General features: G+C 46.5%; 1 protein-coding gene across 1 annotated transcript; it reads right to left on the reverse strand.

The window, feature by feature from the left end:
• Positions 1-8749: 8749 nt before the first annotated feature.
• Positions 8750-45174, reverse strand: CTH (cystathionine gamma-lyase). The gene is made up of 13 exons (XM_055138695.1): positions 44900-45174; positions 44145-44318; positions 41139-41220; positions 37812-37907; positions 33607-33716; positions 28356-28487; positions 23050-23107; positions 21362-21439; positions 19056-19208; positions 16715-16836; positions 14105-14157; positions 9809-9947; positions 8750-9332 (listed from the first exon to the last, which is right to left on the reverse strand). Exons 2-13 carry the CDS (start codon positions 44310-44312, stop codon positions 9324-9326), a joined length of 1200 nt encoding a protein of 399 aa, XP_054994670.1. The 5' UTR covers positions 44313-44318; positions 44900-45174; the 3' UTR covers positions 8750-9323.
• Positions 45175-72089: the final 26915 nt, after the last annotated feature.

Here is a 72089-nt window from a genome sequence, read left to right on the forward strand (position 1 = left end):
GTTGCTCAAGTGGGCACCAGTATCATCTCCATTGTGAGACTTGCTACTGTTTTTGGCATATCGAATATGCCACCGGTAGCTTGCCAGGCTCTGCCATGTGGGCAATATACTCTTGGTAGTTTGCCCGGCTCTCCGAGAGGGGTGGAGGAATCGAACCCAAGTTGGGGGCATGCAAGGCAAACACCCTACCTGCTGTACTATTGCTCCAGCCCCATATATATGTGTATATCACTGTCATTGTCATCCCACTGCTCATCGATTTGCTCAAGCGGGCATCAGTAATGTCTCCATTGTAAGACTTGTTACTGTTTTTTGTTTTGTTTTGGTTTTTTGGGTCACACTCAGTGAAGCTCAGAGGTTACTCCTGGCTCTGCACTCAGGAATTACCCCTGGCAGTGCTCAGGGGACCATATGGGATGCTGGGAATCGAACCTGGGTCGGCCGCATGCAAGGCAAACGCCCTACCTGCTGTGCTATCTTTTCAGCCCCTTGTTAATGTTTTTGGCATATAGAATACACCACGGGGAGCTTGCCAGGCTCTGCCGTGCAGGCAGGATACTCTTGGTAGCTTGCTGGGCTCTCCGAGAGGGACAGAGGAATCGAACCTGGGTAGGCCGCATGCAAGCCAAACGCCCTACCTGCTGTAATATCACTCCAACACTTTCTTATAATGAAATATTTTTATAATTTGTAAAAAATATAGACGTGCACGTGGAAGGGTGATGTGTTGTTCATGGGCTCTTCGGGCGGCTCTCTTGGCTGACCGCATTTGGTGCTCTTAAGCTGCTGTGTATAGATGGGATCGGGATGGCTGCTGGCAATGGGCAGGCAAAGGAAGCATGAGGACCAAGCTGGTTGCTGATTAGTTGCCGTTCATCAATCTCTCGTCTCTCCCATCTCACACACTCTTCCTTCATAGCCCCTCATCCCTAGATCCAGATCCTCGGATCCTGACTCTGACTCTCTCTGACTTTCTGGATTCTGACTCTGGATTCTGACTCTTCTTCTTCCCATTCTCTGCTTCTTTTTTTTCCCCCCTTTTTTTTGGGTCTCACCCGGCAATGCACAGGGGTCACTCCTGGCTCATGCACTCCTGACGGTGCTCGGGGGACCATATAGGATGCTGGGAATCGAACCCGGGTCAACCACGTGCAAGGCAAACACCCTACCTGCTGTGCTATCGCTCCGCGCCTCTGCTTCTTTTTCTGTTCTCTGCATCTTCTTCCCTGGATCCTGACTCTGACCCCCTGGATTCAGACTCTGACAACTCCCTGACTCTCTTTTTCTGCCTCCTCCTTTATGTGCTACTTCTGTGTGTGCCGCTGTGCTCTCTTCTATCTGTCCCTCTATCTCTGACTCTGTCTCTGTAGTTTCTCCTCTGGTCTCTTCTGATCTCTGTCTCTTTCGTCTCTCCTATGTATAAGCAATAAAAATATTTTATGTCATTCTTAACTAGTGTCTGGAGTGCCCATGACTGGTTAAGACAGATGTACATTTATAGAATACTATTCCACTGTTCTTTTAAAAGATGAAAATTTGCCCTTTGTAGCAACTTGGAAAGAGTTTGAGGAAATCATACAAAAAGAAAACCATAAGGAAAACAGAAAAATAAGTGATGATCACTGATTCCCTTGCAAGATCAGAGTAGAAATTCTTTTGCTTCTTCTAATTTGGTTGTCTGCATAGTTTTCATACCTTCAAGTTCCTGAGACAACAAGGTTTAGCAAGAACCATGACTGGGTATGACCTGCTATAAAACATTGCCTGAAAGACTTTTGAGATTCTCCTCATATAACTTGGAATGTGACAACACATAAGATGTATATAATTATTTAGTTCAAGGGAGGGGGAACAAATGGTGATAGCAAGCAAATTACTAGACATTTCTGTATAAAATTTTTAAAATCTAATTATTTACAAAAATCTATACAACAGTGATGTATAATAAGAATGCTTACCAAGTTTCAGCACTCATTTATGATTAAAAATACTCAGCAAAGTATTTTTAATACAGCCAGAGAGAAAGTACAGTAAGCAAGGCTCTTGCCTTGCATGTGGCTGATTCAGGTTCAACCCCTGGCACCTTGTTCCCTGAGTCCCATCAAGGAATGATCCCTTAGCACAGAGCCAGGAGTGTAACCCTTCTACAATAAACAAACAAACAAACAAACGAAATACCCCAAAGACCAGAAACTGTCCCTCAAATTAGGAAAGAAAGACATCTCAACAGGATAAAGGCTACATACCATAATGCCAGTTAATATCTCACTCAGTGGTAAAAAATGAAAGTATTTTTCCTTAAAATCAGGATTAAGACAAGGTTATACATTCTCACAAAACCTATTTAATTTAGTATTACAGGTGTTAGAGCAAGTTGATAAGAAAGAAAAGAAATCCAGATGGATACCCCCGCCAAAAAGAGAGGAACTATGATTATTCAAAGATGAAATGAGACTGTATCTAGTGAATGTATTTAGTGAACCCTAACAAGCTTAAGAAACAGTGAATAGAGCAGTATCTGGTTTCAAATAAACATACAAAAATTTGTTACATTCCTATATGTAAACAATAAATGAGCAGAAAGAAGGAATTAAGAAAACAATCTCATGTAAAGAATGAAATACGTAGGAATAAATTTAAAGAAGGGGTGAAAATCCTTGTGCTTGGACAGAACGCAGCAAGCAGGGCACTTGTCTTGCAGACAACCAACTCCCATTCAATCCTTGGAACCCCACATGGTCCCCTGAACTCTGCCAGGAGTGATCCCTGAGTGCAGAGTCAGGATTAAGCTCTGAGCACTGATGGGTGAGGCCCCATAACCAAAAAGATTAAAAAAAAATCTTTCTGACAAAAGTATAAGAAGCTTTTAGAAGACAGAACAGGGGGGCTGGAGCGATAGCACAGCAGGTAGGGCATTTGCCTTGCACGAGGCTGACCCAGGTTTTATTCCCAGCAACCCATATGGTCCCCTGAGCACCACCAGGAGTAATTCCTGAGTACAAAGCCAGAAGCCAGGAGTAACCCCCTGTGCATCACCATGTGTGACTCAAAAAGAAAAAAAAAAGACGGAACAGGGTTTTGTGAGATGGAAGATATTTCATGTACATGGATGAGTAGAATTAATGTAATTAATATGTAAGATGTATATATGCAATATACAGATTTAACACAATACCAATTTGAAAAACTGTTTGACATTCTTAAAGAAAATAGAATAAAACATACTTAGGTTTCCATAGAACCATAAAAGATCTCAAATACTGGGGCTGGAGAGACAGTACAGCGGGTAGGGCGCTTGCCTTGCACGCGGCCCACCTGGGTTCAATTCCCAGCATCCCATATGGTCCACCGAACACCACCAGGAGTAATTCCTGGGTGCAGAGCCAGGAATAACCCCTGTGCATTGAAGGGTATGACCCAAAAATAAAATAAGAAAAAGACCTTAAATACCTACCATAACCCTGAGGAAGAAAGCATCATGTCCCTCACTTCAAACTACACAACAAAAAATAGTAATTAGTGTTGTATGATATTGGGGGTAAAAATATACACTTGGATTAATGGGAAAGAGTTCCAAATCGAGAAATTGGCTCATATGTTGATCAATGTTTTGTTGATAGCAAAGCGTCCAAGACCGTACAGTAGAAGAGAAGTCCTTCAACAGATGGTGCTGGGAAAATTGGAAAGTCACATTCAGAAGAACAAAACTGCATCACTTTCTAACCCCATACACTAAGAGAGAGATGTATGGAGGGACCTGACGACAACAGGAAGGACAATGAAAGTAAAGATGAACACTTGGAACCACATCAAATTAAAACAGTTTCATACAGCAAAATACAAAAACCAGACAGCCTTGTGAATAGAGATATTTACATCCTGTACGGTGGGTTCACAAAGCAGCAAGTGGGTGCTGTGACGACGCGTGTGCATTGGGTGGTCGAGAGCCACCTCCCACTGGCCCCAGACCTCCCGAGCAGAGAGACAGAGAGACGGGGACCACAGCCTGATGGTGAAAATGGCCCGTCCACTGCAGAGCTGCTAGCATCCTTCTAGAACATCCGAAGGGGTCAGAGGTGTAGGACTGCAGGTCCGTGTGATTTGCAGAGGGAAGACATCCCCACAGGTGCAGTTCTCAGGGGTGACAGACTCGAGGAGACGCTGTCTCCCAGGGATATCTATATTGCTCTTCTCTTTCCTTCTAGTCCTATATAATCAAACAATTAAGTCTAACAGTTAGTCAAACAATTAATTCTACTTCTTTTAAAAAAATTTTTTTATTAGTGAATCACTGTGAGGTACAGTTACAAACTTAGGAATTTTCGCGTTTGCATTTCAATCATACAGTGATCATTTACCCATCCCTCCACCAGTGCCCATTCTCCTCCACCAATGATCCCAGCATCCCTTCCACCATCCCTACCCCATCCCCCACCACCCCACCCAGCCTCTGCAGCAGGGTCAATACCTGCAGTTGTTTGGATAAACACAGTAAGAGATAAAGATCCCAAAACTTAGTTCTCTGGGCTCTGAGAGAAAGCGAGGCTTTTACCGTAAATCCCAGACTAAGTCCTCAGGCCACTTCAGCTGGTTCTTCCTCATGGGGGTTCCCTCTCTTAAGTCATAACAGCTTGTATCAAGATCATGCATTTATGCTTTCTAGAATGTCCCATTTTGATGCCAGAGTAGCTTTGCCTCTCGCCCCAGGTCCATCCCAGTCCCACGGTTAGACCTCCCTTTTGGGGTGCTAGGAATGATAGCAACTGAAGCCTGAGTCACATAATTATGACTAAGTAATTATGCCAGAAGTAGATATATTGTAGAGTCAATCAACTCACAAATATTAGGAGCATAGCATTAAGGTCTTTCTGTGTTTAGGCAAAGAACATTGCTCTATAGTAAAATATGAAAAGGCTATAGAGAAGGGGCTGGAGTAATAGCACAGCGGGTAGGGAGTTTGCCTTGCACTCGGCCGACCCGGGTTCGATTCCCAGCATCCCATATGGCCCCCTGAGCACCGCCAGGGGTGATTCCTGAGTGCATGAGCCAGAAGTGACCCCTGTGCATTGCTGGGTGTGACCCCCCACCAAAAAAAAAGAAAGAAAAGGCTATAGAGAAAATAGAAAAGCAAGTAATTCGCCACAAATGCAAAATCCAGAAAGTCTTGGCTTGTAAGTAAGCAAGATTGACTTGGGGAACTGTGACAATGAGAGGTAAAACACCAAGGAAAGGTTAAAGATAAACTCAGGGGACTAGGGATGCTCACAAGAGCACTGTGAGCTTCGCTGGGAGGAGGAAAAGGGGCAATTCACTGATGAAGCCTAAAACAGGGTTAGTACCCAACACTGTACAAATTATAAGAGTTACCATCCAAGACTATGCAAAGAACTCATACAATTTTATTTTTTATTTTATTTTGCTTTTTGGGTCACATCTGGTGATGCACAGGGGTTACTCCTGGCTCTGCACTCAGGAATTACCACTGGTGGTGCTCGGGGGACCCTATGGGATGCTGGGAATCGAACCTGGGTCAGCCGCGTGCAAGGCAAATGCCCTACTCACTGTATTACAGCTCCAGCCTGAAGAACTCACACAATTTAACAAGAAAGCAAACAACTCAACTTTCATTTTTAACGAGCATATTTGAAAAGACACTTCTCCAAAATAGGACATATGGATGACAGATGCATGAAAAGATTCTCATCTTCACTCATGGTCAGAGAAATGCAAATTAGAACCACAGTGAGTTCTACCTTGAATTGTGAACAAGTCTGAAAAAAGCAGGGCTAACAATATGTGTTAAAGAGTGTCCCGTCCCGTGGGACTTGGTCAACGGGGTAGCCAGGAGAGGGTGTGCGAGTAAAAAGGAGACGGACACAAGAAGAAAGAGACAGACACAAGAAGAATAGGAGCAAGCTCCAATTTTATTTCTCCTAAGCTAGTCTTTTATAATTGATTATGTGAGGAAGTGGGCAGAATGGGAGAATAGCAAAGAATGCAAACATTTAACGAAACTGGATGTGGGCCCTGGTGGCAGTTCCCCTGGGCATTGTTCTGCAACCTTCAAAAGGTACTTTGATATTTTCCCCAAGAAGCGGTTGTTCCTTAGTTACAGGTCAGTTTGTACTGACATGTAGGGAGCCATTTTACAAGCCCGGCTCTTATCCTCTAGTCAAGCGGAGGCTTACTTGGGATTCCTGTAACAAGGTGACTGCTGACCTTACTGATCTTATCAGTTCGCCATTCATCTCTCACTAGCCAACACCCATGCTTGATTTGCATTTTACTATTGTTTCTATGGGGGTCCAAGCATGCATACCACCCCCTCCTACCAAGAGGTATAAGTATTGTAACTGCAGTTATTCTACTTTTATTCTAACTCTCTCTCTCTCTCTCTCTCTCTCTCTCTCTCTCTCTCTCTCTCTCTCTCTCTCTCCTCCTCCTCCTTCTGGCTCTGCATCTGTTCATTCAGCTGCGTCCCCTCCTTAGCCCCACGAAGGGTCCTCCCTGCTGGACAGGACGGGACCCCACACTGACATATTGGTTCCCAGGCATTGGCTCCCAGCAAAGAGGGTTAAGAACCTTCGTGCCTTGTTGGTAGGGATGCGAGAGGGGTGAGCCACTTCAGAAAATGCTATGGGCTTCTTCATGAACCTAAATACAGAGCCGCCGTCTGATCCGCCAAGGCTCTAGACATCTGTCTGAAGAGCATGAAAGCATTAACACAAATGCTTTCATCACATTTGTTGCAGTTTATTTGCTGTCACAAAAATTGTGGAAGCAAAAAATGCACTATCAATAGATGACTGGATAAAGCTGTGGTACAATTACATAACAGAATATCAGACACCATTTTTTAGAAAAGGATACAATTTGGCACCAAAATGGAAGGTTCTCTATGAGATCATGTGAAGCAAAACAAATCAGAAAGGAAAAAGACAACTATTTGATGACTTCAGGTATGTGTACAATATAATATAAAGTGAAGGAATGACCTCTGTCCCAGAATAATGATGAACTAATGGACATTGACAACAGAAATAAGGCTTCCTAAGGAGAGAAGTTGGGGAAAGGAGAATTGTAAAAAAGTTTTATTTGGGAGGCTGGAGTGATAGCACAGCAGGTAGGGCATTTGCCTTGCAAGCAGCCGACCCGGGTTTGATTCCCAGCATCCCATATGGTCCCCCCGAGCACCACCAGGGGTTTCTCCTAAGTGCAGAGCCAGGAGTAACCCCTGAGCATCGCTGGGTGTGACCCCCCCCCCAAAAGTTTTGTTTGTAAAAAAATAAAAACCTAAAGTCACAAGGCGTCTTAAGGAATTATTAGTTTAATGAAGGCGATATGGTTTTAGAGAGCACAGAAGGTCCCCGAGGCCTCAATATATGAGGGTCGTTGGTTTCCAGACAAGAGTTTCCGTGTCACTGCCTGTGGGCTCGGGGCCCTGGACGGTTTCAGGTTGCAGAGGGAAATCCTAGAATTCCCGGGCATGGCTCTTAGGAATTAGATACCAAATCATGGGAGGACCCAGCGCCTCTCCAGGCAGCTTGGAAGGCAGAAGTGAAGACAAACTTCCCCCTTGCTGGTCACGCTGGGGACAGTTCATTTTGTGTTTTTTTGTATGTTGGGTCACACCCAGAAGGGCTCAGGACTGGCTCTTCCTTGGGGATCATTCCTGGTGTGCTCAGGGGGCCATGTGGCGTCCCGGGGATCCTAACCAGGCGAGCGCCCTACCCGCAGCCCTATCTCAGCCTCGACTGCTTTTTCAGCACCCATCACAGCATAGGACAGTCTCTCGTGCAGCATCTAAGAGTTACACACAGAAGTCCAGGAGAAACAAAACCAGTTGACAGTGTGGAGAGGAGTAATGCAAAAATAAAGAAAATCTCATCATTTGACTTAGGATTTGACAGGAACTTCCTAGGTCCTTCGAGATCTTTAGTCTAGGGGCACTGTGATGGCAGAGGTGGTAGATTACAAGCCCTATATGTGTGTGAGGTCCTGGCTGTGAGGACTCAGACCCCAGCACTAACTGGACCCCCCCCCACACACTGCTGGGAGTGACCCCCCTGCGCCGTCCTCGTTCTGTTTTCAGCACTTCTCCTTTAGCGCCAACAAAGGTAGTTACAGCTGCAGACAAAAATAGACAAAAATGTTTACACAATAATGCTTTTCTCTATAAAAATGGCTTCATTTTATTTGTTTTCATCTTGGGTCGACAACCTACTGTGTTTGGGGCTTACTCCTAGCACTGTGCTCAGGGATCATTCCTGATGGGACTTGGGGGACCAGCAATTGAACCTGGGTAGGCCACATGCAAGGGAAACACTCTGCCTGCCGGACTATCTCTCCAGTTCTCCATGCAAGTGTCTTAAAATCTGCCGTACAGGGGCTGGAAAGCACAGTGGGTAGGGCACTTGCTTTGCATGTGGTCAACCCGGGTTCGATCCCCAGCATCCATTATGGTCCTGCCATCACCGCCTAGGAGTGATTCCAGAATGCAGCGCCAGGAATAACCCTTGAGCATTACCAGGTGTGGCCTAAAATCTGGGGGAAATAAATAAAATAAAATTTGCTGTGTTGGGAGTTTATAACTACTCTACAAACATTAAGATTTGGGCATGAGTTTCATAATTTAACTTTATGAAAGTAATTTATTTGTATACATGGCTTAGATTACTAAGAGAAGGTAATCAAAAGACCCAGGAAAACCAGTGAATGCCACATCATTAACAGGAATATCACCAGGGGATGCGTGATAATCACCTTTATTCTTAATTTTTTTTTTTTACATACAACCTTAAATCGGTACAATTTTACAATAGACTTCTCAAGTATTTGATTTTTTGGTTTGCAAGTGTAAACCACAGTTTTGAGTCCTGTTTTAAAAACCTTTTAAAAACAGTCCTGATTTCAAAACATTCATTGAATAATTTACATTTTTCAGAAAAAAGAAGACTGCCATTACATCATCAACACGATCATTACAAATCTTCAGCAGTGAAAAAAACAAACATTGCCCCCCCCCCCACCTCTCTGAGTGGCACAAATCTCGCCTCTTCAGAGGGAAATAGACTGCAAGAGTAAGAAAAGGTATCAACACAATTGACCTATTAATCACAAGACGGGAAAGGGGAAACATTATTTTTTTTTAAACAAGAAATGATCCCTGGAAGATGACAGTTGTGAAAGGTTATGTAAGGCCTTAAAATTTCCTTTCGAAAATTCTTCGACGGCTCCTGAGTGGCCGAATTATTCCGAAGATTTGCCCATCTCAGGAAGCAGCTGCTACTCCTGGTGCTGGAATGTTGGCTGGGACGTGCAGTTTAAGAGTGCTGTGGTAAGACAGAAGAAGGTCAAACTGGTGGTCCTGACTGTGTCTCCTCCCAGTGCCCTTTTCTCAAGATTACCATCTCCGAAATCTGCATTCTGAGTTCCCTGCCTGGTTCTAGACCCCGTCTTCAGAAAACCCTTCGGCATTCACAGGAAGGTCACTCTCTATCAACAGCCCCCCCCCCCCCAAGTTGAGCTCAATGACAAAAGAAAACTCACTGTTTGGGCAGGGAGTTAGCGCAGGGGCCTGGGGTACAAGCATTGCAGGCAGGTTCACAGACCCAAGTTCAATCCCCAGCCCTGCCTCCCACGACCTAAAACAAACCCGGAGCACCTCTGGGATGGCCCTGAGCACCTCTGGGCCCACTCGATGAACCTGGCTGGCCAAATATTGCCAGGAGTGACCCCTGGGTTCCCTGAGCACTGCTTGGGAGACCCTCATCCTTCCCCCTCCACACACACCAAAAAATTAACTTACCGCTTTCTTCAAAGCTTGATCTATATCTTCCAGGAGGTCGACTTGATCTTCTAAGCCCACGGAGAGTCGAATCAGCGTGTCGCTAATGCCCAGGACCTCTCTGTCGCTCTTAGGGACTGAGGCATGGGTCATGATGGCCCTGGAAGAGAGGGGGACACCGCACTAGGGAAGCAGGTTTCTGTCTCACAAACTGCCATTATCTTGGATTCTTTTTTTCGACCGTTGGGATGGCAACTGTTGGGAACCCCGGGTTTAGACAGATTGAAGAGGAAGGGCAGAAGCGGGGCTGGAGTGATAGTCCAGTGGGGAGGGCGTCTGCCTTGCATGTTCAATCCCAGGCATCCCAGATGGTCCCCTGAGCACCGCCAGAGGTAATTCCTGAGTGTAGGGCCAGGAGTAACCCCTGAGCATTGCCAGGTGGACCCAAAAAAAGCAAAGAAAGTTTGAAAAAAAAAAGGAGAAAGAGTTGGGCAGAAGGGACAGCTTGCAGGACCTTGAAATCCCAAACCCAGGAGTCAAGGTGGAAGGCTCCTGGTGCCTTATCTCTGCTCTTTCTCCCTGAAGAATCTCCCCTGAGATAAGCCCAGTGGGAAGATGCTTCTCCAGATAGGCTGAGGCCCAAGGACTGTCAAAGTTTCATCAGATGGGGCCAGGGAGACAGCACAGCAGATCAAGTGCTCGCCTTGCATGCAGCCAACCCAGGTTGAATCCCCAGCATCCCATTTGGTCCCCCTATGGTCCCCATCCTCCGGCACCGCCTGTAACCTTTGTATGAGCCAAGGTATCTCCCCGGGAACATTTTCCCTTGTTCTCACAATCACCGCCAGAGCTGGTTGCAGGGCACCGTACAGGCACAGCAGCTGAGAGGAGAGAGCAGAGCCTTCCCGGAGCCCCCGGCCCCCGGTGCTGGCCCCGCCTCCTCCCTCCTCTCTGCCAGGCAGTGCTGCACAGCACTCTAGGGCCCGGAGAAGGTCACGAGGAACAAGGGCCTGTTCCCTGTCCACACACCCTGACGGGGCCGCAGCCTCTCAGAGTCGAGCATTTTCAGATCCCGATATCCACCCCCAGAGCTCTATTTCTGAGACAGCCTCAGAGTAATACAAATTTTGTTGTGATAAAAAAAAAATGTGGGCATTTGCCTTGCATGCAGCTGATATCCCCAGCATCTTATGTGGTCCCCTGAGCACCGCCAGGAGTTAATTCCTGAGTGCAGAGACAGGAGGAACCCCTGAGCATCTCCAAGTGGGACCCGAAAGCCAAAATAAATAAATAAATAAATAAAGGAAAAATAAATTTCACAAGGCTGAGCATGCCATCTTGTGCATCTAGTTTTACTGGCAGATGCCTTCAAAGCCAAACCCAAACTCACATGGGTGACTTTCATTATTTGGAAGATAATTTCAGCACCAGTAACTGCCCTAGCTCCACCCATAAGTGGCTAGCTACCATGAGGAAAGGAAATATGCCTAATTTTGACAGCCCTTAATACACCTCAGCACTATACCTCCAAGATATAGTTATTCCAGAAAAGACTGTAGCATTGTAGCACTATAGCACGGTTGTCCCATTGTTCATTGATTTGCTCGAGCAGGCACCAGTAACATCTCCATTGTGAGACTTGTTACTGTTTTTGGCATATTGAGTACGCCACGGGTAGCTTGCCAGGTTCTGCCATGCGGGTGGGATACTCTCAGTAGCTTGTCAAGAGGGACGGAGGAATCAAACCCTGGTCGGCTGCGTGCAAGGTAAACTCCCTACCCACTGTGCTATCACTCCAGTCCAAGAAACTAATATAGCCTTGGTACGGGTCCAAGAGACAACTCAGTGGCTTAGAGTGCAAGCATATGGTTTTGAGTTGAATCCCTGGCGCCACCATGTGCGTCACAGCATGATCCTGGCAGTTCTGCTCTCTGTGACCTCCAGGTGCCACAAGTAATTTCTGGCCACAACTGCAGTCAGGTGCACGCAATCACAATCACTAAAGGTGTGCAATTCCCCACAAGTATAACTAAGTGATGAACAGCCGTGATGGGCAGGAAGTGTGACCTCCCCTCAGCTCCCTGGTGAGAAATATGGGAGCACCATGGCCAGCCCTGGTGAGCTCCACAACCTGATGTGTGATCACTGGTGAGTATCACAATCAGGGGTGGTGGATGATGTCCCAGTCATTGCCAGAATAATAATGAAGAGGAGAGGAGAGGGGAGGGGAGGGGAGGGGAGGGGAGGGGAGGGGAGGAGAGGGGAGGAGAGGGGAGGAGAGGGGTACCCGAGTGGGGAGGGAAGGGGAGGGGAGAGGAAGGGAGGGGTGGGGAGGGGAGGGAAGGGGAGGGGAGGGGAGGGGAGAAGAGGGGAGGGGAGGGGAGAGGAGAGGAGAGGGGAGAGAAGAAAAAGAGAAAAGAGAAGAAAAGGAGAAAAGAGAAGAGAAAAGAAAGGAAAAGAGAAGAAAAGAAAAGAAAAGAATGCTTAGTGGGGGGCTGGAGAGATAGCACAGCGGGTAGGGCGTTTGCCTTGCACGAGGCCGACCCGGGTTCAAATCCCAGCATCCCATAGGGTCCCCTGAGCATCGCCAGGGGTAATTCCTGAGTGCAAAGCCAGGAGTAACCCCTGTGCATCACCGGGTGTGACCCAAAAAGCAAAAAAAAAAAGAATTCTTGATGGGGCCAGAGTGATAGTACAACAGGTAGGGCATTGGCCGTGCACGCAGCCAACCCAGGTTTGATCCCCAGCATCCCATAGGGTCCCCTGAGCACTGCCAGGAGTGGCTCCTGAGTGCAGAGCCATAATTAACCCCTGAGCATCGCTGTGTGCTACCCAAAAAGCAAAAAAAAAAAAAAAAAGCTTGGTGGCCTGGGTGATGAACACGTGACAGGCAATGTGTAAATGCTTGGTCCATCGCACAGGTGGGAAGCTGAGGCTCACAGGATAAACGGCTCAGGGTGCAGCCAGGCCCGCCTGGCAGACCCACCTTCCTCCTGCCACCATTGCTCACACAAAGCACTGGAGCCAAGTGGCTGAACTGCTCCTCTGTGACATCGAGCAACCAGCAGTTTCCGGAACCCGTGACCTACTCTGAAAACTCAGCTGCAGGACACCTGACCGCAGGTTCTAATCTGTGTGGGTGGGAAAATGCCAAGAACTGGACGGGTCAGTATCAGGGGCGGAGCTTTGGTCTTGGAGACCCCCTGCAGCGCCTCCAGGTTCATGAGAAGAAACTTGGTGGGAGGCTGTGGGGTGGGCTTCTGCCCAAACCAGGGCAGGAAGGGGCTTCATCACAGACATGTTCTCCATCGCCCAGGGGGTTGGAACTCAACGTGGCCACGTTCTCAAGTCCCCCCCACCCCCCTCCCAGGGCAGAGCAGCGGCAGGCGCGTAGCCTGGGTCGGTGGTCAAAATTCCTGTCCTAGCATCACTTCCGGGGTAACGCTTCCGGGAACATTCCCTAAAACAGTGCAAAAATGCCACCTGCACTTCTGGGCTCACTGCGGTGCTGTTCGCAAGAGCCAGAAGCTGGAAACAACCCGAGTGCCCAACAGCAGACGGCTGGATAAAGGAACCGTGGTGCATCTACACGGTGGGATACTATGCAACCGCCGGGAAAAATGAATTCATGAAAGTCGCTTATAAATGGATGGACACGGGGAGTATCCTGCTGAGTGACATGAGTCAGTAGCAGAGGGATGGACACAGAATGACTGAACTCATCTGTGAGAAATGAAAGAGACTATTACAGTAGGAACATGGGCCAGGAGGACTGGTCCATGGCTGGAAGCTTGCAGGGAGGGCAGTTAGGACAGAGAAGGCGCCACTAGGAAGATGACAGTTGGAAATGATGGCTCTGGACAAGAGCTGAGTGCTGAAAGGAGGTAAAGGGACCTTTCAGTACCGTATTGCAAACCATAATGCCCAAAATGGGAGGGGGGAGAGAGAGGGGTGGGGTACCTGTCTAGAGGCAGGCAGGGGGAATGGGGACTGGGTGGGTGGGGGGAGGGTGTTGGACCAGTGTATGTGAAATCCAATCACGAACAACCAACTTTGTAACTGTGTATCTCACAGTGATTCAATTAAAAAAGAAAAAAAAAATCACCCCAGGGCAGAAGAAGAAATAAAATTTTGGAAAACAAAGCCCATTGCACCCTAGTGAGACTCTATCAAGTTCTCCGTCCCCCTGAGCTTATTCTGCCGGGACCGTCCGCTGTCTCACGCCGTTCCTGACGGTATGAGACGCCTTTCCCCAGACAGCTCATAACGCTGGCAGCCAAGGGAAAATCCAAGAGAGGGAAACAGATGAATACTTACGGAAGCTCAGCAAGACTCTCGTATCCTCCCAAGCTCTCCGCCAGAGTAAATAACTAGGACAAAGCAAACGTTTGTTTAGATATTGCACTCAAATCAATACAATGACATCGCAAAAATAACGTTCTGGGCAAATGATTCCTGGGACAGGGTACCGGAATCTGCAGCGATCATGAAACAACTATACATCAGGCCAGAAAATCAGAGGGGTAAAAAGAGAAAAGAAAAGCACCAATGAGACGGCTTTTACTTTCTTTTTTCCTTTTTTTTTTTTTTTGCTTTTTGGGTCACACCTGGCAAAGCACAGGGGTTACTCCTGGCTCTGCACTCAGGAATTACTCCTGGGGTGCTTGGGGGACCATATGGGATGCTGGGAATCGAACCTGGGTAGGCTGCGTGCAAGGCAAACACCCCCCCCCCCCGCCCCCCCCCCCCCCCCCCCGCTGTGCTATTGCTCCAGCCCCTGCTTTCACTTTCACGGGCTGGAGCTGAGGCAGGTGACGGCGGGTACTGGACTCAGGACTCCGAGCATATGCGTTTCCCCCCCACCCTGATAGTTTCATTCTTACTTTTATGGGGGAGGGGCTGTGATGCTTGGACCACACCAGGTGTGTTCAGGCCTTACTCCTGGCTCTGTACTCAGAGATCACCCGGGCAGGGCTCAGGGAACCATATGGGGGGCTGGGGATCAAAATGGGTCAGCCGCGTGCAAGGCAAGCACCTGTACTATGCAGCCCCCAATTTTTCTATTTTTATAATCCTGCCATGGGGGTGCCACACATCTGCTAGTGCTCAAGGGGGTCTTGTGGTGCCAGGGATGGAATGCAGGCTCTCACATAGGTAAGGCATCTAAAATGTGACCTTTTCCTTTTTTTTTTTTTCTTAGTCCACTCTCAAGTGTTTTTAAAACTGGAAAAGTTGATCAGAATCGATCTCTTCTGCCCCTCAGCAATTTGACTTTATATATAAACAAAACCGAGTGTTAAATCTAAAGCCTCAGCATCTAGATTTGATACTTAGTTCTGTGATTATCCCCTTGATAGCACCTAATAATGCACTAATATACAATCCTTATTAAATGGATACATCCTTTTCCTGCAGGAAAAGGAAATCGAGGAAATAAATTTCAGCTTGGGGACTTAGTGTTCTGGTGTCATCAATTTTTACAAAAGTTCTAGAAATCACTCTTCACCCTGGTATGAAACCTACCCCATTACCTGATTTTAGTTGTTTTTATTTTGGTTTTGGTTTGGGAGCCACAGGCAGCAGTGCTCAGGGCTCACTCCTGCAGTGCTCAGAGGACTATATGGGTTGCCAGGAATTGAACCCGTTTGGCTGTGTGCAAGGCAAATGCCCAACCCACTGTACTTTATCTCTCTAGCCCCTATTATCTGATTTTAGAGTTGGAGAGATTCTTATTTATTTATTTATTTAGGCATTTTTGGCCATACCTGGTGATGCCTAGGGGATACTCCTGGCTCTGCACTCCGGGATCATTCCTGGCAGTGCTCACAGGACCAGATGGGAGGCTGGGGATCGAACCCTGGTCAGCTGTGTGCAAAGCAAATGCCCTCCCCGCTGTACTATCACTCCAGCCCCAAGGTGGAGAGATTTTAGACACTATTAAGGCTTGGACAGATGGAAACCACAGTGCATACATGAGCGCTGTCACGCTGAGAAGCCAGAGTCGGCTGCACAACCCGCACCCCGGAGAAGTTGCTGCCACTGTGAAAACAAAACAGAAGACTCCGGAGGCCTACCAGCCTGCCCGGGGTTTCCAGGCTTTGCCGGGCCGGCCGTCAGGACAGCCTCTGGGCGGTACTGTGTGCTGCACGGTGACGAAGCCATCGCATCGAAGCGGGCAAAGGGCTTGGCTTTGGCATCACCACATGAGCTCGGGGAGTGGGGGAGAGTCCTGTGACCCCGGGGAGGGGCAAGCTATATGCCTGAAATATTATACTAGTAGAAGACAAGGGGAATCAGTACGATTGGTATACATACACGGGAAGGTAAAGGAAAAAGGTAAAATGGGAGTCCGGGGGGATGGCCCAAAGGGCTGGAGCACATGCTTGGCACGTGAGTGCCCTGGTTGGATGCCCGGCACCACACGGTCCCCTGAACACAACCTGAGTAGCCTCTAAGCCAAGAGTGAACGGATCCAACCATCTGTCCAAACAGAAGAGCGAGGGCTGGAAATGTTCAAGACAGCAGGTACTGGAGAGCGCGCTTGCCTTGCTCCTTGCCACCTGGGTTTGATCCCCGAAACCGCCTGTGCATCCTGGGAGCACTGCCATGAGTGGTCCCTGATCACCTGGAGTAAGCCCTGAGCACCGTCGGGTGTGATCCCGCCAAAACCAAAACCTACCGATGATGTCTGGTTGCATCAGACTAGTTATGTCTAGTTCTTTTCCAGACATAAATATTTTGGATATGGGGGTCCCTCTTAAAGGACTTTAAAGGCCAAGGGCACGGGAAGACACCGTCTCTCTGACTGATGGCAGCATCTGGGCAATGACACACAGATCACTCATCTGAGCAGGGGGTGGGAGAGAGGAGCTGCCGTCGGTGGTGGTTGGGGGGGAGGGGGGTGAAACCCCGGTGCGCAGAGATTACCTTCAGGTTCTTGAGGAAGTTCTCGGCGTGCTGCAGGGCGCCCTTGATGTAGAAGGTGATCATCCCCGGGCACCCCGTGCACTGGCGCTTGGCCAGCTCGTGCTGCGGATGCGAGGGCAGCGCTGGGAGGAGGCAGAACGCGGGAGTGTCAGTGCAGAGCCAAGCGCTGAAGGAAACCGCAGCAACGCCTACCAGAGCTTCGGGCCCTGCTCGTATCTGACGGCGGGTCTGGCCCCTTCGGACCCCACGCGCCTTCCTGGCCTCTTTTCCACCACCCCCAGGCACCTCATTCTGCGGGGGTTGGGGTGGGGGGGCCACTCCTAGAATGCCCAGTGATCACTCCTGGAAGTCCTGTGTGGACCACACACAGTGGCCGGGATCCAATCAGGGTGGGCCGCCTGCAAGGCAAGTACCCCTGAGCTATCCTTCCAGTCCCGCCATGAACTTTTCTGTCTGTTTCTGGCTTGGGGGCCACAGCCAGCAGTGCTCAGGGCTTAATCCTGGCTCTGCACTCAGGGATCACTCCTGAGGGGTTTCAGGGGGACGATATGGAATATCGGGGATGGAACCCAGGTTGGTCACGTTCAGGGATTTCCCCTCTGTACTATCTCTCCGGCCCATTCATGTGCCTTTTCACCTCAGAAGTGCTACATTCTCTTCTTGGCCTCAGGACCTTTGCACATGCTGTTTGTTTGACCTGAGACATGCTCCCTGCTGGCTGCTCCCCGGCCCTATTCAGATGCTGCCTTTTCTCACTTGATATTTGTCTTGTCTACCAGACAATCTCCATGAGAGACATGTTTCTTTTGTTAATAACTGGATATCAGGGCCAATGAGAGAGTTCCAAAAGCTAACTCTGTGCTCTGCAAGCAGGGTCCTGGCCAGGGCCCGGTCCCCAGCACCATCTGGTCCTCTCAGCACTACCGCGAGGGAACCCAGAACTCCGAGCAAGCTAGAGCTCAAAAATGAACTAAATAAATACAGCTGCGTTCCTAACGCCAACTGTCGATGGTAACTATAAACGCCTCAAATCAATCTGAAATGCCTTGATCTGAGCCCTTGAATTTAGGGCTCAGCTCCAAAGCCCCTTTCCCTGGTTCAAAATATCCACCAAATCATCAGCTGTTTAGCATGGGCACTTACACTTAAAAAAGAAAAAATTATATATATATATATATATATACATATATATAAACATATACAACATATACACCACTGGCACTGTCATCTTGTTGTTCATCAATTTGCTCGAGCGGGCACCAGTAATGTCTCCACTGTGAGACTTGTTGTTACTATTTTTGGCATATTGAATATGCCAGGGGTAGCTCGCCAGGCTCTGTTGTATGGGTGAGATACTCTCGGTAGCTTGCCGAGCTCTCCGAGAGGGGTGGAGGAATCGAACCGGGGTCGGCCACATGTAAGCGCCCTACCCACTGCGCTATCACTCCAGCCAACACACACATATATATATATATATTTTGGGGCCGCACCTAACTGTTTTCAAGGTTTACTCCTGGCTCTGCACTCAGGAATCAGGAATCTCTCCTGGTGAGGCTCACAGAACCATATGGGGTGCTGGGGGTTGAACCCAGGCCAGCAGCACGCAAGGCAAATGCCCTGCCCGCTCCAGCCCCTATAGCAGGCAGTTCATCTTGCACGTTTTCCTGCCCTGCTTGATCTAAATTCCTGAGGACGGGAACCAGATCTCAGTGTCCTGTCCACCTTAGGCCACGTGGCTGGACACCTGGAAGGGAGTTAAGATAAACGACTGAAACTGCTTCCGTCCAGCTGAAAAGATGGGTCAAAGAAATCCAAAGAGTAACAGGTAAGGGTGCTCAGGCTGTGTGGGGTGAAGGAACTCAAGGAAAGAAATCCTTTTTGGAAAGGACCAGCACAGCCTCCTGGGGCATGTGGGGGCTCAAGTAGCAAGTCTCGATGTGATGGTTTCATGTGTCCATCAGGTAACAGAGTTGGGGCGGCCGGCAGGCCCAGGAGGTTAGAAGCGAATGAAGTGGTTCTTGAACGAGATACACACTAGCCAGCGATTTCTCCTGGCTACACAGGGCCAGAAGTCACGTGCTTCGTCTTGACTACCAGCCTTGGCACAGCTGGCCGGTCACTGAGTAACAGACACCGAAACTGAACGATGTAAAGTACTTGAAAACACCTAACTAACTTACAACGGCGCTTTGGATGACCCTTAACGTTCTAGTACTGGGCTCAGGGAACCGTAGATGGTGTCAGGGCTCAAAGCCAGGTTGGTCACAGGCCAGGCAAGTGCCGGGCCCGCTGTCCTATCTCTCCAGCCCCTGGACGCGTGCACAGACTGAGAGGAACGTACCGGGATAGATAACCTTCTCCACCAGAGGGTGCGACTCCAGGAACTGGGCGACTGCCATTCCGTTTTCAAAATGCTTCTCCATGCGAACCTGAAGAGTCTTCAGACCCCGATTGCAGAGGAAACAGTCCATGGGGGACGGGACAGCGCCGATGGCTGCCAAGGTAACAGACCTGGGGTCAGGATGAACCGGGAACGGACCCAGAGAATTCCCTGAGCCTCTTTGGCGAGTTGACCCCTAGAAGCCCAGCGTCCGACTAGCTTGGTTTGTCCGTTTGAGGAAGGAGGCCGGGGGTGGGGGGTGGGGGGGTGGGGGTGGGATTATTGATTTATCAACTCTCCAGCAGCGACTGAAGCACAAATAGGATCAGAGATGTGGCTTTTAAAAAGGAGAGAGCCGGGGGGATGGCTCTTAGGGCGGGAGCTTCTGCCCTGCAGTTGGACGGGCGGGATCACACCCGTCCCTGCCGGGCGTGTCCCTGGTATCTGGCAGCAGTGACGGCCACAGAACAATGAGGACCACTTGGCTGGACCAATTATGGCTAAAAATGGCCACTGGACACTGCTGGGGCGCCACGCCCTTTTAGAAAGAAAAAAGATGAGAGGAGGTGTGGGGAGGAACATAAATGAAAAGTGAGGGGCAACGGGTCTCTTGAAAACAGAGCAAGAACACGGGCACGAACGTTTCAAAGGGAAGATAAATAGTCCTTTCTGTGACTCTCATGAAATGACATTCTGCACATAGTTTAACCCTGTTTTTCTGGGAAAATCATTACAACACACAGAGAAAGAGTCGTTCAGACCCTACTGTTACGGAATGTTCTAGCAACATTCTCTTCAGCTTTTGGCAGATGCAGCTTCTGATTTTATATTATCTCCGGGGTACACGCCCCACTCCTCCTGGCTTGAACAAAAAGAATTTGTCCAGCAGCAAGTTCGGCTTTCTCGCTCCTCAGGGGCCCTCTGGTGCCTTTTATCCTTATTTCCCAGAAAAGCGACTTTATTCCTCATTTTTTTTTTTTTCAAATCTGTCTAATTACAATGCCTGAATCAAATAAATCCTCCATCACGGAGATAACCCAGCAATCCAAACAGGAAGTGGCTTTTTAACATCTGCTGAAACATAGTTATCTCTTCAATGCTTGAGAAAATTAATAGCCCTTCCAGAGTTAAAAGGATGAATATAAAAAAGGCATTACTCCTAATCTTCTTCATTCTTGGGGTTTGTTTTTAAGAGAACAAACTCATTAAATCGTAAAGTTGAGGACAATAACTTCCTCTGAGGTCTAAGGAGCTTAAGCAAAATGAAGCCTCACACCGGGTTAGTGCTGGAATAGGCTGGGCCTGGTCTGAGAAAAAAAAACCCACAAAAACATCTATCAACCCCAAAGAGAGAAGCCAATGGGCTGAGGGCAGACTTTGTTTACCGAAGGTCCAGCTTCACGTTGCAGTATGGCATGGACCCCTGAGCTAGAGTAGGAGCAAACCAGAGCACCACGAGATTTGGGCCCCCAAACCAAAGACACAAAAAGCCCAGTGGCCTGGGAGAATTCAATTTCCCATACCAGCATGAGCCTGACAGGACCCAGTGACAGGATGGTTGAGGGAAGAGTCCTCAGAATACCCCACCGAGAATCTCTGTCAGAACCCTCTGTTGGGTTTCCTGTGGTGAACCCGCATTTTTTCAGTCAGAATGAGCGGGAAAGATTGATCCTTTGCGCCCAACCGACAAGCGAGTGGTGGTGGTCCGGTCAGCACAGCACTCGCCTCCTCAGACCATGTTCCTGGTGGCCAGGACAGGACGGACATAGGGAACGTCGGTCTCTCCTGAGGCCTAGCGCCACTTCCAAGCCAGTGCCCGGCCAGCAGCTCACAGAGGAAACCCAACAGGCTGCTTGTTCCTGGGTTCAAAGCCTGACTTGGATATGCTTATTAAATTTATGCCTCACTTTCAGGGACAGCCTTGACCTCATGAGTAAAATACAAGATCCACTTGGGCTACATGAAATTATGACAGAGACCGAACTAAAAATAATGTCACAAAATTCTTCCTGTCTTAAATCCTGTTGAGCTCTCACTAGACTTTTATAACACATTTTTTAAAAACTTTCTACACACACACACACACACACACACACACACACACACACACACCAGAATTCCCCCCACCCGTCTTTGTTCTTATTTCTTCTTTTGTAAAGTAGGACCAGACTCATACTGCACAAAACTTAGTGTAAATACAGATATCAAATGCAGTCATTCCTTTATAACAAGGACATAAAAAGAAATCCAGATTTCTTAATACTTACAATTTTGCAAAAAACGGAGCTTTTCATGGAGGGTGTCAGAATTAAGAGACACTAACCCCATGACAACATCACTGTGGCCTAAAAAAGAAAGAAAGAAAGAAAGAAAGAAAGAAAGAAAGAAAGAAAGAAAGAAAGAAAGAAAGAAAGAAAGAAAGAAAGAAAGAAAGGTTTTAAATTAAAAGTAATGTATGTTTGTTCTACATTTCTAATTTTTCTTTTTCTTTTCTTTTTTCTTTTTGCCTTTTGGGTCACACCTGGTGATGCACAGGGGTTACTCCTGGCTTTTGCACTCAGGAATTACTCCTGACGGTGCTCGGGGGACCATATGGGATGCTGGGAACTGAACCCGGGTTGGCCGCACGCAAGGCAAACGCCCTACCGGCTGTGGGATCGTTGCAGCCCCCTACTTTTCTAATTTTTCGAATGTGAACATCACGTGGAAAAACTGTGGGTGGAAAAGCCCCCACAGAAAAAGCTTAAATGAACTTTGAATTGACAACATCAATTCTATCCAGAACAATAAAAATCATATAACAATGAAATGTTCTGGGGCTACAGAGAAAGTACAGGACTAAGACGCTTCTCTGTCACGTGACCCACACTGGTTCAATCCTCATTTGGTCACAGGGGCCCGGAGTCCCACAGGGAGTGACCCCGGAGCACAAAGCCAGGAGCAGCCCCTGAGCTCCACCAGGTGTGAACCCCAAACCAAAAACTACACAATAAACACATAAAAATTAAACGCCCGTGGGCCGGAGAAGTGCCTCAGGTGGCTAGAACACCTGTCTAAGTGAAACTTCATGCATGCGCCTCAAAACTCCCCCCAAGCATCACTGAAGCCCCTATTTTATTTTACTCTTTATCTTTTTATTTATTTTTGGCTTTTTGGGTCACATCCGGCAATGCTCAGGGGTTACTCCTGGCTCTGTACACAGGAATTACCCCTCGAGGTGCTCGGCGGACCATATGGGATGCCAAGGATTGAGCCCAGGTTGGCTGTGCACGGCAAACCTTGTCTTGTACTATCGCTCTGGCCCCTCCTTTTGTTTTCTGAGAAACTGAATCACCGTGAGATACACAGCTACTAAGCTGCTCCTGACTGGGTCTCAGGCATAGAATGTCCCGACACCCGCTCCTTTACCCGTGTACACTTGCCACCACCAGTGTCCCCAGCTTCCCTCCTGCCCCATCCCCACGTGCCTCTATGGCAGGCCCTTTTCTTCTTTCTCTCTCTCTGTCTCTGTCTCTCTCTCTCTCCTTTATATATTTATTTATTTATTTTTGCTTTTTTTTTTTTTGGTCACACCCAGCGATGCACAGGGGTCACTCCTGGCTCTGCACTCAGGAATCACCCCTGGCGGTGCTCAGGGGACCATATAGGATGTTGGGAATCAAACCCGGGTCGCCTGCGTGCAAGGCAAATGCCCTACCCGCTGTGCTATCCCTCCAGCCCCTGGCCTTTATTTAAAAAATGTCTCTTTTTAAATTGTCAGCAGGGCAATGCTTTACAGGAGATTTGAATCCTGTGCTTCTAACTCATATGCACAGGTTTGCCTGCCCTAAGTGAAATTCCCAAATTAATTGAAGTCCAACTTCCTCAATGAGTCACAGAGAAACCTGAATAACAGAAGAAAAAGTTCAAACTTTTTGGAACTAACATTCAACACGTAGACACTTGTGGGCCTTACCATTCATATATTTTGTTGCTGAGTACATACAAATATCAGCTCCCAGAGCCAAAGGCCGCTAGAAAAGAACAAAAGATTTATATTTTAAATGGCAGCTCCTTTGAAAATATGCTTCATTACTTCCATGTTTGCTAGTATAAATTCTATTCCCAGTCTCCTAAGTTTTCCAAATTATACTCATCTTTAAATTTTCCAGGATCTCTGGTATTACCTTTCCCTTTTTCCCTCTGTTACTACATAAAACTGAAATATTGGACCCAGCATTCAATTCAAAGCGCAGACTTTCCAGAAACAGCAGACCGATTTAGGTAACAGGTCGCCCCCCAGAGCAGCTCTTGACTGACCCCTAAATTGATCCCTTAAGAAGGGACGCTGGCATTATGTCTCAGCATAGATGCAAAGTCAGTGACAGTAACATCAGCAAATGCTGTGTAAAGATCAAATTTGCTTTGACTTTTTAATGGTTAAAACCTTGGTCTTCCCAGTCTTCACTCTTAATTTAAGCTTTGTGAAGCAGAAGGTTCCTGGCAGACGCACAGACGAAGAGCCTCTAATGCAGCACCATGGGGAAGGATGAGTAAAGAGAGGCTGCTAGAATCTCAGGGCTGGGATAAATCTGGACTCTTCTCTCACCTAATTTTCCTGCAAATTAATCCTTTGTATCTTTAATTTACATTCTCTTTAAGATAAAGTGTGTATGTGTGTGTGTGTGTGTGTGTGTGTGTGTGTGTGTGTGTGTGTGTGTGTTAACTAGCTGTTTAACTAACATATGAGACTGAATCATTTAGGGTGCTTCAAAAAATCAGGTGTGTTAAATTGGGTATTGCTCCAAGCAATCTCTACAGTGTTTGCTAATCTCTCATCTGACAGAATCAGAGTAAATGATGTCAAACCTTTTCTTTTAACACTAACATTCCATAAAAATACGGTTAATAGGCTGGAGCAATAATACAATGGGTAAGGTTCTTGCCTTGCATGTGGCTGACCTGGGTTCAATCCTCAGCATCCCATATGGTCCCCCAAGCATCACCAGGAGTATTTCCTGGGTGCAGAAAAAAGAGTAGGTCCTGAGCACCACAGGGGGTCCAAAAGCAAAAAAAAAAAAAAAAAAAGTCAAATATCTAAATAAGTCAAAAGAAAAGCCAAAATAGGAGCCAGAGTGATAGTACAGTGGGTAGGGCATTTGCCTTGCATGCAGTCAACCCGGGTTGAATTCCCAGCATCCCATATGGTCCCCCGAGTACTGCCAGGAGTAATTCCTGAATGCAGAGCCAGGAATAACCCCTGTGCAGTGCCGGGAGTGACCCCCCCCCCAAAAAAAAATCCTGAGTGCAGAACCAGGAGCAACCCCTGAGCATCACCAAGTATGTGCCAAAATGAAAAAAAAAAAAAAAAGGAAAGAAAGAAAGAAAAGCAAAAATGTAACATTAACATTCATTGACTATTTTGTTATGTGCCAAGCACTATGTACAGCACTTACAAAACCTAATGAATGAAATGCTGTATTCTACCCATCTTAATAAAAGCAGTGCCTTTAAGACTTAATTACATAGGGAAGGTAAAGAGACTAAGAAAATTAAGAGTGTTCAAGCAGATTAAGATACTGGCCGAGAGATGGGGGATGGGGGGGGTAGTTCTACAGCAGAGCTTATGCTTTGCATTCGAGAGGCCTTAAGTCCAAATACTGGCACTGGGGGAAAAAGTAAAGCAGCAGCAGATTTGGCCGAGCCAGGGCTGACCTACACTACCGGAATCCAGAAGCTCTACTCTGAAATTTTAGGCTAGTTGGTCTCTTTTGGGAGGCTCCCAGAAAAATCCAGAAGATAACAGGCAGGGAAGCAAGAAAATATAGCCCGTTTTCCCAATGGTCAAACAATGAGAAGAACTCAGTAAAGATTTGCTCAGGACAGGGGGAGTCTGGGTTCCCGGCCTGGGGAACGTGATGAGGGCTTCAGCTAGGGAGAAAACCTCAAGCTATGTTAGTGATGGCAACGGGTCAAAGAGGGCCAGGCCTAATGAGTAACCTGGACAGGCCCAGACGGAAACAGGCCCTGCAGTCTCTGTGCAAATAAACAGGAGTCACTGTGACTCAGCAAGCGCCACTCGGGGCTATACTAAGCAGCCCACAGCCATGGCCAGTGGGCGAAGGGAACTGAAAGAGACTCCAAGAGTGGAAATCACCTGAGACGAAGAGATGATCCTGTTTGACTGATTCATTGATTGATTGGCTTTTTGGGTCACGCCCGGCAATGCTTAGGAGTGATACAGCAGTTAGGGCGTGTGCCTTGTACGTGGCCAACCTGTGTTTGGTTCCCAGCATCCCATATGCTCTGCACTCAGGAGTAATTTCTGAGTGCAGAGCCAGGAGTAACCCCTGAGCATCGCCAGGTGTGACCCAAAAAGCAAAAAATAAATAAAAATAAGGAAAGAATTTTTTAAAAGTATAGTCAAAATGACATCTGCACTTGTATGTTCATTGATGCACTCTATACAATAGCCAAAATCTGGATAAAACCCGAATGCCCAAGAACAGATAACTGGTTAAAGAAACTTTAGTACATCTACACAATGGAATACTATGCAGCTGTTAGAAAAGATGAAGTCATGAAATTTGCATGTAAGTGGATCAACATGGAAAGTATCATGTTAAGCAACATGAGTCAGAAAGAAAGGGATAGACATAGAAAGACTGCACTCATCTGTGGAATATAAAGTAACAGAATGGGAGACTAACACCCAAGAATAGTAGAGATAAGGACCAGGGGGTTTGCCCCATGGCTTGGAAGCCAACCTCACATGCTGGGGGAAAAGGCAGCTCAGATAGAGAAGAGACCACCAAGTAAAGGGTGTTTGGAGGACCCGCTCGGGTTGGGAGATGCATGCCGAATGTAGACTATAGATCAAACACAATGGCCACTCAGTGTCTCTATTGCAAACCACAACACCCAAAAGGAGAGAGAGAACAAAAGGGAATGCCCTGCCACAGAGGTGGGGTGGGGGGGGCGGGGGGTGGAGGGAGGGATACTTGGAACATTGGTGGTGGAGAATGGGCACTGGTGGAGGATAGATACTCAATCATTGTATGACTGAAACACAAACACGAAAGTTTGTAAGCCTGTAACTGTATCTCACAGTGATTCACTATATTTTTTTCCTTTTCTTTTGCTTTTTGGGTCACACCTGGTGATGCACAGGGGTTACTCCTGGCTCTGCACTCAGGAATTACCCCTGGCGGTGCTCAGGGGACCATATGGGATGTTGGGAATCGAACCCGGGTCAGCCGCATGCAAGGCAAATGCCCTACCCGCTGTGCTATTACTCCAGCTCCCGATTCACTATTAATAATAAAAAAAACAAAAACAAAAACACAAAGGCCCAGCATGCCAGCATGAGGCAGAGGGAGCTGGGTCCACGAAGCCATCTGAGTATAACACCGCCAGGAAGTGTATTCAGGAAAGGAAAAGGCAAGGGAGCGATGCTTTCTGAGCAACACAGGAAGGAGAGGAACAGGATCATGGCAAGGGCCCCGGGAGCCGGCAGGCCACAGGGAGGCCGCGGCCTGGGCGAACCTGAGGGACCCCCAACAGACGGGGGGAAACGTAGACGAATGAGTTTCCAAACACCTGTCTGACTGAAGTGTGTGTGTGGGGGGATCATCCCGGGTTTCAGGAACTCCGAAAAATGAAGAGGGGGCGACAGGAAGTGTAAGGAAGGTCACCACACAAGGAGGAACAGAAAGAAAGGGGAAGGGGGAAGGGACCCCAGACGAGGAAAGGAAACCAAGTGCCCAGGGGACCGGGGGCCGGCGGGGAGAGCAGACCCAGGCTCCGGCGAGGGAAGCAGAGCAGAAAAGAAGAATCTGGGGAAAGGGAGGAGGAGAAAGGAAAGGAGGGAGGATGAGGCGCAGGGTCTGAGGGGAGAGAGAAGCACAGAGCGAAGGAGGTAGGAAAAGAGGCGGTTTACCAGGAGCACTCCAGATACGTGCAGATCTGAGATAAAATGGGAAGCAGAAGTTCCGAATAAAACAAGGAATTAAGAGAGGAAGGGAGGAGGGGGCGAGGCATAATGCCAGGGTTGAGGGGCACTGAGGGAAGAGTAACTAGAAAAAGGGTCCAGAAATGGAAGAGGTGGGGGCCGGAGCGATAGTACAGCGAGTCGGGCGTTTGCCTTGCACACGGCCAACCCCGGTTTGATCCCGGCATCCCATTTGGTCCCCCAAGCACTGCCAGGAGTAATTTCTGAGTGCAGAGACAGGAGTAACTCCTGAGCATCACTGGGTGTGACCCAGAAAGCAAAAAAAAGAAAGAAATGGAAGAGGTGCTGGAAAGTTAATACAACGGGTAAGGCACTTTGATTGTATGCGGACAAACAGAGCTCCATCCCCGGCACCCCATGTGGGCCCCCCATGATCAGGCTATTACTGTCCCACCATGGTCCCACTCTTGATCAGGAGTGATCCCTAAGCACAGAGCCAGGAGTAAGACCTGAGCACTGTTGGGTGTGGCACCACAAACCCACCCCGCCCCCCAGAAAATAAATAAAAAGGAAAGAAAAGAAAAAGAAATGTAGAGAGAGCTTGATGAGCTGAGAGCAGGCGTTGCACGCAGAAGGCCAGGGTTCAATCTCCAGCACCACACGGTCCCCAAGCAGAGAGCCAGAAATGACACCTAGACTGTGTCAGGTATGGCCTCAAATCCAAACAAAAACAAAAATAAATTAAAAAGAGAAAGAAATGGAGAAACCTGTGCAACAGACATGTAGAGGTCATACAGTACCACCTTCCTCCTTTCATATGGAATATATAATAGTATCAATCTTCCTCTTTTACATGGGATATGTAATAGACATTTTTATTTTGTACATGTGTTCACAAGTTTGTATACAACTATAGTGTTTGAGACATGTATTATATAGATAAATACTAAGATGAATATATAAATGAACATAAAAGTTCAAGTTACAGTGACGGAACTCATTTCTAACCAGTGCAGAAACACCACAAGCCCTGCTATGTGAATGTACCATCAGACCCGTCCCAGAGCGAGGCAGAGTGTTCTGAGATTGCATCCCCTGCCATGAGAACCCCACAGCTTTAACTACGTCAGCACTCAAGGCACGCTAACTCTCGTACGAGATATTACAACCAGGGGGGGTAAGAGTGACTGATGACAGAACGGGGTCAATTTCATTTCTCTCTCTAACTATAATCCCGGTGAGATTTTATGAGTTTGACCCTGGCTTTGAGATAACCAAGTCCCGCCTCCTCGCTATAAGGGTTTGGGTCCAAAGCAACGACCTGGACTTACCTGGAAATACGCCGACATGAAAGTATTATCCACGACCATGATGACATCTTTGTGCTTGTGGACGGTCTGTGCGCAGGCTTTGATGTCGATCAGCTTCAAGTTGGGGTTGGTGGGGGTTTCGATCCAGACGAGCTAAAGGGGTTCAGAAAATGACACAAGTTGACGCAAAGGCTCTGCATGAACCGTGGGAGAGGTGGCAAGGACAGAGCGCGAAGGATGAAGGTGGAGGGTTGTCCAAATCTGAACCTCACCCGCCTCCGTTTCTGCCATGTACCCGGCTAAGGGACTGGCCTCTCGAGGGTCCTCAAACTCGCCCTCTGTTCCATGGGGTCAGCGATATTTACCTTATAGGATTCTTATAAGGATCAAGTAGGCTAAGAATGCACGTGTAAGCAAAAAAAGAAAAAGAAGCGCTAAAGTGAACTCTTGGAATGATTTTTTTAATTAAAAAAAAAAAAGTGATGCATTCAAGCAAGAAAGTTCCATATCTGGGAACTTTATTCTCAAAAAAAGAAAAATAGAGGATCTAAGGTTATAACTTAGAATTGTTATTAATGCGACTATCCCTATGAGGCTAAAATTAATTGTGAATATTCGCTTAAACAAGGCTAAGTGCACTTTGCAACATGGCTTATAGAATAAGTATCTGGGTTTCAGGAGGAGCAGAGGGAGTGCAAGATAACACTGGGTTGTCCTTTGCCCCAGCCACAAGGAGTTTAGGTTTACTGGGTTACACCCATCACAGTGCTCCTGAGGCACTCCCATTCACCTGCCCTTATCTTTAACCTCTCCTCTGTGCTCTGCTTCCCCTGTGGGTCAATCACCTAGATCTCCAAATCAGACCTTGCCACTTCTGTGGTCGGATCCTTCTAAGGACTCTGGATTTTGTATTTGTGAGTGAAATATTGCTTTTCTCTTTCCCCTATGTCCTTTGCATAGTTTACTTTCGAGCAATGTCCTTTTTGTACAGACACAGGAAGACAGTTAATGCTACGCTTTTGTAACTTGGGAGTTAATTGACTCTGAGTAATATTTACTCCTGGACATCTGTTTACTCGACTTAAGCCTCAGTTGCCCTTAGTTCCTAGCATCCCAAAAGCAGGGTCCCAATGAAGGGACTGGATGGACCCAGGACAACTTGTGAGCTAGCCTGCCATAGAAACGGGCCACGCCAAGCGCCATAATACTTAACTATAAGTTAAGAGCATGATCATGGACAAATTCTGTAATAATCTACAGAGAAACAACTGGATAAGAACCCTGCTGGGGTTAGAAAGCACTAATCTGGCCGGAGCACTGTAGTCTGGGATTTGTAGCAAGACGTCCCCATGAGAGCCATCCTATAAGCTTAATGCAGCTCTTACCGTGTTCATACAACATGGCTACTATTATTAAGAAGTAGAATTAAGAGGAATGTTTCAATGGTTGTTGGACTAAGGAAAGGAGAAACGCACCCCTTGATGGTATTTCGCCCTTAGGCGGGTCACCTTGCTGGATGAGAGTTTGTCCTAGAAGAAGCTTCCCCGAGGGAAGGACTTTACATCTGTTGATCGTATAACCACACCTATGTATAACTGCTACCCAAACCCTCGTGATCTGGGGCTGTAACTCAGGCTGTAAGAGTGGGCACAGGGAGAGGAATACGGGAGTGGGTGAGCCTGGAGAGGGAGGCGAGATTGGGATAAGCTACAACTGATCAGCAACCAGCCTGGCCCCTGTTTCTGCCTTCGTCTGTCCACTACATCGGCCGTCAGGGGTGAGGGAAGCGGCCCCAGACCACCGAACGCAGGTGGCGAGAGAGAGCGCCGCAGCTCTTATTTATTTATTGAATACACAGGGAAGGACAGTGGAGTGCAGAAGAGACACATGCAGCGCACGCCTGGCTACAGATCAGGTGTGGAAAAAATTGCTGCAAACGTGGCTGCATTTGGGCGTCCAGAGTGACAGTATGGCGGGGGAGGGCATTTGGGGGTCCAGAGTGACAGTACGGCGGGGGAGGGCATTTGGGGGTCCAGAGTGACAGTACGGCGGGGGAGGGCATTTGGGGGTCCAGAGTGACAGTACGGCGGGGGAGGGCATTTGGGGGTCCAGAGTGACAGTACGGCGGGGGAGGGCATTTGGGGGTCCAGAGTGACAATACGGCGGGGGAGGGCATTTGGGGGTCCAGAGTGACAGTATGGCGGGGGAGGGCATTTGGGGGTCCAGAGTGACAGTACGGCGGGGGAGGCATTTGCCTGCATGTGACTGACCCGAGTCTGATCTCCAGCATCCCATACATTTGGTCGCCAGGCCCACCATGAGAGATCCCTGAGTCAGCAGTAAGCCCTAAGCGTAACACCCGACTCCCTCACCCCCTCACCCCTGCAAAAGCAACTTGACTGTATTTTCCAGAGCCCAGCACAATTCGGGTACATAACTGATGCTGAGACTGCTTTCTTTTGAAAAAATGATGGGGCTGGAGCGACAGTACAGGTTAAGGTCCTTGCCTTGCAGCCTGACAACCCAGCCTTGATCTTGGCATGACACTTCCTGGGGGGCACAGAGCTAGGCATCACCCTGAGCACTGTCAGATATGGCACCAGCACCCTCCTTGCCCACTTTCCCACACCAACTTCCCCACAGATGCCTTCCAGGAGCATGACTCTTTACCTACATAAAACATCCAGCGACATGGCTGAACACTCTTCCTACTCTAGAATTGTATTTGATTTGATTTGATTGGTGGGGGAGGGAGCAGGAGGTAAGTACTGCAGGCAGTGGTGCTCAGGGTTTATTTCTGGCAGAGCTTAGAGGACTTTGCCTGATGCCAGATACTGAAGCCAGGTTCACCATGTGCTCGGCAAAAGCCCTACCCACTGCACTATGCAGGTCCAAGAATCCAATTATCAGGGCAGGAGTGATAGTACAACAGGTAGGGCGTTTGCCTTGTACGTGGCTGACCCAAGTTTGATCCCCCGCACCCCATATGGCCCTACCCCACCAACCCGAATCCAAACATTAAAACTCCCAGCTAGGCTGATCATGTATGGCTGGCTGGAAATGGCCCTATGGACCCCTGAGCCTGCTGTAAGTTCCCCTCCAAAAAAATCTAATTCAAATGAAAAGGCAGACAATTCAAGGAGGAAAAGTATACTAATTCAAGTCAATAAAGAACATAAGATTCTGTCCATAAAAAAATAGGAGTGATTCCTGACTGTAGAGCCAGGAGTAACCCCTGAGCATTGCCGGGGGTGACACAAAAAGTCAAAAAAAAAATCCCATTATCTAAGAATCTGTGCAAAAATTATTTCTGAGAAAGAAGTAGCTATTCCTGATGAAAAAATTATCACTCAGTGGTAGAGCACCTGCTTTGCGTGTAATTGGGCTCTGAGTTTCAGCCGCAGAACTTAAAGAAAAATAATAGGGTGGAAATAAATACAATGTAGAGCGACTGGAAAAATAGTTTAGGGGCTCAGACACTTGCCTGGCTCAATCCCCAGAAAAAACAAATACCCCCAAGCACTGCTGAGCACTGTTGAGTTTGGCCACCCTTCAAAAAAGTGTATTTCATATGGACTAAAAAAAAAAAAACATACTTCAGGGGCTGGAGAAAGAATATAATGGGTTGCACAGCTAACCCAGGTTTGATCACTGGCACCATATATAATCCCCCAAATCTGCCAGGAATGACCCGAGTGCACAACCAGAAAAAAATCTCTAGGCACTGCTGGATGTGGCACAAAAATCAATTTTTAAAAAATCTGCTTCATGGATGAGGGTGATAGTTCAAAGGGCTCGCACACACAAGGCCCCAGGTTGGATTCCTGGCAATACATACCCCGCCCTACCCCACCAACCCGAATCCAAACATTAAAACTCCCAGCTAGGCTGATCATGTATGGCTGGCTGGAAATGGCCCTATGGACCCCTGAGCCTGCTGTAAGTTCCCCTCCAAAAAAATCTAATTCAAATGAAAAGGCAGACAATTCAAGGAGGAAAAGTATATTAATTCAAGTCAATAAAGAACATAAAGTTCTGTCCATAAAAAAAAAAATTAATCTACTCAGAATGTGCTGCCTTCTTTGTTAGGGTCTATCTCACAGTGATTCAATAAAAAAAAAAAAAAAGAAAGAAAGAAAGAAAGAAAGTAAACTAAATTAGAAAAAAAAAAGTGCTGCCTTTCCATAGACTCAACCAGCTATTTTTGTACCTTTTCTCCCAAGCAAAATAAAAATTAAACACTACTGGAAAGAAATCTTAATCACACAAAGCTCACTGCTGTGCTTATCTTCAAAGTAATTACTGGTATAAGAAAGGGTTTTCCTGTTTTAGCATTCACTGTAGCATAATTGTAAGTATAATTTAGACCTTTTAATGATTAGCAAAAGTTAGAAAAGGCCCACATTGGTCCTTCTCCTACCCAGGCAGAATTTCAATGAGGTTCCAAGAAAGAATATCATGTATGCCATTCACTCTGGCACAAAACACCTTCCGGGGGCATGCGAGCTTCCCAGTCTGAGGCAGAAGACTGCTTGTTAACTATTATTTTGCTGTTAACGATTATTTTGCTGAAGCATCCCCGCCCAGAGCTCTTAAAATTCAGCCTCTGTGCATGGGGCCAAGAGGCCAGGCCAGCTTCCTTTTTTGTAAATCTGTGATATCTCTCTGTGATAAGTGGCATTACCACAAGAAGACTGGTAATGCATTTAAGAATTGTGAACTTTTGTTAAGAACATACCCTTAAAAAAAAAAATCATCCTGCATTGGGTATGGTACTAAGCATTTCGTATGCCTTATTTTATTCACACAACCAACTTTCTAAAAAAAATTAATGCAATTATCCCCATTTTACAAATTAGGAGACTGAGATTTAGGTTAAATCGGTGTCCAAGAGAATATAAGAGCATTATGTTACAGAATTAGAATTTGAATACCTCTCAAGAATTCAGTTCCTTACCACTATGTGATAACACCTACCTTGAACTTGGTGATTTAGAATAACTTCTAATAATAAAATTTGTTAATCAGATGTTGTGTGTGTGTGTGTGTGTGTGTGTGTGTGCGTGCGCGCGCGCACACACACATGTATGTGCTCAAGGGTCACTCCTGGCAGGGCTAAGGGGACAATATGCAGTGCCAGGGATCAAACTGGGGTACTATAGTTCCTTAATTAATCCCTTACTACTTCTTTCCCCTGTAAATCAGATTTAAATTATGTCCTATATTAAAGAGAAATGATAAAAAAAATAATGAAAGCTGAAAACTGAGTTACCTTGGTTTGTGGAGTAATGGCTTCCTCTAGCAATTTGGTTTTGGAACAATCAACGAAAGAAATCTTTAATCCAAATTCAGTTGCCACTCTTCTGAAATACCTGTTGGTACCTGATGCAGAAGTGAATTTGGGGGGGAGGGGGAGAAAGGGCTTTGTATTAAAATGTTTTCATTCTTTACAGGTATAAGTACTTACAAAATATGAAAAAGATGCCAGTCATCAATAAACATACAAATAAAAAGTAATTTTACTTCAGTTCAATAGTTTGGCAGTCTTATGCAGTAAAGACTGTAAGTCTTGAATTTTAAATGAAAGATAAAGAGGCAATTTAAAAAACACAACATCGGGGCCGGAGCGATAGCACAGCGGGTAGGTTGTTTGCCTTGCACGCGGCCGACCCGGGTTCAAATCCCAGCATCCCATATGGTCCCCTGAGCACTGCCGGGAGTAATTCCTGAGTGCAGAGCCAGGAGTAACCCCAGTGCATTGCCGGGTGTGACCCAAAAAGCAAAAAAAAAAAAAAAAAAAAAACCACACCAGGTGGCATGAAGCAGAAATGGTTTTCAGAGCATATTCTTTGCTCCTCAAAGATGAAGTCAGATGATCTCTAAACATCAGCATTTTTAAAAGAATTCCTTCTTAGCTGTCAAATCTCAAATTAATATGGAAAGCAAATTTTCAATCTGATTATATTTTGATTATAAGAAGTATATAAAGGTCCTTTCTCCATCTTTTTGTTACATGGTTCTAAGTTTTAACAGATAAGACAACAAAATTCCAAGGACTAAGTGAGATTAAAAACTATATAATGCTTGCATTTTATATGCTATTAATAAAGTTGGCAGTAACTGGAAAAAAACATGGGATTGAATGAATTAAATATGATGTTAATTTAAAAAATAATGTTAATTTAAAAAAATTAACATCAATTTATGATGTTAAATTGTATACTTTATCTCTACAGATGTTAGCTTCTTTCGACTAGGAACCATAGCAACCAGGTGTGTTACATCTCATTGTGAGTAAAATGAAATGCTTGCTTTTCTCTTCTTTTGGACCTTCAGTATGTTTTTTGGTTTTTTTTTTTTTTTTTTTTTTTGCTTTTTGGGTCACACCCAGCAATGCAGAGGGGTTACTCCTGGCTTTTCACTCAGGAATTACTCCTGGCGGTGCTTGGGGGACCATATGGGATGCCGGGGATCGAACCCAGGTCGGCTGTGTGCAAGGCAAACGCCCTACCCGCTGTGGTATCACTCCGGCCCCCTTCAGTATGTTTTTGATGCTTCATGGCGCTGTGTTGGTGTGCATAAATCCAGATCAGTCTTTCCTCTCTGTAATAGGGCCTACCCCTCATACAGACAGGAAAAACCAGTTATGGGACCCCAAAACCCTCTTCCAGGGAAACAGTCAAGGGATCGGTCTAAATGACAGGAGCAGGTATTTAACAGGTACTGTTTTAAGTACCCTAAAAACGTCAGGGCGACCCTAGTGACAGGCCTGCTCAAGGGAAGACTGGAAATTATCTCTGCTATGGACAATGAGGAATCTGGGAATCTGCAATGACTGACTAGGCCTGGGCCTTGTGAAAGCCTGGAAACCAGGACCACTCCCTGTCCTGAAGAAAGGATGGGATAGACTCCTTTCTGCCAGGTCATCTCTGTGGAAAATGAGGCCCAAGGTCACGTCCAGATTAACCTGAAGGTTCTAGACACCGTATGGTCAGGCCTGGGTAACTCTGACGTGCCAGATATGATCAATACTGTTATTGGTGTGTCTCCTGTCTTTAGCCGACCCCTAGGACTTCTCAGTAATGGGGTACTCTAAATGAGAGTTTTCCAGTTTTGCTGTGTTTGTGCAAAAGAATGAGCCAGGTTTGTTAAGCCACCTGGCAAGTTTCAAATGAAGGTGGAGAGAAAACTGTGCTTCGGTAACTTGTTTTCTATAAGAATCAGATTCTAGTTTTACAAAGGTGATTGAATAATTGGGTAATTTAATAAGTAAGCTGTCTAATCTATAAAGAAACTTAATGTTGAACATGCTGTCACCTGGGACTAGAGCAATAGCACAGCAGGTAGGGCATTTGCCTTGCATGCGGCCGACCCAGGTTCGATTCCTCCATCCCTCTCGGAGAGCCCGGCAAACTACTAAGTATCCCGCCCCCACAGAAGAGCCTGGTAAACTACCCATGGCATATTTGATATTTGATATGGGTAGCTTGCCAGGCTCTGCCGTGTGGGCGGGATACTCTTGGTAGCTTGCCAGGCTCTCCGAGAGGTACGGAGGAATCGAACCTGGGTCGGCCGCATGCAAGGTAAACACCCTATCTGCTGTGCTATCGCTCTAGTCTTTCCACTGTGCTACCCGACCCCCTCCCCCCACTGCCAGGTAATATAAGATAGACAAAAAGGGGCAAGAGAGAGCTTGCCTTGTGCAGAGTTCCATCCCCCTGTCCCAAAGAAGTCACATACTTTGAAAACATTTAGAATATATATGAATATGTACATATATACACACATATATATACATTTATACACATATATGTGTATTTAGAAAATATACATTTTCCAAATATGTATTTGAAAATGTATTTGGTGGTTATTATTTCAGACACAAGTATAAGTTCTGTAGGGCTGGGGAAATAGCTCAAGGGGCTAAGGATGTGTTGTGCAGGTGGGCAATTTGGTTTGGATTGCCAGTACTGCATGGTCCCCTGGGCACCACCAGGACCAAGACCATACACTGAGCCAGGAGTTGCTCCTGAGCATTGTAGGTGGGGCCCAGAAATGCCACCCAGTCTCTCTGTTCTGGGCCCTGTCCCAAAATCAGTCCTGCATAGGAGCCACGGGATAAGGCTCAGTAAGAGATCATGTGCCTTGTGTATGTGTAAGATCGTGGGTCTAATCAAGAGGACGAGGAGGGAGGAAGGGAGGGAAGGAAGGAAGGAAGGAAGGAAGGAAGGAAGGAAGGAAGGAAGGAAGGAAGGAAGGAAGGAAGGAAGGAAGGAAGGAAGGAAGGAAAGAAGGAAGGAAGGAAGGGAGGAAGGAAGGGAGGGAGGGAGGGAGGGAGGGAGGGAGGGAGGGAGGGAGGGAGGGAGGAAGGAAGGAAGGAAGGAAGGAAGGAAGGAAGGAAGGAAGGAAGGAAGGAAGGAAGGAAGGAAGGAAGGAGGGAAGGAAGTAGCTGTGTGCTACCCTGGCATCGATATGGGCCAGGCCAAAGTGCCACGATTCTTAACTATAAGTTAAGAGTTTGATCATGGACAAATGCTATCATGATCCAAAAGTAATGACGAGACTAGAACCCTGCTAGGGATAGGAAAGACTAATCTGTCCTGAGCACTGTAGTCTGAGATGGAGATGACCCCAGGAGAGCAATTCTATAAGCTTAATCCATCTCTTGCTGTGTCCATACAAAATTATTAATATTATGAATGCTTATATGTTTGTTGGACAAGGAGAGGAGAAACACACCCATGGGATTCCACTCTGGGGCGTGTGTCCTGCTGAAAGAGAATCTGTCCTAGAAGCAGCATCCCCTGAGAGAAAGAACTTTACCCCTATTGATTGTGACCACACCTATGTGTAAGCCCCAACCCTGCATGCTGGGGGATTTAACTAGGCTGTAAAAGTGGGCTGGGGGTTCCAGTGTGAGATCCAGAGAAGCCAGATCAAGATCCAGATCCAGAGTGAGATGGAGAATGAAGTAGCAGGAGGGAGGAAGAAGCAGGAGGAGAATCAGAGGAGAATGGAGATGGGAATGGAATAAACTGCAACTGAGACCAACCAGTCTGGCTCCCGTTCCTTCCTTCTCCTGCCTCCTCATCGCCATCAACCTCCCTGGGATGGGGAAGCGGCCGGAGAATACTGAACGCGGGTGGTGGGAGAGATAGAGCGCTGCTGCCCTGTGCCCCCTCCCCCCTTTCTGTGTTTACACAAGTGTAAAATAACACGCGTGTTATTTTACACACAAGCTGTTCTAACCTAAGGAATCTCAAAATATTCTTGCTCCCCCAGGCCAAGTCTGAACCAGCCTGAAGGTGCCCATCACACCTGTAAAAGACAGTTAATAATCCTCGGGACATCGTTAATGTACTATAGGACTCACTGTAGTATCTTTCACACATGATCTTAGCCAAAAGGCTGAGAAGCGATGTATGTAGCATGTTTCAAAGACCAGCTCACACAACATGAATGGGAGAAGTTACCTACCTCCGTACACATCATCCATACAAATAATCTGGTCCCCAGCTTTTAAGAGGTGAGTAATAGTCATAGTGGCTGCTAAACCCGAGGCAAAGGCCAAACCTAAAATTACAAAAGAAATTACAATAAGGTAAAATGTAGGGTGAACATGTTAAAATTATATTTTCTGGCACTATTCTAGTCTCTATACATTCATTGATGGAAGGGGATTACAACATCCCGCTTTCTAATTCAAATATAAGACAATTTTACACTATAGTATTGATGATTCTGCTTTGGCTATAACATTTCTCTGAAAAACTTCAAGGAAATAAAGTTTTACAAAATTCTGAGATAAAAGGCTCAGGCCAATTGAATAACAGTTTCAAAATATCATACTAAAAGAAATTTCAGACTTGAAGAATAAAGCAAAGATATGAGTCACTAGGTGAATATGCAATTGAGCAAATTGTTCAACAAAACTCAAAATCAGACCTGTGGTGTATCTGATAGAGCAAATTAGTTCAGTTCTGCTTTGGGGCAGGGGTTGGGGTTCAGGATGGAAGCATCCAAAATATGGCGGTGGGAAGGTGTAATGGTGGTGGAGTAGGTGTTCGAATAGTAAATGCAATCAAATATTGTGAACTACTTTATAAAATAAAAAAAAAATTTTAAAAACAAAAAAAACCTAAGATTTAAAAAAATAAATAAATCTGGAATCTCCTCAAGTAACTAATGCGATCTGATGTCACTTTAAAAAAAAGTAAGATAGGGGCTGGAGCAATAGCACAGCAGGGAGGGCGTTTGCCTTGCATGCGGCCAACCCGGGTTTGATTCCCAGCACCCCATATGGTACCCTGAGCACCACCAGGGGGTAATTCCTGAGTAAAGAGCCAGGAGTAACCCCTGTGCATTGCCAGGTGTGACCCAAAAAACAAAAAATAAATAAATAAATAAATAAATAATAAAAAATAAAAAAAGTAAGATAAAAAAGTAAGAAAAAAATGTTTTTAAAAATGGCACTGTAGGGCCGGAGCGATAGCACAGCGGGTAGGGCGTTTGCCTTGCACGCGGCCGACCCGGGTTCGATCCCCGGCATCCCATATGGTTCCCCAAGCACTGCCAGGAGTAATTCCTGAGTGCAAAGCCAGGAGTTACCCCTGAGCATCGCTGGGTGTGACCCAAAAAGCAAAAAAAAAGATAAAATAAAATAAAATATCACCTTTAAAAAAAAATGGCACTGTATACATAAACAAGGGAAAGAAAATATGCTCAATAAAAAAGTTGATACATCACTGGAGGACAAAAACCACTTGTGAATTGTGGAAAGGCTAATGAAATTAACTTGGAAAAATAGTTACTGCAAAATCTTCTTGGTTCAAGATTACGGGTTCTGCTCTGCTGATTGGTGATCCAACAAGGAATTCACACAGAAGGTTAAACTTGAAACCCAGTGGAAAACTACACTTTTCTGGCACTCACTTAAAACAAGTATCTAGATTATGAAGTGGTCAGCATTTACCTCGTTATATCCTGCAGGACATAGTGTTATTCACACAGTACAAAGTTTCAGAAGTTTGGGGTTTTTTTGTGTGTTTTTTTTTTTAAATCTCCGTTCAAAACAAACAGATGCCAGGGGCTGGAGAGATAGTACAATGGTCAGGGCCCTTGCCTTGCATGTGGCCAAACCTCCTTAGATCCCTGGCACCACATATGGTTCCCCAGGAGCGAGTGAGTATGGAGCACAGAGTTTGGAATAACTCCTGTTGTGGCATTACCACTAGATGTGGTGCTAAAAGCAAACAAAAACAAACCCCACATCCCAAGAGAAGTCCAACACACATAGGTATTTCTAACTACTGTTCTTCCAATGAGATAACTGTGATGATTCTATTTTCTATTCACTGTTCTGTCTTCATTTAGTATCTTTTATATAAATAATACGAAGATGATTTTTTTTTCCGTTTTGGATCACACCCAGTGCTACACAGGGATTACTCCTGGTGGTGCTCAGGGGACCATATGGGATGCTGGGAATCGAACCCGGGTCGGCCGCGTGCAAGGCAAACGCCCTACCCGCTGTGCTATCGCTCCAGCCCCACAAAGATGATTTTTTTAGGAGATGGGCAAACCAAGTGTACTGAGGTAGACAAGGATGGTATCCTCATACATAAAAGGCAAAACTGATTTAATAGCACACTACCCGCTTCATGGAAAAAAAGCACAAAATCGAGGAGTTAATCCCTAATCTCTGAGAACATACTTCAAGGGCACCTGCATATTGACAAGTGTACCTTTGCGCTATTCTGGGGCCTGGATTATCAGTAAATGAGCCAGAGTATCCCAAGCTTGCACTGTCATGGAGAGTGTTATAAAACTCAGTTAATTTTTATCCATTTATCTTAAACCTCCAACAGAACTGCTAAACGGCATGAGTTCTAAATGACAAATCCAGCCATCCTGCCTCGACTCGTGCACGCATCGTTTCACCCAGTAATTAGAAAGATGCTTACCCTACCAGCTGTGGAACTTAAGAGCCACTAATTTAATGTCTTAGAAACTAAGTAAGTTGTTATTTCTTTTCCTTTTGGGGAGCACATGGGGTTGCTCAGGGATCACTCCTGGCGGTCTCAGGGGACCACTATGGGCTGTCGGGTATAGAACAGAGGTCAGCTGTGTACAAGGCAAGTCCCTTACCCACTACATTATCTCTCTGGTCCAGTTGTTATTCCTTTTTTTAAAAATTAAATTAATTTTTTTTCTTTTTTTGGTTTTTGGGTCACACCCGGCGATGCACAGGGGTCACTCCTGGCTCTTCACTCAGGAATCACCCCTGGCGGTGATCAGGGGACCATATGGGATGCTGGGATTCGAACCCGGGTCGGCCGAGTGCAAGACAAATGCCCTACCCACTGTGCTATCGCTCCAGCCCCCTAACTTAATTTTTTACAAAGCTGTTCATGATTGGATTTCAGTCATACAGTATTCCAACACCCATCCTTCCACCAGTGTACATTTCCCAGCACCAGTGTCCCAGGTTCCAATTCTTATATTCCTTTTTTTTTCCCCCGCTTTTTGGGTCACACCCGACGATGCACGGAGGTCACTCCTGGCTCTGCACTCAGGAATTACTCCTGGCGGTGCTCAGGGGACCATATGGGATGCTGGGAATCGAACCCGGGTCGACGCGTGCAAGGCAATATGGTGGTTGCCTTGCTACTGCTGGGCTATTGCTCCAGCCCCAATATTCCTTTTTTTTTTGTCCAATCCTCCATCCTGGGATCGTCAGACTTTCTGCATCCAGACAGGAACGGATCCCAGACAGACTGAAGCTTCAGAACGGAAATCACTCACAGTGTTTGGCCCCATCAAGTGCTGCCACCGCTTTTTCCAAGCAGTTCCGGGTGGGGTTTCCAGACCGGCTGTATTCAAAGCCCTGGAGGACAGAAGTGCAAAGTTAAACTCACTATCACAGTCCTAGCAGAGACCTCAAGTATCCGGCCATCCTGACTTCTTGCTACTTACTACAGTGAAGTCCATGTTTGGAAGTTAATTTAGGCTTGTTAACATAGGATTTGGTTTGCAGGCCTAGAGGTAAAGTTATTTTTTAAAAAAAAAATTTAATTTCATGTATTCATTTTTTTTCTTTTTGGGTCCTACCCAGCGATGCTCAGGGATCCCTCCTGGCTCTGCACTCAGGAATTACTCTTGGCAGTGCTTGGGGGACCATCTGGGATACCGGGGACGTGCAAGGCAAGCACCCTACCCACTGGACTATCTCTCTGGTCCCCGAGAGGTAAAGCTCTTAACCTTCTCCACAGGGCCATCTCAAAATTCCACAAGTAGAACTAAAGCGAAGCTGCGTACTACACAAGATTGTTGTGAAAAGAAACGGCGAGATCATCTGGAAGACATTCTCTGCACAAGCCCCAGCACCTCGTGAAAACCCTAGAAGAATGAGTTTTTCTCCTGGTCAGAGAATCATGTCAGGCTCCCCTTGGACCATCAGTCCGGGGCGAGGAGGGAAAGGGACCGGCCTGAGCTGACAGAATAAAGCAAACGCTACCCCACACTTGATTTCCTAAGAAATAAGTGATGCAAGTGCCACTGAGCATCCAACGGGGAGCCACGAGCAGAGTCTACACACGCAGAGTCCAGATCCCGGGCTTACAAAAGGGACGAAATAACACAGGGAGTAATTCCTGGCCAAGCAGCTCCGTAAGACATTTATTATTACTGGCATTATGTTCCCTTCATCCAGTGCACGCAGGCACGGTGGTGACCGCACGCATCCTGTCCTCTGATGTAATCCTCACGGTCTGTTTTCAGCCCAACATGTCAAAGGCAGCATTCAAACCCAGAATTTAAATATTGACTTAAAAGCCTATAATCTTCTTCCCCTCCCATCACATAAAAGCACTCGGCCACTCCGTTTCACATTCTGTTTCTGATTCAGGAGTTCAAATATTAGTAACACATTTTAAGTTGCATTGCTTTGCTTGTTTCCTTGTTTTTGACGACCTAAAGAGGCACATTTTATAGGGACCAGGATATCCTCATCTTTCCCTACCGCCACCTCCTTGCTGTGAGTCTGGCCCTACTGTCCAGACAGAAGATGCTGTTTGGATGCATATGGCCACTCCCCCAGCATGGCACCCCAGGTTCCTGTAAATAGTCACTGCCCATCTTAACCTTGGTGAATGCTGAGGTTGAGGGAGTACATTGCAGTGACAAATTGTCGGTCTCCTGGCCTCCTGCCCAACTGGTTTCCCAAATAGATCTGAGAAATCTATATCTGTCATTCAACTCTTCTAATACTCTTGAGTGACTTTACGGAGTTGGTGGTGCTGGGGACTGAACCTAGGGTGTTAAGCATGCAAGGCACATATAATACAGCTGAGCCACATCCCCTGTCCCCATTAAAATGTAGCGCATGTCTTCGAGAAGTTTGTGGAACTGACCATCCCTGCGGTTTTCAGAAAACATTTAATTATTAATATCGTAGCTAAATCGTTAATTTCCGTACCACATTCTAAAGCCTGGGCAACCACACATTGACAAAACCCTAGGGCAAGAACAAACTGCAGGCTTAGAGGGAGGCTGTGAACACATCCTTGTTCTAAGATGTAGCAGCTAGAAGTATCCAAAATGAGTTGTCAAAATGCTCTGAGAACTCATCAGATTGGGACTAAAGGTCTTTTCCCTTATCTTCGAAAACAAAAACATGTAGCAGAATAGGGACGTAACCTTGACATTTGAAAACTACAAAGTTCATTTAACCAATTTATTTTGAGTCTCCACAACTTTTTAAACACTTCTTCAAGATCTATTAAGCTTGCTTCCGAAAGGGGAAAAGCTATGATTAACAAAAAGGGTGGCAGGTCATTTATGATTCTGGGTATACTCCTTTTCCATAAAAAAAAAAAGTATATAAAGTCTGCCCTATTCTCTGACCTCATTGTTGTAAGGATCAAATGAGAAAATGAGCAAATGTGGACATCACAAACCACCAAACTACCAAGCAATTATAATGTGCCAGACAGCTGAACACATATGTCAGCAATTTGTGCAGTAGGTACTATTATTAACCACATTTATACAAGATCAACCAGAGTCTTGGATAGGTTAAGCAATTTCACTCAAGGTCACCCAGATCAGAGCAGGTGGTGTCAGAATTCAGACTCAGGTCCTCTGACTAGGTGATGTGTGCTCTTAATCACAAAGCCCCACAAAACCATCCCTGAATGATGCAATGGATTGGCAGATTGCTAGCACTGTTGGGGATGCTTGGACCAGGGCAGCTTAAAAGAGCTCTGGAAAACTAGTAAGTTTTCCAGCTGCAAAACTTACTAGTCATTTAGTCTTAGGAACTGTAAGACTCCATTTTTCCAGGAGAAACCTGCAAACCCAGTGATATAATACCCCTAAGTATGCACCTAGCAGATAATAAGCACTTAATAACTGAAGATAGCTTTGGGAAAAAAATCTTGATTCCAAGTAAGTCACTTACTTTTGATTTTTTTAAGCTCCTTACTATATTTATAATTTCTATCACTAAGCGTAATTCCAGGAAGTTACTGGGCTCTCGGTTTCAAGCTGCAAATTTGCCACAACCTCATAGGTAGTTCAAACCTATTGCTGCACGTTGAACAAACTGTTCCAGACGTGCTCAGTAAACGACCTCTGATCACCAGACCATTCGATCCCAAGGCCAGGGTTGCAAGCGCAGTGAGCACTCTAACCGGACGCCTTTAAGATCTCTAAGCCATTTCAGAAATTGCTTGCGTGCCTTTTTCATTGATAAGACCATCCCTGCTCCCCTGCCCCACCCTGGGCCGTCCCCAGACACATCCAGCTCACCGAGTGCTGTCCGGGAGCCCCTTGCTTGAACGTGGTGGACATTGAGATGGGGGGCACTACAGCGTGGGAGTTCCATTGCTCCGGTTCCTGGCCCACGTGGATGGCCTGCGTGGCGAAATGTTGGAATCTGGGCAGGAAACCGTTCAGGGTAGCGTCTTTTTTCTGCATGCTGAGCTGCGAAGGATCAAGGGAGAGGAAAAAAAGCAAAAAGCAAAGACTTTTTTTTTCCCCCTCAAAAAAAAAAAGCAAAGGAGAATCTGGCGGAGCAGAGCAAGGGGTAGCCCCGGGACCCGGCTCCAGAGCACAAAAGCCGGACCCCACGCCCCAGCGGCTGAGACTTTAGTAGCCGGCCCGGAGGCGGTGTAGAACGCGGGGCGGAGCCAGCCCGAACCAATGGGCGAAGGCCCCGAGGAGACCCTCGCTCCTCATTGGCTGGGAGCGGAGGCGTTGCCTGCAGCGTTGCCGCGACCGCCCTTCCCGGTGTAAAACGTGGAGCGCGGCCGGAGCCGGTGAGTCCACGTGGTTCTCGCTGGTTCCTGCAGCCCGAATTCCTGAGCCCCAGGCCCCGGGGAAATGCCCCTGCGGCTCCTCTGAACCGCCCAGGCCGGAATTTCGCCCGTGACGGGGAGGGAAAGCCTGGCTTGGTGATGAAACTGCGTCAACAGGCCTGGCAAGTGGCTTCCTCTCTCTGGGACCGGTGCCCCCGACCCTCCGCCCGACCCGCGCTCTTTGTCCCCAGGGCGGGCGGTGCTCACCCGCCACCGGCGACCTAGTGGAGATTCATTAGAGAAGCCGGGACGCCAGCTGCCAAGTCTCCAGCGTGGGTCGTCATAGCCGCGGACGAGCTGCCTTTGAAGGGACACTGAACCCACATGACCCAGCACTCGGCGATCTGATGCCTGCAACAGGAGTGACGGTCGTGTTTTCCTTTAGAGCTACCGAGGATCTCTGGCTGCTACTCAAACAGGAGCCGCGACATCTGTGCTGCATGGAGACACAAAACAAGGGACCAGACAGTAGCAACTGATAACAAACCCTTGGCCTGGGATTACAGAACTGAAAACGGCGGGGGAGGGACGGTGACGTGCAATGGAGTAAAACAGGACACGGAGGGAGGGGTTCTGGGAATTTTGATGGAGGTGTGTATAGTAACTATATGCCAGAACCATAAGCTTTAATATTACAGTAAAGACGTGGCTCAAACTGAAATATATTTTAAAGGTTTTGTTTTGAAGTCAAACAAAACATTTTTTAAAATAATAGCTCCACAAGCTGATCATATGTTTTGCAAACCACAGGCTGTGCATGGTCCCCTGAATAACACTAGAAGAAGTACAACCGCTTTCCCCAGCACACTCTAAGGCGTGCCCTCAAAACAAAAAGTGTGTGTGTGTGTGTGTGTGTGTGTGTGTGTGTGTGTGTGTGTTTTCAAGCACAAGGTGTTCAGAGAAACACCTGAAAAAAAGTCAGCACAGCTTTGAAAAACTCACTGGAGCCTCAATTCTTACACAAAACAATGTCTACATTGTTAGACATCTGAAGGAACATCCTTGCTGGGAAAAGGAAGCAGAACGGGTCACTACCGACTGACCACTCCTCGGCAGCCCAGGTCCTTCTCTGGCAGGATCCCTCCTTTAAAAGGAACAAAGATCTCCTTGTTTCCCAGGCCATACTGATTTGTTTATTTGCTATTGCTATTTCCTTGGACAAGGGACTTTAGAAATATTCCTACCAAATGCTAAAATCATATCAAACCACCGGAGAGGGGAAATACAGAATAAATAGCTCTTAAAGGTTTCCTGGAAGGGCAGAAGCCACTTGCTCTTCAAAGGAGCTTTCAAGGACATTTTCCCTGAAGGATCATTGCCTAAGATCCTGCAAACTTTTAGAAACCTAGCAAAGTTGTAGGCCTCGGAGAAAAGTGAAGAGACTCCCCAAAGTGATAATCAATATGCAATTAATATTTTATCTATGAAAAATATAACAAACTATCAACTGCAGCTCAAGAGTACATGGAGATAGTCTTCTGTGATCTCACATCCAGGAGCCAGGAAAGGTAGAAAACTTTTCATTCATTGACCTCTTGGGATTTTTAGACAGATTGATATTTGCATAAGTAGGGCTACTTTATTTAGTATGACTGTAATAATACATTTTCCCAAAGAGGGTCACTGTCATCACTGTCATCCTGTTGCTCATCGATTTGCTCGAGCGGGCACCAGTAACGTCACCATTGTGAGACTTGTTACTGTTTTTGGCATATCGAATACGCCACGGGTAGCTTGCCAGGCTCTGCCGTGCAGGTGAGATACTCTCCGTAGCTTCCCAGGCTCTCCGAGAGGGGCGGAGGAATCGAACCCGTGTCGGCCGCATGCAAGGCAAACGCCCTACCTGCTGCACTATTGCTCCCAAAGAGGGCACAAATATAAATCCTCTACACTAAGCCTTCATTACTCTCAGACTGGAGAAGCTCTTAGATGGCCACCCACTGACCAATCTCAGGTACCAAGGACTCCTTTAGCTCAACAATTTTACTTGTAGGAATTTATCCTTGGTGGGTACTCCCAGGTGTGTGTGAAGATGGGCAAAGATACTCTACACCTTCTTGTGCTACTTGTAGTGCCTTGCTGTTTTTTTGTTTTTTTGTTTTTTGTTTTTTGCTTTTTTGGGTCACACCCGGTGATGCACAGGGGTTACTCCTGGCTCTGCACTCAGGAATTACTCCTGGCACTGCTCAGGGGACCATATGGGATGCTGGGAATCGAACCCGGGTCGGCCACGTGCAAGGCAAACGCCCTACCCGCTGTGCTACCACTCCAGCCCCTATGCCTTGCTGTTTTATGGTTCAGTCTGTGGTGCTATGGCATGGCCAGGGAGCAGAAAGAGATGGGTATAGGAGCTGCAATGCTGTGATTGCTAAGATCTGACCTAGGAAAGTTAGTGCAAAGCAATGTGTATATTATAGGTATATTCCACTTCTTTCAAAACACCATGTTGCAATATTTTTAGATAGATTAAGTGGCTTTGTGTGCATAAAAATCATTCTGGTGGCAGAGACAGATGGATCTGTGAAGAAAAGGTCATTTTCTATACATTTTCTTTGCTTTCGTGTTTTATACCAGGAATATACATTACCTAATGAACAATAATACCCCAAATCCTCATTTAAAATTTTAAGCCAGAGGCTGGAGCGATAGCACAGCGGGGAGGGCATTTGCCTTGCACACGGCCGACCCGGGTTCGATTCCCAGCATCCCATAGGGTCCCCTGAGCACCGCCAGGAGTAATTCCTGAGTGTATGAGCCAGGAGTGACCCCTGTGCATCGCTGGGTGTGACCCAAAAAGCAAAAATAAATAAATAAATAAAATAAAATTTTAAGCCAACGAGCTGGAGAGATAGTGCAGCAGGCACTTGCCTTGCACAAGTTAACCTTGATCCCTAGCACTCCTTAGGGGTCCCTAAGCAGCACCAGGAGTGATCCATTAGCATAGCCAGAAGTAAGTCCTGTGCACCTCTGGGTGTAGCCTCCAAACAAACAAACAAACAAAAATATCAGCCAAGCAAGTTATTGAGGGGGAAAATATCTTTTAAATGAATAAATGATAACCCCCTGAAATGGAGCGAATGCTGTATTGTTTGGCTTGTGTGCCTGTTTTTCATGTACGTTAACCTATAACGACTAAAGAGCGTTACTGTAATACTGATTAGAAACAGTTCATTGTTGTCGGGAAGGGGATTCAGCAGCTGGGGTCCATATTTCAGATCAAACAGTAGACTCAGTTTTTACATTTCTTTTCTATCGGGTCCTTTCCCACAACACAAAGTTCATTGTTAAGGTAGGAAAAGTCACTGTGCTTCTTGCATACATGTGCAGAGACCTCTCCAATCCTCATGAAAGGTTGCTGCCCCACCCCAGGGTCACCAAGTGCAGCCCTGGACGCCCCTGAGCTCTGCCAGGGTGGCCCTGGCACCCCTGGCACCAAATAGCACCAAATCTTCAGACCCTTTCATTGAACCACTGATCTGGTTGGCCCATGATCACCAGGACTGGCTCCTGGGCTCCTAAATTCCACTCTGGAACCCCCCTGCCCCCCCCACTGCCACCCGCCAAAAAAAAGAAGGAGTTTGTGTGCAGAGAGAAAAGAAAGTTTGTCACACAAAGGGCTGGAGACATAGTACAGTGAGTGGGTAGGGCATTTGCCTTGCACATGGCCAAACCAGGTTCAATCCCACCCCACATACGGGCCCTCGAGCACTGCCAGGATGATCCCTGAGAGCAGAGTCAGGAGTCAGCCCTGCCAAGTATTAACCCCTTCTGCACACCCTAAAAGTATTGCCACACAAATCCTTTTAATTTTGTGGGGTTTCTAGATCACTAATAGTGGGCCTAAGCACTCCAGATATCACTAATAGTCCCTACTTTCACTGGTCAGTAAAATCAAATTTTTTATTATTCATTTATTTGGTTTGTGGGCCACACCCATGATGCTCAGGAGTTACTCCTGGCTCTGCACTCAGGAATCACTGCTGGTGACACTCAGGGATTGAACCTGGGTCAGTCACGTGCAAGGCAAGTGCTTTGCCTGCTGTACTGTCTCTTCAGCCCCAACACAGATATTTGTCTATTTTTGTCTTGGGGTCACACCCAGTGGTACTCAAGACTTATTCCTGGCTCTGCACTCAGAGAATCACTCTTGACAGGGTTCAGGGGACCATATAGGGTGCCAAGGATGGAATCCAGGTTGGCAGTGTAGAGCAAACACCCTACCCACTGTACTATCACTCCAACACCAGATTTTTATTTATTTTTTTATTTTTATTTTTTTTTGCTTTTTGGGTCACACCTGGTGATGCACAGGAGTCACTCCTGGCTCTGCACTCAGGAATCACCCCTGGCGGTGCTCAGGGAACCACATGGGATGCTGGGATTTGAACCCGGGTCGGCTGCGTGCAAGGCAAAGGCCCTACCCGCTGTGCTATTGCTCCAGCCCCGCAGATTTTTATTTTTTAAATAAATCTTCACTTGTATCACTTGTCATCCCATTGATCTTCCATTTGCTCGAGTGGGCACCAGTAACATCTCCATTCATCCCTGTCGTGTGCTAGTGTAGCCCAATGGTATCTGCTCACTCCAGGAACACGGAGAGCCTCAAACCATTCATTCAGGGTTTTGATGAAGAAGTCTGACCATCTTGTAGGTGGGCGGCCACGCAGTCTTTTGACGTCCCGTGGAATCCAGTCAGTAACAGATTTAGTCCAGCGGTCATCTTTAAATCACATTACGTGTCCAGCCCATCTGATTTTTGACACCTTGGCAAATGAGACAGCATCCCTGATTCTTGGTCATCGACGGAGGTCAGAACTCTGGATTCCTTCTCTCACTTGAGTGAAACATGATATTCCAAGCAAGCATGGCTCTTTCGACTCCTTTTTGGGATACCCAAATAACGTTCTCAACCTGTTTTCATAAGGCCCAGGTCTCTGAGGCATATGTTAGTGCAGGAAGAATGGTGGCGTTTAAAAGATGTGCCCAGAGCTGGAGGTTCTTTGTCCTCTTAACCATTTCTTTAACGTCTTGAAAGCATTCCACGCTGCTCTCTTTTTCTTGCACAGTTCTGGCACCAAGTCATTCCTCATGCTGAGTTCTCGACCCAGGTACACATAGCTGCTGCATTCGGAGATGTTCGTTCCGTTGAGGGCAAATGGAATGTCAGGGACTAGTTCCTTTTTCATGAACATTTTCTTGGTGAAATTCAGGTGCAGTCCAGCCTTTCCACACTCGAGGCCAGCATTTGTGCTGTTTGGCTGTTTGGCGTTATGAGAACGATGTCATCAGCGAAGCAGGGGTGGTGTAGTTGCCGACCGTCTATCTTCACTCCCATTCCTTCCCATTCCAGTCGTCGAATGACGTTCTCGAGGGTGGCACTGAAGAGTTTCGGTGAAATGTTATCACCCTGCCGCACCCCTCTCTTTACGTCCATGACCACTTCCTTGTAGAATGGCGAGATCCTAGTGGTGAATCTGTAGTACAGCTCACGAATATTTTTAAAATCTCGTGGAGATTTATTTATTTTATTTTTTTATTTTTTGCTTTTTGGGTCACGCCTGGCGATGCACAAGGGTTACTCCTGGCTTTGCACTCAGGAATTACCCCTGGCGGTGCTAGGGGACCATATGGGATGCTGGGGTTTGAACCCGGTTTGGCCGCGAGCAAGGCAAATGCCCTACCCGCTGTGCTATCGCTCCAGCCCCGTGGAGATTTACTTAAAAAATAAATCTTATTGGGGCTGGAGCGATAGCACAGTGGGTAGGGTGTTTACCTTGCACACAGCCAACCCGAGTTCGAATCCCAGCATCCCATATGGTCCCCTGAGCACAGACAGGGTAATTCCTGAGTGCATGATCCAGGAGTGACCCCTGTGCATCGCCAAGCGTGACCCAAAAAACAAACAAATAAATAAATAAAAATCTTATATTAAAAAATAATAAAAGGACTATTGAAACACCAAAAACTAAATCTTATTTTTAAATTAAAATTTTATGGTTTACAATGGTTTCCCATGCACAGAATTCCAACACCACACCCATCACCAGTGTAAACATCTACCTCCCCAAAGACCCAACACCCCTCCCCCACCGACTCAACTGTGTGGATCACTTCTCCCGTTATGCTGCCTTTGGACCTTTACTGCTACTGGGATGTATATCTCTAGTCCCACATACATGTACGACCACTCTGCATCTGTCCCTCTCCTTCTGACTTCACTCAGCACCAGCCTTTCTAGTTCCATCCACGGTTGCAAACTGCATGATGAAGTAGATTTTTACTTTTTTTATTATTTTTTTAGGTCACACCCAGCAATGGTTAGGGATTACTCCTGGCTCTGCACTCAGGAATTACTCCTGGCAGTGCTCAGTGGACCATATGGGATGCCGGGGATCGAACCCGGGTCAGCTGTGTGCAAGTCAAATGCCCTACCCGCTGTACTATCGATCCAGGCCCTGAAGTCGATTTTAAAAAATAACCACAAGGGTCAGGGAGAGAGCGGAAAGACTGTGGGACATGCTTCACATTCCAGGTCCAATCCCAGGCACTGCCCACTCCCACACTCCCCCACTGAGCACTGTGCCAGAAATAACCCCCAGGAAATAACCCAAAGGGCTAGAGCGCCTGCCTTCCACATAGAGGACCGGGGCTTCCTGCACGTCCTGGCCCAGACACTGCGGGGTGTAGCTCTGGTGGCCCCTAACTCCACTGAGGTGACACTAGTAGCCTGCTGGAGAGCCCCACTGCCAAAAAAAAATATATTGATCAGGCTTTGATATGACAAAGAAGAAATTTATATCTTTTGAGAATTAAAGCCTAAACTGAGGTGAGGGAGGGGTGCTGGGTGCGCTTTATTGAAGTAATGAGATGTGTCAGAAAGGTGTGTGACACATACCCGCTCACACTGACGTTCTAGTGACTAAAACAAGGCTAGAGCAATAGCACAGCAGATAGGGCATTTGCCTTGCATGCGGCCAACCTGGGTCCGATTCCTCTGTCCCTCTCGGAGAGCCGGGCAAGCTACTGAGAGTATCCCGCCCACATGGCAGAGCCTGGCAAGCTCCCCGTGGCGTATTCGATATGCCAAAAACAGTAACAACAAGTCTCACAATGGAGACATTACTCGTGCCCGCTTGAGCAAATCAATGAGCAACGGCAGGACAGTGCTGCAGTGCTGGCCTGCAGGGAGGAAAAAGTACTCCAGCAGCCCTGAGCACGCATTCCACTGGATGGAAAAGGGCCCAGGAGACTGTTTAGAAAACAGTGGAAAGGGGCTGGGGCAATAGCACAGCGGGGAGGGCGTTTGCCTTGCACGCGGCCGACCCAGGTTCGAATCCCAGCATCCCATATGGTCCCCTGAGCACCGCCAGGGGTAATTCCTGAGTGCAAAGCCAGGAGTTACCTCTGTGCATCGCCAGGTGTGACTCAAAAAGCAAAAAAGAAAAGAAAAGAAAAGAAAACAGTGGGAAACCACTGAGGGTATTTCTGAGAAGGCTTTAGCAGTCCTGTTTGGGAGTCGGGATGCTTGGGTTTGCTTTACTTTCGGACCACACCCAGCAGTGCTCAGGGCTTGCCCCTGGCATTGTGCTCAGGGATCACTCCTGGCAGTGGGGCTCTCCGGCAGGCTACTAGGGTCACCTCCAGTGATTCGTGTGCGAGGCAAACGCCCTCTCCGCTGTGCTATCACTCTGCCCCATGGGATAGTTAGACATCTCCTCTTCTGTATTATTTGAAACGTTCCCCAGGAGACCTGCTGATGGGCTGACAGAGGCTTGAGAAGGGCCAGGACTAGTGGATGGAGCCTCCAACCCATTTGCCGGCACTGCAGCCTCTTCAGAGGCCTTTATGTCTCAGCAAGACAGCAGCCCCGGTCTTTCTGGGCAGCCCGTAACCCACACCCTAAGGATTATAATATCAACAGTGTAATTTTTATCATTGTTACAGGGACCAAAGAGATTGCACAAAGGGCAGGAGCAAATGCCTTGTGTGCTCAAGACTCCAAGTTTGATCCCCAGCACCCCAAGCCCCCCTAACCTCAACCCTTAGCACCAGGACTAGCTCTGAGACTCAGGATCACCGCTGGGGAGGACTCTAGGTAAACAGGGCCATCAGCTCTGACAGCTCACTCTTGTGTAGTGCCTGCTGGTTCTAAGAGCTCTCCACAGTGACTTTCATTTCTCTCTCTTTCTCTCTCTCCTTCTCTCTCCCTCTTTCTTTTTTTTTTTTTTTTGCTTTTTGGGTCACACCCGGCGATGCTCAGGGGTTACTCCAGGCTCTTGCACTCAGGAATTACTCCTGGCGGTGCTCGGGGGACCATATAGGCTGCTGGGAATTGAACCCGGGTCAGCTGCGTGCAAAGCAAATGCCCTACCTGCTGTGCTCTCGCTCCAGCCCCTCCACAGTAACTTTCTAATCCTTCAAACAATTCCAGCGAATCAAAATGGTCTCGGTTTCACTGAGGCTGGACGCGTTTCTATAACTTGCTCGTGTGCCTGACAGAGCAAAAGAAAGAACTGGAACTTGCAGTTCCTACACCTTCTTCTCCCGTTTTCATTTTTCTCTATCCAACCCCTTCCCTTCAGGACACCACCCTACTCAGGCCCCTCCTTTGAAATTAAAAAATAATTTTAAATTAAAAAAATAAATATAAAATTTTTTTAAATCCCCCCAATGCTTCCTTCCTCCCTAGCAAAGATCGGGTGGCTCCCGATCTTTTCATTACCAAAGTGTCTTTTCAATCTGTGCTGCCTTCTTTCTACCCGTGGCAGCATCCTGGATCAGTCTGTCCTCTGTCCGGTCCATCTGGCGCATTACAGCCATCCTGGCGCTGTCTATCCCCACCCCCATGCCTCAACCCCGGCTTCCTGGAGGAGAGAAGGGCTGGAGGTCAGACCAGTTGCCAAAGATACACGATTTCATCACTCAGGCACCTGAAATGAAGCCTCCGTGGCGATCGAAAGGGACAGGGTTCAGAGAGCTTCTGGGCAGGGGACCAAGCGGCGATGCATCGAGAGTCACTCGCCTGGAGAACAACTCCCACCCCCTGTCCTGGGCCACTCTTCCACCTGGCTGCTCCTGAATCTTTCATAATAAATTGCTCATCTAGTGACAGACGTGTTTCTCGGACTTCTGAGAACTACTCTAGCAAATTCGCCAAACCCTTGGAAGGTGGGTGGGATGTCAGGGACCCTCCAGTGTTACAGTCTGTCGCTCAGAACACAGGGAACAGCCTGAGCTTACAGCTGGCGTTGGAGCCTGTGTGCAAGGCGGCGGCTAGGGGGTCATTCCCGTACGCCTGAGCCCCTGACCACTGGGATCAGGCAGGATGCCTGGACAGAGTCCTGAGACTCGGTCAGTGGAGTCCAGGAACCCTTCCTCGCAGCCCTCCCACACCCACGTTAAGATTGAGGCGTCAACACTCGGAAGGACGGTTCTCAGAATGGTGTTCCCTCCCATGGAACCAGGTTCCTAACAGTGCTTACCAAAGGACTCAGCACCTCGCCCTAATTCAGAAACTGTCGGTGAATATTGGTCCAATGGCATCATAGATGGAGGAGAGTGAAGCATTCAAAGAACTATCAAGGTTTGGTCACTGTCCTCCAGAACTCCAAAACCCAGCTACTGCCCCAGGACTTGGTAGCTCCTGCCCTGCCTCTCAGACTTGGCTCTCACAGAGGCCCGCCACCAACACACACAGACACAGACACACACAGGCACACACACACAAACAACACACACACACCCATACAAACACACACGCGCACCGTTCAACACAGCAGCCTGAGGAATGGCTGTGATATAAGTCACTCAAGTCACTTTTCCTTAACACTCGTGCATAACCCCAGAATAAAAGCCAATGTCCCCAAATTGTCCTGCCAGCCCTTTAGACCGTTCTCTTCTCTTACTCTTCCATGCCCCACTAAGAGACTGAGTTGGCTCAATGAGCTAATGGCATGTGAGAAAAGAACAATGACGTAGAGGTATGATTTTGGCATTTACAATGAGTAAGATAAAGGTGCTGGTAAGATCAATGAATACTCCTTTGGGTCTACTTAGCAGGTAGTCTCTTATATAGGCTTATATAGATTCAGAAGGCATTTCTGGGGGTCAGAGAGATGATTCAGTGGCTTAGAATACATGCTTTGCAAGCCAAAGATCCTGGTTGTTTTGTTTCTTTGTTTGGTATTTTTGGTTTGGGGGCCACACCCAATGATGCTCAGGGCTTACTCCTGGCTCTGCACTCAGGAATCACTCCTGGCTTATGGGCCCAGCATGTTTCTGCTTCACAGCTCTGCTACCCCATTCCCAGCATATGGGATGCCAGGGATCAAACACAGGTCTGCTACATGCAAGGCAAGTGCCTTACCCACTGTTCTCTCTGGCCCTTGAAGTCCCAAGTTTCATCTCTACCACTACATGTCCCCTCTACCCTCCACACAGCTGGGAGTGACTCCCCCACCCTAGAAAAAGAGATAAAATATATCTGAACTCAAGACAAATCACTGTCACTCTCACTGTCATCCCGTAGTTCGTCGATTTACTCGAGCGGGCACCAGTAACGTTCGTATTCCTCTCAGCCCTGAGATGTTAGCAGCCTCTCCGTACTCGTCTTTTCCAACGATTGGAGGCTTTTTCAGGGTCAGGGTAATGAGATCTATTGGTACTGTTTTTGGCATATCGAATACGCCAATGGTTATATTATTTATTTAGTGGACCAAGCATAGTGCCTTGTACACAACTGATACTCAGTAGATGAATTAAATCATTGTGAACCAATAAATGAAATTGCTCGACAGCACTTTGAAGGGGAAAAGAATCTTTGTTGGGTCGGTTTGCTTTTTCAGTCAGAAGAGCTTTTTAATTTTCTTTTGCGTAGGAAGCAAATACAGACAGATTCTGTATTTTAAGCTGATGTGTAAAGGCTTCTTTAAAGCCTATATTTAGCTAAGGTATTTTGACTTATACAGGTAATAACAGCTTTACAATAGGAGACATCCTGAAATTTGCCAGCATCATGGAGTTGTAAGGAGTTAAACTGGAATAGAATCCAGGCGTGGGAATTCCAGGCCTCAGCAGCTCAGCATCTATTTTTCTTCCCAGGATGGGTAGATCCACGCCCCACAGTCTTACAGTAAGGTACTCGCAGCTGAAAATCTGCATCTGTCGAGCACTGTCAAAGCCAGTGACTCCCTGGCGCTCCTCGGGAGTCCAGGCCTGCTTCTCTCACTATCTGATACCACGGAATAAACCTGCTATGTGTCGCTCCTACCGTCACCATGAAACTAGTTTAGCCCCAATGCGGATCCTTTGAATTGCGCATGTCAGCTGGCCAACCGAATGCTGATGGCTCAGGGCTTCATATTAGTGTTGAGGTGGGTGTGTGTCTCTGCAGGTGGCAGCAGATGTCCAGCTGTCACTCCACTTGCAGTGAGGCGGGGTTAGAGCCCTTGCATGTGTGAGGCGTGGTTAGAGCCCTTGCATGTGTGAGGTGTGGTTAGATCCCCTGCATGTGTGAGATGTGGTTAGAGCCCTTGCATGTATGAAATATGGTTAGATCTTCTGCATGTGTGAGATATGATTAGAGTCCCTGTATGTGTGAGATACAGTTAGATCCACTGCATGTGTGAGATGTGGTTAGATCCTCTGCATGTGTGAGATATGATTAGAGTCCCTGCATGTGTGAGATATAGTTAGATCCACTGCATGTGTGATACGTGGTTAGATTCTCTGCATGTGTGAGATATGGCTAGATCCCCTGCATATAGTATGAAGGATGGTTAGATCCCCTGCATGTATGAAATGTGGTTAGATCCTCTGCATGTGTGAGATATGATTAGAGTCCCTGCATGTGTGAGATATAGTTAGATCCACTGCACATGTGATACATGGTTAGATTCTCTGCATGTATGAGATATGGCTAGATCTCCTGCATGTGTGAGATGTGGTTAGATCCACTGCATGTGTGAGATATGGTTAGATTCCCTGCATGTGGGAGATACGGCTAGATCCCCTGCATGTGTGAGATATGGTTAGATTCCCTGCACGTGTGAGATATAGTTAGATTCCCTGCACATGTGAGACATGCTTAGATTTCTTACACAGCCTGGTCCTCTGAGCTGGGAGTAGCTGTAGCACGGCAGAGTGTCACCCCAACCTAAAATGAATAAAATAAGTACTAAAATAGAACATGTAGAACACTGCACTAAATACAAGTTATGTGACAGTGTTTTTTTTCTTCAATATGTCTTTTTTTTTTCCTTTTTGGGTCACACCTGGTGATGCACAGGGGTCACTCCTGGCTCATGCACTCAGGAATTACCCTGGCGGTGCTCAGGGGACCATATAGGATGGGATGCTGGGATTCGAACCCGGGTTGGCCGGGTGCAAGGCAAACCACACCTTACCTGCTTTGCTATCGCTCCACCCCCTCAATACATCTTTTTTGTTTGTTTTTGTTTGTTTTTGCTTTTTGGGTCACACCTGGCGATGCACAGGGGTCACTCCTGGCTCTGCACTCAGGAATTACCCCTGGCGGTGCTCAGGGGACCATATAGGATGCTGGGATTCGAACCCGGGTTGGCCGGGTGCAAGGCAAACACCTTACCCGCTCTGCTATCGCTCCAGCCCCTCAATACATCTTTTTGAAGCCTGGGTGTTTGTCTACACTTGCCAGTTTTAGTGACTGCTCTCAGCTCTGTGCTCAGGAGTTGTTCCTGGCAGTGCTCAGGGCATCACAGGTGCTAGATGCCTCACCCAGGCCTCCTGCATGAAGCGTACACGCCAGCCCATTGAGCTATCTCTCTGGCCCCCCCAAATATTGTACCAAATTTATTTCCCATTTTCAGACTACAACAATCACTGCCACACGGAGAGCAAAACCTCAGGTGAGGGGACCCCTGGAACCGCCTGTGGGTGGTGGCCATTGTCCAGCCAAGAGAGCAGACAACTCCATCAGCCCCAGAAACTCGACTCTGCAGCTCTGGTGCAGGGAAAGAGGAATTAATTCTACCCTGATGAGGAGAAGCATAGGAGAGATCTCGTGATTCCACTGGGGACTGGACTCATGTTTTTATAACACAGAACACACCTGCCAATAGGAATTGATGATACCAAAATGAAAATAAACTTTATTACTTTTCCTATCTTTTAGATTTCTGGGCTATACCTGGCAGTGCTCAGGGCTTACTCCTGTACTCCTGGCTCTGTGCTCAGGGGTCACTCTTTTTTTTTTTGGCTTTTTTTTTTTTTTTATCGGGCTGGAGTGATAGCACAGTGGGTAGGGCATTTGCCTTGCATGCAGCTGACCTGGGCTTGATTCCTCCATTCCTCACGGAGAGCCCAGCAAGCTACCGAGAGTATCTCGCCTGCATGGCAGAGCCTGGCAAGCTCCGTGTGGCGTATTCAATATACCAAAAACAGTAACAACACATCTCACAATGGAGACGTTACTGGTGTCCACTCAAGCAAATCGATGAGCAACGAGATGACAGTGATACAGTGATACAGTTTTTGGGTCACACGCGGTGATACACAGGGGTTACTCCGGGCTTTGCACTCAGGAATTACTCCTGGTGGTGCTCAGGAGACCATATGGGATGCTGGGAGGGAATCGAACCTGGGTTGGCCATGTGTAAAGCAAACGCCCTACCTGCTGTATATCACTCTGAGTGGAGTATCGGGGACCATGTGTTGGCAGGAATGAAACCCTCTTTGACTGTGTGCCAGGCAAGTGCTATCTCTTCAGCCCATCAAAATGAAAATATCCTCTCAAAGAGGCTCGGACTCCCTATCCGGACTCCCCATCCGGCATCCTGCAGAGCAGCCACGACCTCACTTTCCAGCCCCCACAACCAGAAAAGGAGACAAAGTGTGGCTTTCCTTAGCTGTTCTGTGGCCCATTGCAGAGCTATGGCATCAAGAGAAGGAAAACTAACAAGAGTGGCTGACCTGTCAGCCTGGCCTGATGGAATGTTCTGGATCACAGTTGGGGCCTGGGGGACCGCAAGTCGAGCAGGGTGGGGGTATTAGTGGAGGAGGCAGATGGCAGAGTTCAGAGGCTGAGGCCAAGAAGCAGCAGGGAGAGAGCACTCGGGGCAGAGGTCTGGAAGTCTGTATCAGATAACAGAGCTATAGCTGCGAAGGTAAAACTCCCCCAACTGGATCACTGGAACCGGAGCTATTTGCAGATTCACACAAGGTTGGGAGGCATCTGAGTTAGAACCTCAGGGGAAGCAAGAGAGTCTGAGAGGGCCACACCTTTTCAGAAAGGCTCAATTCTTTACATCATAGAGTAGCACTGTAGCACTGTCGTCCCCTTGCTCATCAATTTGCTCTAGCGGGCACCAGTAACGTCTGCATTATGAACTTGTTACTGGTTTTGGCATATTGAATACGCCACCTGTAGCTTGCCAGATGGGAGAGCCTTGCGGGCGGGATACTCTCGTAGCTTGCCGGGCTCTCCAAGAGGGATCGAGGAATCAAACAATCGAACCCGGGTCGGGCCACGTGCAAGGCAAACACCCTACCCACTGTGCTATTGCTCCAGTCCAACAAAACAAACAAACAAAAGAGTCTTTTGTTTGGTTTTTTTTTTAGGTTACACGTAGCAGTGTTCAGAGGTACTTAGGGGGTTTGTACTTACTCTGGTTCCGTTCTTAGGGGGTCATTTCCAGGGGTGTTTGGAATGGGACCAGACATCCTCTATACAGAGCATGTACACAACCGACTGAGTTATCTCCCATCTCTCAGGACCCAAAAAATGTCTTTAGGAGATAAGACTAATGTTTGTATACACTTTACAGAAGAATTCCCACTATTTCGAGATAAGTAGCTTCTATCTCATACTTTTATACCATGGAGTAAAAGACATTTTATACTTAGCTTAAAACAAAGCTTGAAAATAAACCACCAAAGCAGCCAGCTAATGTTCCGGTGATTTCACCACTTCCATGATCAACTTTAACACTCTTCAAAGGAAACAAAATCCACTTAAACACATGAAATCCACGGCTCCCAGAATCCACGTCAACAGCCTCAAACAGGCCAAGATCATCGTACAAAGAATCAGGAGTATGACCATTGCAGTATAGTTAAAGGTATATTGTGTTTTACTCTAAATTTCCTGAAAGCCTAATGAATTAGACCAATTTAAAGGATCATGCAACTCTTCTTGTCAGTTAAGATGAAACAGGCATTTCTTTGAAGAGAAACGTTTTGTTGTAGATGTGGAATTCTAGGAAATATTTAGCTCATGAATTGTTTTGTGTGAGCTTGTGAGTAGTACAATGGTAAGTGTATCAAATATCAGAACATATAATTTTGGGGTGTTAAAGGGGTTAGGGTCACACCCAGCAGTGCTCAGGGGATTCTCCCGGCTCTGTGCTCTGGGGTCACTCATGGTGATGTCTGGAGGACCATATGAGGCCTAGGGATTGAACGAGGCCCAGCAGGAGAGACAGTACAGGAAGGAGAGCTTTCGCCTTGCACACGGCTGATCTGGATTTGATCCCTGGCACCGCATACGGTTCCCTGAACACTTCCAAGAGTGATCCCTGAGAGCAGAGCCAGGAGTAAGTCTGAGAACTGCTGGGTGTGACCCCCCAATCGAAAGGAAAACAAACTGGGATTGACTGATCGACCGCAAGGTGTCTTATGCCTGTACTCTCTCTCTCCAGCCCCGGGACACAAGATTTTCAGAATATGAAATTTTCAAGTTTATAAGTTGCTGATTTTTTGTTTCATATATGACAGATGGGCTGGAGCAATAGCACAGCAGTTGGGCTTCCGCCTTTCACGTGGCTGACCCGAGTCCGATTCCTCCGACCCTCTCGGAGAGCCCAGCAAACTACCGAGAATATGGAGCCCGCACGGCAGAGCCTGGCAAGCTACCCATGCGTATTGGATATGCCAAAAACAGTAACAATAAGTCTCTCAATGAGAGACATTACTGGTGCCCGCTTGAGCAAATCAATGAGCAACGGGATGACAGTGATATGACACATATCACTGACACACATAATTTCTCCGGGAGTTCCTTGACAGGTCCCAGGTATCTATGGCAAGAGATGGTCGGAACAGTGTTAGAGCAGCAGGTGTAGCAATGTGAAAAATAGACCAACTAGGGGCTAGAGCCATAGCACAGCAGGTAGGGCACTTACCTTGCACGCGACCAACCTGGATTCGATCCCCAGCATCCCATATGGTCCCCTAGCACTGCCAGGAGTGCAGAGCCAGGAGTAACCCCTGTGCACAGCCGGTGTCACCCAAAAAGCCAAAAACAAAACAAAACAAAAACAAAAAACCCCAACTAGACCAATATGTCTATCCACACTGAAAAAAACCAGCTCCTAAAGTGCTTATCACTCCGTCCCCTGTTCCCATGCATCTTTTCTTCCTCTCTTCTGAACTTCTGTAACAAACTTTTGTTATAAGACTTGAAGGACAGCACTGGAGAGAGACCTCAGAGGTCTGGAAAGCTTCGCATGTGGAGGCCTAGGTTTGGCCCCCAACCCTGCATGACAGCCCAAACACTGTTGGGAATGACCCCAAGCAGTGAGCCTGGAGTAGCCACTGAACATCACTGTCCCCAAACAACAACAACAACAACAAAATTGAATGCATGGGGCTGGAGAGATAGCACAGCGGGTAGGCCGTTTGCCTTGCATGCAGCCGACCCGGGTTCAAATCCCAGCATCCCATATGGTCCCCTGAGCACGGCCAGGGGTAATTCCTGAGTGCAGAGCCAGGAATAACCCCTGTGCATCGCCAGGTATGACCCAAAAAACAAAAACAAAAACAAAAAAAAATTGAAGGATGCAATTAAAGATATATGAAAAAATATTTAAAATATTTGAAACTTTATTTAAGCACCATGATTTACTGAGTTTTTCATAACACGATTGTTTCAGGCATTCAATGTTCAATACCAATCCCATTACCAGTGTGACCTTCCCTCCACCAATGTCCCCAGTTTCCCACCCTCACCCCACCCTGCCTCCTTAGCAGGCAATAATTTACTTTATGTGACTTGCTATAACATATGCCTCATGATGGTGTTACTAAAGTCATTATTTGAGGATTTCCAGTGCAGTTAGATGCTAGTTGAGTCTCCCGTGTTATTGTTTGCTTATTGAGCCTTAGTGGGCTTCTACTCAACTTTACCATCTAATTGATGTATGAATATTTTTTTATTATTGAAAACATCTAAGAAATTAAAACAGCGTTGTAACTATAGTACAGCGGGTAGAGCATTTGCCTTGCACACAGCCAGCCCGAGCTCCATCCCTGGCATTCCTTATGGTCCCCCGAGCATCATCAAGAGTAATTCCTGAGTGCAGAGCCAGGAGTAACCCTTGAGTATCGCTGAGTGTGACCCAAAAAGAAGAAAGGAAGGAAAGAAAGAAAGAAAGAAAGAAAGAAAGAAAGAAAGAAAGAAAAAAAGAAAGAAAGAAAGAAAGAAAGAAAGAAAGAAAGAAAGAAAGAAAGAAAGAAAGAAAGAAAGAAAGAAAAGAAGGAAGAAAGAAAGTTCCTTCCTGTTGACCTGTGTGAGATTCTTTAACTAAACTCTGCTCCTAATTTCCACGCAAATGTCATACTGAGTCAGATGACAAAAGACAAGTTACAAGTCAGACTAAAGTCAGTCAACAATGAGATGTGAGGGTTAAACCACAGTAGAAAGCTTTGCTCTCAGGTTCGATCCCCGGCATCCCATATGGTCCCCTGAGCACCGCCAGGAGTAATTCCTGAGTGCAAAGCCAGGAGTAACCCCTGAGCATCGCTGGGTGTGACCCAAAAAGCAAAAAAAAAAAAAAAAAGAAAGCTTTGCTCTGTTCAACCTGATAGATTATTAAGCAACTAAGCACAGGGAACCAGGGACTGAGCCAAAGGCCACACTGAGCTGCTCCTCTGGGAACTGGACAAAGTGAAGTGGTCATTAACCAGAAGATTCTGACTAAAAGACAGAAGATCTGGACTGATTTAGTTTCCAAGAACGAGGGTACAGGGCCACAGAAACAATTAATACCAGGGGGCTGGAGCAATAGCACAGCGGGTAGGCATTTGCTTTGCATGCAGCCGACCCGGGTTCGATTCCTAACATCCCATATGGTCCCCGGAGCACCACCAGGAGTAATTCCTGAGTGCAGAGCCAGGAGTAACCCCTGTGCATCGCTGGGTGTGACCCAAAAAGAGCAAAAAAAAATTTTTTTTTAAAAACCCAAAACAAAACAAAAAAAACAATTAATACCAGGTGTCCACGCCAAAGATTCCCAGAAACAAGAGCCCCATCCTGCTAGGTCCCTCCTGCCTCAGTGTACCTCAGAGTACTGTCATCAAGCAGGCAATAAAAAAACCACTCCAGGGGGCTGGAGCAATAGCACAGTGGGGAGGGCGTTTGCCTTGCATGCGGCCGACCCGGGTTTGATTCCCAGCATCCCATATGGTCCCCTGAGCACCGCCAGGGGTAATTCCTGAGTGCAGAGCCAGGAGTAACCCCTGTGCATCGCCAGGTGTGACCCCAAAAAGAAAAAAAAAACCACTCCATTCTTTTGCCCTTCTTCCCTTTGCCCCACAGTGTGTGATGTTACTAGAAACCATCCTATCTAAGTGCTCTGTACCTCCACTCAGGGCCTCAATTTTAAGTGATTGCTTAGTCGACATCCAATTAGACCCTAAAGAATGAATTCATCAAATCTCTGCCTTGTCACCTAAGATCGTTGCAGTGATGGATTCTAACTCCATCACAGTAACCTCAGCCCACTAGATGCGCCTGGTTCTCCTGTTCCTTGCAGTGATGGAGAATGTAAGGTGAACAGGAGTCACAGGTCCCTGGCCCCCCCACAGTGAGAGGGAACCTGCCTTATCCTCTGCAGCACTTCTCTCTCCGGCCACTATATCCCCCAGACTTAAGACTCGGAGCAGAAAAATACTAAACACAACTCATTCCGGGGGCCTTGGGAGTGCCTGTTTCCCCCAGAAATAGTCTCTGCAACCGAAAACGTTGTGACTAGCTGGTTGGTCAGCGAGTGTCCTTGAGAATGATAGTTGGGGCAAGGTAAAGAGAAAGAGAACTAAAGAAAGGAAAAGGTGGATGGCCATTGGAAGCTTTAGCCATCACCCCGGACACTCCATCGGGGTGTGACATGTGCTTCTCCTTGGCTTGGTCCTTCGCTGAGGCAGGAGGGATGGGCCAGCTACGGGCTATTTCTAAGGTCGGTGGCTCTCTTCAGCTAAGGACAATTTCCAGGGAGAGATTCAACTGTGAGTCAGAGGGCCACTGATTCTCAAAGCAGAGTAGGTCTGAGACCCGTGTGGAATCCGAGCAGTGCATAGCCGCATCCCCCCGTGACCCGGAAGCTAAAGGGGATATTACCAGTCTAATCGAATAAACTCGCAGTAAGAAAGAGCTATTAGAGAAACCAGGCATCAATTTATTTTAATTAGTTGGCTTATTTTTGTGGTGTTGTGATTTGAACCAAGTCGCATGCATTCATGCAAGGCAAGCACTTTATCACTGAGCCACATACCCACCCCTGGACATCAGTGTCAGTGATACAGATATATCCACAGATATGAGAGGGTAAAATAATTACAAGAGTGTATTCTCTACCCTAGAGATTTGCCTGCATCTCTATTTGAGTTACGTACTCTCATCTCTTCTACTCCTGTGGAGAAGCCCATGTTCTCTCTCTCTCTCTCTCTCTCTATTTCTCTCTCTCTCTTCCTCCCTAAGAAAATTTCTCTAAATAAAACTGCTTCACTACTGTAAAAGAAAGAAATTAGAGAGAAAAAGAGAATATTAACTATAGCAAAAGATTGGGCAAAATAGGAAAAATTGGACAATATTCTGATAAAAGAAACACAATCAACATTGCTGCAAGCAAGAAAGAGGGAAAACTTGAGTAGAGCAATTTGCAGCGCTTAGAGACATATCCCGAGCTCTACCATTGAGAAATTGGCTTGGTCAATGGCTACATGTTAGGCAGTTCAGATCACTTCAAAGTTATTTTACACAGTGCTTCCCAAACACACTAATGCGCATAAGAAACTCCTGGAAACCTTGTTAAATGCTTTTACTAATCAGGTTGATTTTATGATGCTCACAGAACTTTACTATGCAAGCCTGACAGTGACATTACATAAAGAAGGAAGGGGGAGGGGGGGGGCAAAGGGAGCAAAGCTGGAGAGAAATAAAACTATAGGATAGTGTCAGTTGAAAATATATCCAGTAATATATATATGCATATATATATATATATATATAGTACCACTAAGAGACAAGTAGCTTAAAGGTAATAGAGGCTCCACAGAAATAAGATTCTTGCTTTGCACAGTCAGAAAATCTCTTGAGCTGGAGCGATAGCACAGTGGGTAGGGCAATTGCCTTGAACATTCTCTCTCCAGATTCAATCCTTGGTCCCCTGAACACTGCCAGAATGATTCCTGAGCACAGAGCTAGAAGTAACCCCTGAGCATTGCTAGGTATGGCCCCAAAACAAAAACAAACAAACAAAATCTATTGACCTAAATCACTAAAGCAAAAAGTTAAAGAAAAAAAATTCAGGGGTTGGAGCAATAGCATAGCAGGTAGGGCATTTGCCTTGCATGCAGCCAACCCGGGTTCGATTCCCAGCATCCCATATGGGCCTCTGAGCACCGCCAGGGGAATTAGGAACCCTTGAGCATCGCTGGGTGTGACCCAAAAATCCAAAAAAAAAAATTAATGATTATTACATGTGAAAATACTGAAAAAAATAGTATCTTACCATCTAAATAAGTGCTTATAGATAATTTGGGGAAATAGTTTATTTATAATATGGATAACAATCATAAAATATAAAATGTGTAGGAGCAGATGCAATAAAAAAACAACAAAAGTGTTTAGAAGAGAAACACAGGGAAGAAAACATGTAAACCTGTTTTTGGATGGAAAGCTGTGATAACCTAAGAATGTTAGTGCAGGGGGCTAGAGAGATAGCACAGTGGGTAGGGCGTTTACCTTGCACGCAGCTGACCCGGGTTCGATTCCCAGCATCCCATAGGGTCCCCCAAGCACTGCCAGGAGTGATTCCTGAGTGCAGAGCCAGGAGTAACCCCTGTGCATCGCAGGTGTGACCCAAAAAGCAAAAAACAAAAACCAAAAAAAGAATGCTAGTGCAAATTAATATTGTCTTTTAATCCATTGCTAACTAGAATTTTCGTAGTGGGTCTTGAGAGATAGTACAGCAGGTAAGATGCTTGCCTTGCCTGTGGTCGACCTCAGTTCCATCCCTGGAACCCCCTATGGGAGTAAACACTGAGCGCTGGGTGCAGCCCCCAAACAAATACCATAGCATTGCACTGTAGCACTGTCGTCCCGTTGCTCATCGATTTGCTTGAGCGGGCACCAGTAGCGTCTCCATTGTGAGACTTGTAACTGTTTTTGGCATATCGAATACACCACCTGTAGCTTGTCAGGTTCTGCGGTGCAGGCGGGATACTCTCCATAGCTTCCGGGCTCTCTGAGAGGGATGGAGGAATCGAACTGGGTTGGCCACGTGCAAGGCAAATGCCCCTACCCGCTGTGCTATCGCTCCAGTCCAAACAAACAAACAAAAATCCTAAAAGTAAGCTGGGCCAGTGTGGGGAGTGGAGACACGGCAGTGGGCAAAATAATCTAGGGTGGGGCGGGAGGAAGAATATCTGAAAAGAGCTGATAAAATTACACAAAAGAATAAGAAACTTTTTTTTTTTGAAATTAGAACATTACATCTGTGGAAATGGAATTCAAGGGGACTGGAGCGAAAGCACAGCTGGTAGGGTGTTTGCTTTGCCTGCAGCCGACCCGGGTTCGATTCCCAGCATCCCATATGATCCCCTGAGCGCTGAACCTCCATGTCTGAGAGGTTTTTTGTTTTGTTTGGGTTTGGGCATGGGAAGAAGTTGAGCCCATACCCAGTGGTGCTCAGGGACTTGGGTATCACTCTTGGGGATATTCTGGGGACCCTGTTGTGCTGGGATCAAACCAAGGTAAGTCACATGGAAGTTGAGTGCCTGAAACCCTCTACTGTCCATCTCCCCCCAGAAGCTTCAAAGTCCAGGTTCCGAGCCCTTTAATGTAGGACAGCAAATCAGATTGTAGAACTAGTAGTGCAACCACCTTATCTCCCTTCTGGTAAGAGGAAGTGAGGAGATGAAGCAAGAGAAAGCTGCGTACATCCCCCACTTCCTCCGTCAGGGAAGAGGAGACAGGTATTTTCCCCTCCTCCATATCTGAGCCAGACTTAATGGGACTTCAGAGAATTGGCAATCTGACACGGATCTCCTAGAATTCAGAGCATGTGTACATAGTACTTTTTGGACGGGAGGGGAAATGGGCTTTGGGTCATAGTTGACAATGCATGAGGGTTATTTTGTGCTGGGGGAAGCCCAGCAGTTTTGGGGATCAAATCAGGGTGGGACACATGCAAGGCAAGAGCTTGAACCTACAGGGATTAGATTAGTAGCTGGGCCTGATTTTAAACAATGATAGGGGTGTTGGTTGAACTCACTATGAATCTATAACATTGTGATTTTACAAGACTGTGATTCTACAGTAGCTGGGCCAAATAAAGAGCTAGTAGAAGGGGTGAGTCACTTGTCTTAAAGCCTGATGCAGCTCCCACTGGCAGCTTACCACAGGGCCGAGAGAGTCTCTGGGGAGGGTACCGCACCAGGTTTCCTAAGTCTTATGCGAACAGCCAGAGGACTGTCTACTGTGCTCCAAGGGATAAGCCCACAGTGATGGGGAGCCAGGGGTGGCCATTCAAAAAGTGCCCGTGGATCTTCGCCAGGACTGAGTACACTTGAGAGCTGGGAAATCGCAAGATGGCACCAGTTATATAAGTCTTTCTACAGTCCCCAACCCTGCTGCTTACACCCTATCAGCAAAGAGGAACTAGAAGTGACAAGCACAGGCCAGGGGTGCAGTGATGACATCACATCCCACCCCCATCTCACTACCTCCTCAGTTCCAAGCCGGAGTCCACCATTGGCTTGCAGACAGCGCAGGCTTTGGAGTTGATGAAGGATCGGCATGTTAATGTTTATTCATATTTGAATGAAGTTGGAAGATGAACCTGATTTTCTTGTATCTGACTGAGATTTTGTGAGGATGGAGCGGGGCAAGAGGCACAGAGATGACAATAATAAGGTTGCTTTGGTTTCTACCTTACTTGTTTTTATTCACTCAATGAATACTGCTTGTGTGAATATTGCCATTCAGTCACACAGGACAGGAGAAGGGAAAGGAAGTGGTAAACAGAAATGAGACTGCATGCTAGATGCATGGTAAAATTATTAGCTTTGAATCATAGCCTTGAAACTTTGAAAATAAAATTTTTGACTCCAAAAACGCAGAAGACTTAGGCCCCAGAGAGATAGTAGAAGGGTTAAGGCATTTACCTTGCATGCAGCTGACCCCTAGCACTGCAAAGCTTCCCTGAGCACTTACAGGAGTGACCTCTGGGCTCAGAAGCAGGGTGGGCCACATGGCAGGCAAGCACCTTACCCCTGTGCTATCTCTCCAGCCCCACATCAATCTTCTTCTTTTTTTTTTGCTTTTTTGGGTCACACCTGGCGATGCACAGGGGTTACTCCTGGCTCTGCACTCAGGAATTACCCCTGGCGGTGCTCAGGGGACCATATGGATGCTGGGATTTGAACCCGGGTCAGCTGCGTGCAAGGCAAACGCCCTACCCGCTGTGCTATCTCTCCAGCCTCCCACATCAATCTTCTTTTGAGGCACATGGATAATGGTAGCAAGGCTAAACAGCTAAAGTATCTTAAATAAACTTGTCCTTTAACTGAAATCCATTACCTCTATGATTCTTTTAGAGTATAAGTTGATAACTATTTGGTCTTTATATGAAACTCAAAGTATAATATGCCTTGATATTCATCTTGAGGAATGTAATTCTCAAAAACTAAATTTATTTCTTGATTACTAGAGGCAAAACCATCAAAATATTTTAAAATATTTTTTAAATATAAAAATCATTGAAAAGTAAGTATCTGTAAGATATGCAAAGGCTTTCTTAATATATGAGTAATAAATAAGAAGAATTTGAAATTTAAAACACAATAGCAATGGGACCAGAGATTAGCTCAAGGCAGAAGACGTACCTTGCACGTGCAAGGTCTTGGGCTGATTCCCAGAACTGTATGCCTGTCCCCCCACTCACAAAGCACCTACAGGTGTGGCTCATCCCAGCAATGCCCAGGGCTTCTGAACTCAGAGGTCATCCCTGGTGGGTGCTCAGGGGAACTTTGCAGTGCCAGGGACTGAACTAGGGTCAGCTGCATGCAAGGTAAATGACTTAACCCTTGTACTACCTCTCTGGGCCCAAGTCTTCTGCATTATGGAGTCAAAAATTTTATTTTCAAAGTTTCAAAGCTAGTGGAGGAGGACTCTTGCCACAGGCTGGAGCAGTACTCTCTCAGACCACGTGGTTCTGGGATGCATCATTTTACCAGGCATCTAACATGCGGTCTCATTTCTGTTTACCACTTCCTTTCCCTTCTCCTGTCCTGTGACTGAATGGCAACATTCACACAAGCAGTTTATTGAGTGAACAAAAACAAGTAGGGTAGAAACAAAAGCAACCTTATTATTGTCATCTCTGCACCTTTTAATCTATTCTTTTCAAACCCTATTAATAGTTTAATTAGTAAACTATTAAATAAACTATTATTTAAAAGAATAGTTTAAAATTTGTGTACAAATGATTTATGTTCTTTTCTTCAAGAGCTGGAGTCTAATTTCCTAGTTGTTGATGTGGGTTAGGTTTAGTGACTTCCTTCTAATAGTATGATGACATGTAACTTTTTTTTTTTTGCTGTTTGCTTTGAGGGCACACCCAGCAGTGCTTAGGTTGTAAATCTTGGGTACCATATATGATGCCATGAGTACCACCAGGGTTGATCCAGGAATTATCTCTAAGCACTACCAACTTCCCTTAATAAAGAAAAACAAGAAGATTGGGGTGAATCAGTTGTGAAAAAGGCCCATATGTCTTTACTTGATACCGAGTAGTATGGAACTACAATGGTGTGTTTCAGATTTCTCAATGGAGGAATGACATTGTACAACTTAACTGCTTTTGCTTGATAAGCATAACACTATTTGAAAAAAATTGCAACCAATGTGGAAAGATTACTGCTGATATTCGATATAACATATATATATATATATATATATACAGTTTTTAAAAGAACTGATTTAAGCACTATCGTAGCACTGTGATCTTGTTCATCGATTTGCTCGAGCAGGCACCAGTAATGTCTCTATGTGAGAATTGTTGTTACTGTTTTTGGCATATCAAATACGCCATGGGTAGCTTGCCAGGCTCTGTTGTTCGGGTGGGATACTCTCAGTAGCTTGCCGGGCTCCCCCAGAGGGACGGAGGAATCGAACCCAGGTTGGCCGTGTGCAAGGCAAACACCCTACCCGCTGTGCTAAACATATTAATAATAGTAATAATAATTTAAAAAATCTAGTCATTTGTCTCATACTTTAAGTTTCAAAAAACACTCATAAATTTTGGTATGTAATCTTTACACTAATCAATTAATGTTGGTATTATCACAAGCCTATGGGTAGCTGAGGTTGAGAAGATAAAAACTTGCTTCAATTTATAAAGCCAATAAGTCAATTAATTTTCCAGAGTTAAACTCAGCTCTTCTGGTAGCACATTCTAATGTTTATCCCTAACTGACTACCTATTTACTCATAAATAAATATTATCCATCTATAAAATTATAGATAATTATCTATAAAATTATAGCGATAAAAGTCTGGAGAAGAAATTCTAACCTGATATACAAATGGGATATTTCATCCTCTTCCCACCTTGGATGAAGACATCATAAAAGAATGCCCAGGAATAATCAAGAGAATAATAGTTTAAAATATGTGTACAAATGATTTGTGTTCTTTTCTTCAAGAGGTGGAGTCTAATTTCCTTGTTATTGATGTGGGTCAAGTTTAGTGACTTCCTTCTAATAGTATGATGACATGCACCTGTTTTTTTGCTGACTGATTTTGGGTCACACCCAGCAGTGCTCAGGAATCACTCTTGGCAGACTCCAGGGAATCATATGTGGCGCTGGGGATTGAACCCAGGTCAGCCGAGTGAAGGATAAGTGCCTTAACTGCTATACTCTCTCTCCAGCCTTCACAGTAACTATTGGGATTGACTTCAGTGTCCTTTTTTCTCTCACTTGTACCTGTCACTCTGTGGGGGAAAGAATCAATTGCCACACGATGAAACTATTTTGGAACCCTAGGCAGAGATATATGTAGGTAAGGAGACTGGCCAATCATTCAGGCTAGTTTGCCTGATGTGTTTGAGCCATCTTGGGCCCAGATTCTCCATCCACATCAAGTCTTCAGATGATTTAATTATAGCCAACATCTTGACGATTACAACCGGAAGAACTATTAAAGCAGGATAACCAAATTGAGTTGCTCTCAAATTCTTGAACCACAGGAACTCTGAGACAAATTATTTGCTGTTGATGCCACTAAATTTTGGAACACTTCTGTTTGCTGCAATTGATAACTAAAGCAAGAAATTTGGCTTTATAAAAAGAAAAGAAAAGTGTAATCCAACGTGCTAAAGAAGAGGTAGAAATTCAGAAGCATGGAAGACAGGGACCAGAGGCTATTTGGGAAGAGACTGTTTAGTGTTTATTCCTACTTGTCGGGATGAGGAGTCAGCAGGGGATTATACATGTTGAAAATCACGAGTCAGTTTCATTAGTCTCTCGGATGACATTTGCCACATTCCTTTCTTGTTGCATGTTGAGTCACAGCCCAATAGGTGTTGGCCTCTGTCCACTCTGGAAACAGAGCTACAGACCATGGCCCAGAGAGGCTCTCGTCAGCACTTTCAACATTAGTTAATAATGAGCAGTTACAACCAGGCTTTCGTATGTTCATCCATTCTCTACATCTCCATTCAAAATATGTTAAAAATAAAGGTGCACAGTTAAAATAAAAAGCAAACTTTTGGACTAAACTGAGGGAATGGTGAGATTTTGGTGGTGATGGTGGTGGTGGGGTTCTCAGTTCTCTAATTTAATTCATCAGAAGATTGAATAAAACATGGGTGATTGCTCAGGGGTAGAGGGTTTCTTTTTCCTTTAAAGGATATTTTTACTTTTTTTTTTCTTTTTGGGTCACACCCGGCGATGCACAGGGGTTACTCCTGGCTTATGCACTCTAGGAATCACTCCTGGTGGTGCTCAGGTGACCATATGAGATGCTGGGAATCGAACCCAGGTCGGCCACGTGCGAGGCAAACACCCTACCCGTTGTCCTATCGCTCCAGCCCCTGAAGGATATTTTTAAACAGGGATTAGGAGACTGGTTGATGGTTGG

This window comes from Sorex araneus, chromosome 5 (genome assembly GCF_027595985.1).
Source record: "Sorex araneus isolate mSorAra2 chromosome 5, mSorAra2.pri, whole genome shotgun sequence".
In the NCBI taxonomy this organism is placed as follows: domain Eukaryota; kingdom Metazoa; phylum Chordata; class Mammalia; order Eulipotyphla; family Soricidae; genus Sorex; species Sorex araneus.

What these genes read in the sequence shown, in the direction of transcription:
- CTH (XM_055138695.1), bottom strand. Translation starts at nt 44,312, where the DNA reads ATGCAGAAAAAAGACGCTACCCTGAACGGTTTCCTGCCCAGATTCCAA. An exon ending in ACTTGATGGGGCCAAACACT is followed by an intron (nt 37,908 to 41,138) that starts GTGAGTGATTTC and finishes TTGTAATTTTAG; the next exon opens with GTTTGGCCTTTGCCTCGGGT. An exon ending in GCTCCGTTTTTTGCAAAATT is followed by an intron (nt 19,209 to 21,361) that starts GTAAGTATTAAG and finishes TTACCTTGGCAG; the next exon opens with CCATCGGCGCTGTCCCGTCC.